The sequence below is a fragment of the Vigna unguiculata genome, chromosome 4, assembly GCF_037176805.1.
Source record: "Vigna unguiculata cultivar grain cowpea cultivar isolate G323 ecotype 2 chromosome 4, ASM3717680v1, whole genome shotgun sequence".
Classification (NCBI taxonomy): Eukaryota; Viridiplantae; Streptophyta; class Magnoliopsida; order Fabales; family Fabaceae; genus Vigna; species Vigna unguiculata.
The window spans coordinates 2,973,356-3,037,573 of NC_140795.1; the positions used below are offsets into that span (position 1 = coordinate 2,973,356).

General features: G+C 30.5%; 4 protein-coding genes across 7 annotated transcripts; 2 read left to right on the forward strand and 2 right to left on the reverse strand.

Moving 5' to 3' along the window:
• The first annotated feature begins 24,649 nt into the window (after positions 1-24,649).
• LOC114182131 (phosphoethanolamine N-methyltransferase-like) lies at positions 24,650-31,992 on the forward strand. The gene is made up of 12 exons (XM_028068906.2): positions 24,650-24,801; positions 24,908-25,032; positions 27,991-28,128; positions 28,277-28,414; positions 28,727-28,870; positions 29,675-29,785; positions 29,887-30,028; positions 30,346-30,626; positions 30,746-30,907; positions 31,235-31,288; positions 31,392-31,466; positions 31,672-31,992. The coding sequence occupies exons 1-12, from the start codon at positions 24,777-24,779 to the stop codon at positions 31,768-31,770; spliced, it is 1,494 nt and encodes a 497-aa protein (XP_027924707.1). The 5' UTR covers positions 24,650-24,776; the 3' UTR covers positions 31,771-31,992.
• Positions 31,993-32,707: 715 nt separating this feature from the next.
• On the forward strand, positions 32,708-37,350 carry LOC114182132 (Vacuolar protein sorting-associated protein 26). 2 transcript variants are annotated; one of them, XM_085672459.1, is made up of 11 exons: positions 32,708-32,964; positions 33,027-33,119; positions 33,259-33,323; positions 34,121-34,175; positions 35,025-35,111; positions 35,432-35,516; positions 35,611-35,706; positions 36,322-36,492; positions 36,570-36,654; positions 36,873-36,972; positions 37,096-37,350. In XM_085672459.1, exons 1-11 carry the CDS (start codon positions 32,914-32,916, stop codon positions 37,138-37,140), a joined length of 933 nt encoding a protein of 310 aa, XP_085528585.1. In that variant the 5' UTR covers positions 32,708-32,913; the 3' UTR covers positions 37,141-37,350. The 2 variants fall into 2 exon arrangements, with proteins under 2 accessions (XP_085528585.1, XP_085528584.1); XM_085672458.1 differs by having other exon boundaries at positions 32,726-32,964; positions 36,304-36,492; positions 37,096-37,283.
• Positions 37,351-44,108: 6,758 nt separating this feature from the next.
• LOC114180950 (uncharacterized) lies at positions 44,109-50,334 on the reverse strand. 3 transcript variants are annotated; one of them, XM_085672320.1, is made up of 7 exons: positions 49,881-50,334; positions 47,947-48,072; positions 47,794-47,863; positions 45,706-47,036; positions 44,662-45,628; positions 44,382-44,573; positions 44,109-44,293 (listed from the first exon to the last, which is right to left on the reverse strand). In XM_085672320.1, exons 4-7 carry the CDS (start codon positions 47,028-47,030, stop codon positions 44,129-44,131), a joined length of 2,649 nt encoding a protein of 882 aa, XP_085528446.1. In that variant the 5' UTR covers positions 47,031-47,036; positions 47,794-47,863; positions 47,947-48,072; positions 49,881-50,334; the 3' UTR covers positions 44,109-44,128. The 3 variants fall into 3 exon arrangements, with proteins under 3 accessions (XP_085528446.1, XP_085528445.1, XP_085528447.1); XM_085672319.1 differs by lacking the exon at positions 49,881-50,334 and having other exon boundaries at positions 47,947-48,571; XM_085672321.1 differs by lacking the exons at positions 47,794-47,863; positions 47,947-48,072; positions 49,881-50,334 and having other exon boundaries at positions 45,706-47,423.
• Positions 50,335-53,823: 3,489 nt separating this feature from the next.
• Positions 53,824-54,354, reverse strand: LOC146886646 (uncharacterized). Its single transcript, XM_085672600.1, has one exon. The coding sequence runs from the start codon at positions 54,352-54,354 to the stop codon at positions 53,824-53,826; it is 531 nt and encodes a 176-aa protein (XP_085528726.1).
• Between the last annotated feature and the right edge of the window lie 9,864 nt (positions 54,355-64,218).

Genomic DNA, 64,218 nt, shown 5'->3' on the forward strand with positions numbered 1-64,218 from the left:
TAATTTGTAAAAAACAGGTTAATATTTTGAAATATAATACGAGCGGAACATCCTAAATATCTTATCCCACATTATCATTCTTACAAAATATTCCAAAAACAATAAAAAAAAGTGTAATATTAATTATAAATAAGAATTCGCATATATATATATATATATATATATATATATATATATAAAGCTTATTTATTAAATAAATAATTTTTTTAAAAATATTTAGACATATTTCAACATCTATTTATAAATAGTTGGATTTTTTTTTATATGATATAGAAATACGTATGGAATTAAAACTTAATTCCGTGCATCAATTTATATTATTATGTTGATGAAATATAATTCAATACGTATATACATTACTAAAATATTATATTTTCTGTCAATTTTGTTTTGATTTATTTTTTAAAAATACTTATAAATTTTGTTATGAAAAAAGAATTGTAGAAAATTGCTGCTAATTTTTTGCAAAATATTTTGTATAAAATAATTTTTGCTATAAATTTTGTAAGAAATATTTACGAATTTTGTAATTTTATAGGAAATAATTACCCACGAAAGAATTATCTGTCAATTAAAATTCTTAAAAGAAAATATCACAAAAAAGTCTTTTTTTACAAATTTTTTAACAAATTTACAAGAAAATTCTCATGTAATATTAAAATTTTTAGTAGTAATATTTTAATTTGTTAATTTTTATGATGAAATAATAATTATTTGAACGATTTTTTTATTCGTGTCGATATAAAGGATAACCATGGTTAGCCGTGGGAATACGTTACCATCCCTATCAACTTTAAGGCAACATTAGACGACAAATTCAACAAAAAAACTTTAATTAAAGTTCGCTACAAATAAAAGGTTTTAATAATTTGTTGACCTTGTTTCCACAATGAAACTGAAAACAATAACTCCTTCCACGTTACTATATTATTTATATCCTTCCACATTACTATATTTATAACAATAATTATAATTATTGTAATATTAATAAAATTGAGAATGTTGGATAATTTAATTTTTGAATATCACTCAAGTTATATGACTCAAGCGCATAATCATAATTTAAATGATATTCTTCTAGTTATTATCATAGTTCAATGTTAAAATTAAAGTATATGTGTTTGGTTATTTTAATGGAATATTGATTGGTTTATCATTCATATTTATGATATTTACCGTGTAACTTGATTAACAAGGTGGGATACAATTAAAGAACGTGATTGGTGAATAATTTTTCTACGAATATATGTTTATATTATAATTTACTATATCAATTATTTGATCAACATAAAAAAATAATTGTCAGAAAAATAAAATTACTAAATACATTTCTTAAAATTACTCTTTTAAGAGTAGTTTTTTTATTCAAACTTCATATATTTTTTAACATTCCTATTATGAGGTTGACTTTTTATACTTTCTCTTACTCATCCAATTATAAAAGGAAAAAAAAAATACACACAAATAGTTTTTCTTTTCTGGCAATGAATAATAAAATTAATGGTCCACCTGATAATGGTTTCATAATCAAAGTGATTTTACTGTATATTTTATTGAAACTTTCATTATTTTGGGATCATATCGTATTATTTATATATGCTTTCAAACAGAGATTTGTGGGCTACATAAACAATTAAAAATAAATAATATATTATAATGGATAACACTATGATATCTTCTTCTCCGTAGCATATATATATATATATATATATATATATATATATATATATATATATATATATATATTTTTTAATATTGCTATAAACTCAAAATCTGTGTACCATAAAATAATAAAAAAATTTGGTTCCATTTTTCAACAAGTAGCAACCAATAATTAGAAACCTTAAAACTTGGGAAATTAAAGGATTAATTATACGCAAATAGATGTGAACAACGACAAAAAAACTAAAGAAAAATGTGTAGATAACTTTTCTTTTTCACTAGCATTTATGTGTGATGACCAAATATATATAATCGCTGCATGAGAAAACGACAAAGATTTTCCATGCAGAAGAATAACTCATACGTGTTAACCTAAATTTTCTTTTTTCATATGATTCACATTTTTCCTAGGTTAATTATATTTTATTATTCCTTTTTATCCAAATCTCTTACTACCACTTTTAAGGAACAAGTTAAAATGCTTAAGTTTTTGTCAATGCCCACTAACTAAACAACTTTAATTACGTCATTATGAATGTCATTAAGCTCCTATATACCCCACATATTTTTTAATTATTAGTTATCATAAAATTGGTATCATATTGTTTTCAAGCACTACACTTGGTCGCATCACATAGTTTAACAACCTGTAACTTCTTGAAAAATTAATATATATTACTCTTGCTTTTTCTAATGCCTCAATTTTTAAAATAAAAAACTCACAATATGATTTAAATTATCTTGAATAAATAAAATTATTCATATTACGGAAACTCTTGTGAAGATTGTTCTTTAATGGTACGGATCATATTGGAAATTTTAGAAACTCACATGTTTTAGAAGTTCAAATTTGACTCTTTGTTCGTTTAAAATGTGTTTAATTTTTTATATTAAAATTAAATTTTTTTAGGAATAAGAAAACTAAGTTTTTCGATTTCCTAAGTAGTAATAAGTGTGAATTATTATAATAATTAACTTTCTGATTCATGTTCAATTTTTATAGATAAAAAAAAAAAGCATTGAAAAGGCAAAAATTTTGGAGCCTCTTATACATTATTCGAACATCATTCAGGGTGGTCTATTCAAGCAGACACATACATATGTAAACATGATGAACAAGATTTTCAATGTTTGGATGCAAATTGCAAGATGGTGAGTTAGAGAAGAAAAGAAGAGAACATTTAAACTCACTTTTTTCAGAAAGTACAACATACTTATTCTTTCTTTTTTGGTTTTTAAATTATATAGAGAATCCATGTCCAAGATTTATGAAGTTTCTCAACTTTTGTTTGAATCAATAAAAAGAAAATTGCATATATAAAAGTATAAAGTTACAAACAAACAAAAATATAAAAGCAAAAAAAAAAGAAGAAAGGGGATGGAGGGTATAAACTTTGAGTACCAATCTCTAAGGTATATTCTTTAAACTACAAACAAAAAGCAAAAAATAGAAGTATAAATAGAAGGATACATAAGTAAATCAGAAAAAAAAAAAGCTTTATGAATTATAGTCAATGGATGCAATTTTCAAATTATAATAACTATTTTACTATTTTACGATCTTATTTTCTCAACTTCGTCCGTGTTCAATATTTAATGTGACGTGGCATGTTATAGAAAAGAAACAAATCTCATTTCTGTAAAATGTTATAACAAACAAAATATCCCATTTTACTTTAAAGAAATTATGCCTTGTTAGAATGTCCTTAAATACGCAATGGATGAGAATTAAAAACAAATAGTATGATAATAAAACATGTAAAACAAAACTTGGATGGCAAGATTTAAAAACCAGTTGAGTAATAAAGTTTGTATTTAAATCTAAATTAACATTAATATTGGTATTTATATCACTATATAGATGGCGAATTTTTCATAATTGTTTTTTGTCTTTTTTAATGAAAAAGGTTTATTTTTGTTAAACCATAATATATATAAAAATATATTTTTTTGAATATAGAAAAAAAAAATGAGAAGTAGATGAAAAAAGCAAGAAATGAGATGAAATATGTAAAAAGAATGTTTTCCTATTTATATATGCAATGCAAAGAGAAAGGTAAAGTAGAGGTGGAGGGTAGAGTGTGAAAGAGAAATGGCTAACGTTGTGATTGTCTTGTCTGCCACTAAGTTGTGTTTGGTCGGCCATTAGCAGAACAATGGTTTGTGGGATTTCCACGTTTGCGTTAGCATTACCCTCTTCTCTCCTATGTCTCCACACATCTTTTTTTCTTTCTTCCAAACTCATCATTCTTCCGTTTATGCTTTCCATAAACATTTTAATTTGTTTTTTTTAGACCTTCAAAAATACTCTTTATAAATTTCTGTACCACCATTCATTTCTATTCTTATATTATAATTTTTTTACACTAAGAAATCGCAGTAATGCTTGACTAATATATGAAGATGAGAGAAAAAAGAAAAAAGAAAGGGGGAAGGAGTGTGATACGAAATATAATAAAACATTAAATATTTACACGTCTGGTAATAAAAGATTAAATATTAGCAGCACTGTTTATGAGAGAATAATTTATTTTCTTGCAAAATTATATATTAATTTTATCAAAAAAATAATTTTTTTTGATTTGACTATTAAATTATAGGTTACTTTTTATGATTATTTATGTTAAATTTTATTGAAAGGTGTATTGTTTAAGAGATATAATTAAGAGGAAGTTATCTATCCAACTTTAGAAAAAGAAACATTATTTCTGAAAAAAAAGAATCTTTTACCTTTTTCTTATCTTCTTTCTATTATTTTTCTTTTTTTGAAAAATTTGTTCAATTTTTCATAGATTAGAAATCACTTTAGGAATTGAGTGAAAAACAAAATAAGTATCTCTAATCAAATTTTGTTTTAGAGTATTTTTCTTCTTCTTGATTTCGTTTTGGAAAGTTGTGCATGCATGAGAATCAAGAACTTTGTATGTAGTTCTTTTAGGATAAAAATGAGTCTATGTATAGCACCTCATTATTAGCATTGTGTAGGTCAATAATCAAAGTCTTCTTGTACAAATTGAACTTTCTTGTGAGATTAATGAAGTTGAGAGGAAAAGTTTGAGCAAACAAGGCTTAAGCTCTTATGATTTTGATACTACTTTTGTAAGAAATTTGAAGTATTTTGGATTGGACTTGGTCACAGTAATGTATATTTTATGCAACCGTGGTATTTATCGAAAATTGTTGATAATATATTTTGGAAGTGTAAAAGTATGAGAGTTTTTTATAATTTAATATCTTAATCTTGATGTAGACATTGTAAAAATGTGATTGAAAAGTTTTGAACTATGTTACAAACTGTTTGAGATTTAAAGAGTTGTGAAAGTTGTTATACACTTTTGTCTTTTCTCTTGTAATTGTTTAACTTATTTTATATCCACACAAAAATTGTTATCGGATAGGGACGAGAATGAAACAAAAAATTTATATCTATTGGTACGAAGATGAGAATGAAATTCATCCCAACATCGCTTTGCCAATGGTATTGGAATCAGTGACATATAAGGAAATGTCAAGTGGTGAGAGTTGAAGGAGGTTATTATGACTTAGTTTGCAATGTGAAAAAGAATTGATAGGTCATAGAAATTTATCTTGTCACATTAGTGAATAGATGTTCCTATTATATATCTTTTGTTGTAGTGACATCTTAGTAAATGCACTGTAACAAATGCATATATTTGAGTCTCTCTCAACACATGTGTCTTGTCTTCATGAGGTAGATGGTGGTTAATGCTAATAGTATTCTGACATGAGATGTAGCTAATAAGTTAATAGTTAGACATTTGGTTATGGCATTTGTTAAATAAATAAACTCAATTTGTATCCATTAGAGTATATGAATGAGATATGATTATAATATGTGTATAATTTAATATATACATGAAAGTTTTTAAAACTTTAACTTACCCTCTCTGAGTTTGTTTGTTAGTTATCAATTGTAATAATGATCATGTTACATGAAGAACATGTGGATTTTGCAGGATATATGTATTTATGTTTTGTTGACAGTTTATTTTAAAATTATGTAATTTTATATAGAAAATTTTTCCTTGATAAAAGTTTAAATAATAATACATACAATAATTTAAGATCTATAAATGAAATTTAAAGAATTTGAAATTGAGGAACATGGTGTTAATAGCATTGCATTACTTTGAGATGAGTATGTGAGTTGCTTGCTTTAATATGTATGACTTTTGACGAAGAGATGATATGATGTTCTCAAGTATGTATTCATCAAAATCCCACATATAATAATATGAAAAAAAACATGTCTTTTTGTGATAAACAACTATATATGTAAATGTAAAAATTGAGGATGAGTGTACAAATGTGAAAGAGGCTCATACTTGAGAGGAAGATTCTTCGAAATTAAGTGAGTTTGAGTCTTATATTGGGTAAAAGTGAGAAATTTGAACAATATATAAGAAAAAAAGACTCACAAATCTTTTGCATTATGGTTCTGGATAGGAGGTGGTATCAAGTCTCTTTAGTAAATTTACTGATAGCATTGATGTTAAATCTCCCAATGTTATCCCTTGAAAAACCTAATTAAAGAGAGCTTACATAAATTCCTATTGAAGAATAAGTTTTAGAGTCTCTTTCAAGGAATTGTCACGATGACTACCTTTGGAAGAGGTTGTGAAAAAAAGATTTAGAATGTCCACTCCCAAAAAAGGAAACCTCTCCGAAAAACATAAAAAATTTGTGATATGAGACTTAGATCACCAATGCAAACCATAAAATCTAACACGACTAATGAATTTTTCAAGTTGGATTCAATGGAGAGATTCAAAAATAATAGACATGAGTCAAACTCACAAAAGAGATTGACACTATCTCCAATACAACACCTTAAGACAATAGATTTGTGAGTCTCTTTTTTTATATGTTTCCAAACTTTCTCATTTCTACTAAATATAGGATTTAGACTCATTCTTTGATTCTTCATAGCTTGAGACTTGTAAATTGACCAAAACCTCAATATATATGTAACGAGGTTATTAAACTTAAATCTCTTATACTTATTTTTATAAATGTTTATTGTCTTTCTATTTGTTTGAAAGGAAACCACATAGATTTTTTTTCTTTTCAACAAGCATAGATTTGTTTATGTAAATTTAGTAGTTTACATCATATCACTCTACAAAACATTAATAACAACAAAAGTTGTTAGTAAAAGTCTATTTAAAAACTGGAGTTTAAGTATCTTAAGAATAAAAATGTTCTTTGATTTTTAAGAGTATGTTTCGGAGTTATTTATGAACTCTTCATTTTTTATCTTTTTGCAGTGTAATTATGAAAAGCATTTTTCCAATGTTTGAAATCAATTATATTTGTATGTGGTGACCTTCAAATAGGGAAGATGATAGTCTTAGGTTTGGCTTGTATCTAATAGAGAATGTTTGGTCATCATGTTCAAAGAAATCACAACCAACTTGAAGATGTTTGAACTTACACAATATATGCGTGGAAACATTATTCAAAGTGACTTTTGGCACATGAAAAGAGCAAAATTATTCCAAAATCAAACCAATATCGCCATTGCCATTGTCGAAAAGGTTTCTCTAGTTCTCTAGTTTCTACTATAAACTACAAAGAAGATATTTGGAATTTGAAATATGATGGATTAATCAAAATTTAAATGTAGATATGGATCTTCTTTAAGAAACTCAGCACTATGAATTTTGTGGCTTTATATAAAGGACGATTCTTTTGGTGCTTAGATCAATAGTTTCTTTATTCTTTTTCAAATAACAAAAAGATGTTGGTAATTTTGGATCATACATATATATGATACATCATTAAATGTGTTAGAGCCATTATTTATTAAGTCAAATAATAAAGTGATATGACTAAATTAAAGTTTTGGCTAAAGGCTTATGTCATAAAAATAAAATTTGTGTAAAGACCATAAAGTAATTTCTAATTTGATGAGGGGCCAAATTAGAAATACTGAATCTTAAAGTAATTAACCAAATTAGGTTATTTAAAGGGTTATGGTCCCTTTCTGAGAGCATACACAGAGAACGTAAGTTTCTATCCCTATTCCTTTCTCTATATCCCCATCAGGAGAGAAAACCTATAAGGACATACAGGCTTTACAGAAGAAAGATCAGAGTATGAACAATGCTCTAATAGTATTATTATTATGTCGAATTCTGGTAGACTTTCACATTCAATTTACAGCATGTTTATGGGTATGGAATAATATTTGTGATTGATTGTTAAAATCAATATTAGGATTATAACAATTAGTGTCTAAACAACATCATGTTAAATTGAATGACATTTTTTTAAATTGATCATAAATATAATTATGTTATTATTGTTATATTTTTTTCTATTTCTCTTTCATTTATCATGATAAGGATGTTTTTTCATGACGATTGTTTTAAACTCAATATATGGACCGTAAAAACGATATAGATGTATGTTAGGAATCCAAGTGTGAGTCTAAGTCCCACATTGACCAGAATTGAGAAAGTAGAGCACCATATAAGTATCAAGGCCCATAAACCCATTGCCTTAAAGTTTTGGGTTGAGAGTGGTGTCAGTGTCTTATGTGGTTAGGCTCAGATCTCATTCGTGTTGTTCTCCCAGTAATACCCCCTCCTTATAAACCTGACAAGGGTTGTCAGGTAAGCGTGTCCCGGAGGGGGAGTCTACAAATGTGGTTGAAGGGACTCACCCTTGAGGGCCCATAAACCCATTGAGAATGGTGTCAGTGTCTTATGTGGTTAGGCTCAGATTTCATTCGTGTTGTTCTCCCCAGTAATACGATTTTTTTATATTGATCAAATAATTGATATAGTAAATATTAGTTAGAATGTCATGACAAAGACAAAATTTGTTATTAACTCACTTTTTATGTCATTCGTATCGTCATATAAAAAGTTACATAATCAATATAAAAGGAGATTTTTAAATATTTTTTTAAGTTTTAGTGGTTAGTAGTACACAATTTTGAGATAGACATGTTCCTTTTAAATTAAACGATGTTATCAATATCCACAGAAATGTTACTATTATTATTTTAACTAAAAATCAAAAATAGTGTTTAGGTGTATGTCATGTATAGAGTTTGCGTTTGAATCAATACTTTCCCCTTTTGCTTGTGACTCTAATTCCTTTTGGAAGAGTTTTCCACGATAACAACACATAAATTATTAAAATATAAATAAACTAATATTAATTATACAAAAATTATAAACATTGATATAAAAAATAAACAAGATCAAAATATACTATTTAGATTTAACAATAGTGATTTTAACACCGGTGATTTTTTATATTGTATTTTAATTTTTGAACTAAAACATATTGAGACGAGATGATTTTTGATATTGTATTTCAATTTTTGAACTAAAACATATTGAGATGAGACAAAAAAGAAGTATTTTGGCTTCGATTCTGAACGAAAACATAAACTTCAACATTAGGCTTTAGATGCTCTAAAGCCAAAGTTTAAAATAATAAAAAAATAAAAATAAAAATAAAAATAAAGGAATGGATCTTATGAAAAATAAACGAAGTCATTCCTCTATATGCACCGAAAAAATGTCTCATTATTAGTCAATTTCGTGACCAAAAGTTATTAGTCAATTTCGTGACCAAAAGGTATTAGTCACTATAGTGACTAATTTAGATATCAATTTATAATGTAAAAAATTATTGGTTATTAAAATAGTCATTATTATGAATAAAAAATTATAATTGATCAAATTGGTTTTTAAAATTAGCTACCATGATTTTAGCTACCTAAGGAAATTGGTCACTAGAAATTAGCTACCTAGATTTTGGCTACCAAAATGACTTAATTACTAGATTGGTCTCTAATTATTTAGTAACCAATTATACTTTTTTATTTATAATAGTGATTATTTTAATAACCAATAATTTTTTATTTTGTAAATTTGTATCTAAATTGATCATTATAGTGACTATCAGTTTTTTATTACTAAAATTGGTTACTAATAAAACATTTTTTTTGTAATGATGTTTCGGTTCCTTAGACAACCAAAGCTATTGTGGTATTTAAAAAATATATTTTCATTGAGTAACTCTCACACTATATTAAACGACCTGCAAAGTCAAACCAAAATTTATCATAACTAAATAAACCAGAACTAAGTAACACAGGTAAAAATTGAGAATTAATATTGAAATATAGATTTTCATGATTTTAGGATACATATAAAAAGGAATTAAATCAAATATATTTAGGATTTAGAAAAGGGATATGTAAACCTGAATATAATCTCAAAAATCAAATAATTGTGATTATGCATAAAACACTTATATTTATAGTAGAAAACAGGTTCCAAAGAAGAATGTATTATTAGAAGAACTCGTGAATTCAAAATGGTAAAATCTGACTCGTCACTATTTTGGAAACTTGATACACAACCTCATCTGTAAATGTAACTGAAGTTCATTATGGATGAATATATATATATATATATATATATATATATATATATATATATATATGTATATATATATATACATATATATATATATATACATATATATATATATATATACATATATATATATATACATATATATATACATATATATATATATATACATATATATATATATATACATATATATATATATATATATATATATATTATGAAAAATTTGAAGGAGAAGAAAATGGTGGTCTTTGATAAAATGAGTACATCGATTGAGTTAATTTTAAAGCGAATAAATAAGTTTCTACTTAGTATTAATAATGCAAAAAGTAGATATTCTATTTTTCTGCAATGAATGGATATAAATGAATGAGTGATTAGGACATCACTTTGAGTGTGAAATTTTAAGTTAGGACACTAAACCAAATTAATCAAACTATACGTTAGGGTAGAAAATCAATAAACTAATTATTGAAGAATAAAATAATAAAAACATTAATACCATTTTCTACAAAAAAAAAAACCTAAATAACAACCAATAGAGACAAAAAATAATAATAAAATAATTAAGTTATTGATCGATCTAGATATCAATTCAAAATTAAAGATTATTGATATCTAAAACAATATCTATTATAAATAAAGAAATATAATTCATTTATAAATTGACAGTTAAATTGATCTCTAACATCTTGGGGTAGACTTATGTGTCGACCAGGTTGGATAGGTGCACTCGTTGATTTTATTAAAATTGTTCAAAAAAAAAGATTATTTTGTTTCATAATAATGTGTGTATGCATTTTTTAAATATATGTGATATTATATTAATACGTGATGATAATGTAATATTTTTAAGTTAATATATAAAATAAAATCATATTTATTAAAAATAAAGTGAAATATATAAAAAAAGATGAGAGAATAACTGTTGATAAATAGAGAAAAAAAGAAGAAACAAAGATAGACAATTTTTCAAAAAAATTTGTGAAAATAATGGTCAATTTTAAAAAATGTAATAAATAATTATATTTTAAATAATAAAATTGGTATTTTAAAATGTGAACACAAAAAATAATCCTCTTTATAATATTATTATAGATATTTTTTAATAGACGAGAGTATATAAATTAACCATTTAACTTATTCTCGTTAACTTATAATCTTAGATCGATAATATTAAGTACATTTTGGTTACCAAAAATTAGTATTTATATAATTTGATATTTTTAAGATATATTTTAAGCCATATCGAATATAAATGTGTATTTTTGGTGTTTCCCCCAACTGCATTGATGTGAAGGCATGGTGTCACAGAGGCAGAAGGCAGCCATATCTGCGTCATAATTAGGGTTCCAAAACATGCACCAACGACAAGAACCCCATTACAAGATCATACTATAATTAGGGCACATTCTTGGATTTTGGTGATTGGAATTTTGAAAGAGATAAAACCCATTTCAAAGCTTCACCCAATGCCACACTCTTATCTCCTTGGAAACTTCATTCTTTGCCAAACATTCTAGTAACTGTCTAATCTCTGAGGGAGACAACTAATCAACTTCCTCACCCAAACCATCCTTATCCACACACAACATAATCACCATTACGACCAACTTACTAACATTATTTTTTTAAGTACAATGATGCCAAATTAAAGACACTAACCATGCTTAAACTTTCTCATTTTTTTTTAAAATCTCACATCGATTAAAAGTAAGATCAATTCACAATATATAAGTGAGGTGCAAATCTCATATATTAACCGATTTTGTGAAATTGAATTAGGCTTAAAACTCACTTCTAACCTTCTTTTCTCTAACCCTGTCGTAATAACAAAGCACGCGTTAATGAACTCCTTTATCACAAGACAAACAACAAGGTGGAGATGAAAGGAATCAAACAAACAAAACATTGTGACAAGTTCATGGGAAGCAACAACATGGCCACCATTGTTCAACACCTCGCATGCTTTGGAACATTTGTATTGGGAGATAATGTAATGTAACTAACCTTAGCCATTGAATTCACCACTTTTCTTTCTTCTTTCCTTGTCCCTTTTTGTTTATCTTTTTCAAGTCTTCATATCCAACAATAATTAAATAAAATGAAAAAAAAAGAAGCCATGATTGATGTATGCAACAATAAAACAATTTTATATACTTACAGGAAAAAAACTGTTAGTGTTGCTAACTTTTATTCTCACTGCCTTGTATCATCTTTGTCTAGCTTAAATTTAATAATTAGAATACAGATATTTTGAGCTTACACCATCGATGACATGGTATATACACAAATTTATCAATACGTGTATTAATATAGTTTTTTTAAGATTTAATTATTAATTTGTTTCTATGTTTATGCATTTGATCTCATTTTGTTCATATATATATATATATATATATATATATATATATATATATATATATATATATATATATATATTAATTTTACTTTTTGTAAAAAGACTAAATGTGGTGTCTTTTACTAAATTAGTATTATAATATCATTTTAAAATATTAAGGATCAAAATATAGGTTTGTCACGTATCAAAATATAGGTTCAAGAGGTGATACGTTACAAATAAAAGATGACACATATATTTTACATGAAAAATACAATTTTTGATAAGTGACACTTGTAAATTGTATTAATGTCGTTCTACAAAAATAAAGACATAATTGAATCTTTTAAAAAAAATAAGAACTCAAAATAAAAAAATATAAATACTAAAATGAATCAAAAACTTAAATATTAATACTATATATTATTAATTAAAATTTTTGTTAATTAATATATGTGTCTGTATTAATAATTTATTTTTAAACAGATAATATATGTTTAAAGATTATCCAAATAACTATTTTTTATTAGTATATGTATTTTTCATAGCCTAATTTAAAAAATGGAAAAAATATTATGATTTATTTTTTTAATTTGTGTAAGAAACTAAAAGTGTAATAATGAACTAACCCTACAAAGTGTATTATATATCTTATTAATATTTTTGGTACTTATATTTTCCATTTTTAATTGTTTTTCTTTTGTTCTTAATTATGAAACATTGTTGATTTTACAATAAATGGAAGTTGGATATATACATGATAGGTTTGTGTACAAAATATTGCTTTTATTGGAGAATCCATTATAAGAGTATGTTGAGCAGTAAAATGGAATCTTGATTCCAATTCAATAATACTCATATTCAATACTGAGTGGAAATATTCAAAACCTAACATAATGTCTAAATCAATTTGATTCATCATTCAATCACCTTTTTCCCTTTACTTTTTTTTTTCTCATTTAAAAATTGACACTTAACTAAAACATTCTCCTTTTAAAGAAAATAAAAAATATTATTTGGTAATTAAAAGTAATATATAGGAATAGGAAAAACAACTTGTAAAAGGAATAAAGTGATTTAATTCTTTCCATTTAAACAAATTTTTTGAAGCAGAATCCACCACAAATCCATTTCCCACTTTAAACTAGCTTCTATATTGTAAATCTTAAATTCTATCTTTCACCATAATATTTTTTAAAATTGCTTTTATAAGTAATTAGAGTAATTATTCTCCTCAGTATGTATGTGTTCAATATCACAAAGTTTGTATGATGAATTTTGCATTTTATAATTTAACTTTGTATCTATGGATCTCCCACAATTACTTTTAGATGTTCTTTTTAAAATAATAATAATAGTTTTAATTAGGGATGACAACATGTCGGATCGGGTACGGATAGTGCCTACCCGCAATCCACCCGAAAAAAAAAATTCCGTCTGTTACTCGTCCTTGTATTCGCTGGGCACGCACTTAAAGAATACCCGCAAATTTTTTTAAAACCTGCGGGTACCCGTGGATACCTGCATACCCGTAAATATTTAAAAAATATATATATTTTATAAATTTTTAATATAAAATTATAAAAATAAAATAAAGTAAAATTAAATTAAATTAAATTAAATTTTAATTTTAATTAAATTTAACCTAATAAAATATAATTTTTATTTTTATTTTAATTAAATTAAATTTAATAAAATATAAATTAAATTTTAATTTTAATGTTTTACGGGTAACGGGTACCTGCGGGTATGGATAGTATGATACCCGTACCCGACCTGTTTATAAGCGGATATTAAAATACCTGCTACCCGCGAATAATAAATACCTTTGGGTACTAACTATCCGTCGTGAATTTTATCTGCGATATCTACATACACAAGTATTTTTGTCATCCCTAATTTTAATAAGTTATTGGAATGGATTTCAAATTAAATATATAATTATAAGTGAGGTATAATTTACACTTACACGTTAGTATTATAAGATTCAATTAAACAAATAACGTATTATAAGATTCAATTAAACAAATAACGTATTATAAGATTCAATTAAACAAAAACTCATTTCACATAATCATATAAAAATCAATTAGAATTTATCATAATCAAAATTTTTGAAACTATTATTCATCGTTATCAAACTTCCATTAGATCGATCTAAAAATAAAGTCAAATTATGAAATGTAAGTAGAATACAATCCTTATAAGTTAATTTTATAAAATTAATATAAATGTTGCATCTTAATTTTAGAAAATTAAGTTGTATTTTTTTAAATATTTTTTAATTTGATTTAAAATTAATAGATCAAATCAAAATTTCTTTCCCTATCATTTTAAATTACTTCCTTTATCCTTTATCCTGAAATTTGATTTTCTTTCTTTTTTTCATATTTGTATTTAATTTGAATTTCAATAACATTAAAAAATTTCAATGACTAACAAAATTTGGTCATAATATAAATTATTTATAAGTCTAAAAGATAATCAGTACGTATTCTGAAACATTTATTTTATTTTGATCATAATATAATTTATATATTTAAGTTTATTATTGATTTTAATCTACTTATATAAAATGCACAAGTTAAAGTACAAATATAGCTTTCTTAATTACGCATATTTATGCTATTCTTACAACTACCAGCAATATTATAGTACCACCCCTTTTCAATTTTAAAAAATTCCATGCTTTTAATTATTATAAAATATATATTATTTATTTTTAAAATGGGTACTATCTCTTTAAATTATTTTTTGTGCATTTTTTTACTTAAATTTTTTAAAAAATGTATAATATAAGAAAATCTTGTTAGAAATGTTTTAATGTGAAGATTTGGATGATAGGATCCTCTTATGACCAATTGAAGTGGATGAAAATTGACAGAATACCAAACGAAAAATAAAGAACTGTAACTTTTAAAAATATTGGATGATAATATATTTTAAAATCAACATGTGTAGGGACACAATCTTCTTTAATTAGTTTATATGCTTGTAAGCACTTACTCTCTCTTTTTTTTTCATTTTTAAATTAGAAAAACTCTTTAAACAAAAAGAATTAAATAATATTAATTGAAATTGGATCACATATTCTGTATTATAAATTATAGTATGCAACCTTTTGAAGATTATTATCATTATCTCTTTATTAGATATTTATGATATTGTCATTTTATCTTTTAAATATGTATTTCACACATTATCTCTATAAACTAAAAGTAAAATTTTATCCTATTTAATACGAAAACGAAAATGGTATTTTATTTCTTCTTATTGAAAACTATTCTATTCTACGTTTTTTAAGAACAATAATTAAAAAATAACTTTTTGAAAATAAGTCCTTCTTTGCCAAATATAAAAGGAAAAAGTGTGTGTTTTTGTATTGAGTGTTAGATACACATAAAAGACTTATATATAGGTAAATAGATTTTTCAGTGACTTATTTAGATGAAATTTTTAATTAAAAATATTTGGTTTGAGACTAATTAATGTATTGACTCCATCTAAAAGCCCAATAACTATTAACATATTTTCGTCCTTTCCCTAGACAGATTCATGGATCTCTAATTAAAAAAAAAATAGAGAAAAAGTGATTGTTATTTTATTTTTATTTGGGTCGAGGTCCAAACGGAATACAAAATATAAAACGGGTCAAGTACCAAAATGTGGATCGAAAGCCTTCAATTGTTGGGCTTAACTAATAAAAAAATAGGCAGTTTCTTCCTGCACGTCCATAATTTCTACTTGGACCTTCATAAATTCAAATTTTCAATTCTATCTATTCTCTTTTCATTGAGTTTTAGAATACACAATTCATATCATATATTAAAAAATGTATAATGTAAAATATAAATTTTGTATTTCGTATATTTCAGAATACAAAATAAAAAATACATTTTTTTATTGCATAATACAAAATACAAAATTTATAATTTGGATTACACATTCCAATATATATATATATATATATATATATATATATATATATATATATTATATTCTAAATTGTAAAATTCAAATTTTTATTTTATTTTATAGTGTATATTAAGAATATATTTCAAATCCGACTTATAATTATTTTATATATTTGTAATTGATTAATTAATATTTTTAATTAGATAAATAAAAATGTTTACACATTAAATTACTTTATTATGTTAATAAATGAAACTTGATTTTTAAATTTTAATAATTTAATTATAATAATAAAATTAGCTTAAATAATAGGACAATGATACTTTAACCCACTTTTTTTATCCATTTTTAATCCACCACTTCAATCACTATTAGATCATCACATCACATTACTAAAAAAAATAAAAAAAAATGATCTAATGGTGATTGAAACAATGAATTAAAAGTGGTTCAAAAAAAGTGGGTTAAAATATCATTTTCCTAAATAATATAGTGCAAAAATTCAATATTTTAATTTTTAATTTAAACAAAAAATTAGCAGGTTCATCTCTTCCTGATATGTGTGAATTACATTTTTCATCTTCAATTATCTCTCATAAGTCTTTCTCTTATCTCTAGGATTCATAGAGAATTCATTTAATTAACTTTAGGTAATGTGTTTTGAGAATATTTTTAATTACAAAAATAAAAGAAATAGCTATTTTCCTTGCTGATCATATAATTTGAAAACCAAAGTTATTTTTTTTACTTTCAAATGGTATAATCTGAAAACTAAAAATAAATTTCAGATTATACAATTTATAAATAAAATATTTTAACTTTCAAATCGCATAATTTAAAAACTACTTTAAAAACGAAATACTTTTAAATTGTATAATTTGAAAATTATATTTTGAAAACAATAACAATTTTGGATGGTATACTTCAGACACTACTTTTTTAAAAAAATTACTTATATGGGAAAATCATTTTTAACTTTCGGATTGCATAATTGAAAAGGTTTATAGACTTGACAATTTATAAGCCATCTTTTTATTTTCAGACTGTACAGTCTAAAAAAAAAAGAAAATAAAATGAAGTTTTTTGTTTGTATAGGGGTGTGAATAGAAACTTACTTTTCTTTGAAGGCCCATAGTGTCAACCCAATCCATTTCTGTCCTGTGACTCTGATAATTACACCATGACTTTTACTTCTTGCACTCCTATGAAAGGAGAATGTGAATCTTTCCAAGGTGGTGAAGAGTGGTGTTTCGAATAACTCACAAACTTGTTACCGAATTATTGATGAAATAGAAAAAAAGAAGTAATAATTTAAAAAATATTATATATGATAATACAGTAAGTAATGAAAATAATTGAGTACTGAAATACCAATATTAAAGTGAATGTCATTTTCATATCTCCCAAAAAAGAGAAAATAAAAATGACCATTAAATATTGAAAAAAGATAACCTTTCATTCATTCCAAAAGCTAATTTTGTGGTTTGTTTTTTGAACAGCAAGGGACGCGGCGATTCCCACACATCCATGCCCACGTCATCCACAACATCATATGTTTTCATCACAACTAATTAATAAACTTTACTGTAATCTATTTCTTAAGATATTACGATTTAAATAAAATAGTTTAAATATATTTTTTATTTTTTAACCTTTAACTAAAAATGGTTAAAATTAGAATTTATTTTATTACATTTAGATTAATTTAGTTTTTAACTTTAAAAAGATATACTTTTTTTAACTAAATTTTATTATATTTATTTAATGTTTTAAAGATATTATTTTATTAATATTAAAATAAAAATATATTAAATGATGTAAACAATTTAAATATTATTGAAAAAATATTTGAAACATAAATTAAATTAAATAAAAATTAGTTAAAATGATTAAATTTATGTATTTATAATATTAGAGATTAAATTGAATTAAAAATTAAAAAGTAAATTTAATTTTCACTACAATTTAAAAGATTAAGAATATATTTACCTCAAACGTAAGAATGTTACCTTGTCATTAATAATGTTATGTTTATTTTGGAAAAAAAAACAAGATATATATATTTTTAAATATTCATAATTTCTCCACTTAGTGCTGTTGAATACTGCTTATGCTTTTATTAAAGAGAAATTAAGAGATTTGAATAATATGTCCTTTTAACAGAAGAAAATATATTACGACTTTTATTTTTTACTTTTTTTTATATGAATTAGTATAGACCATTAATTAATATATCACTCTTTTTTCTTAAAGAATTAATGATCCACATTAAATTATATCAAAAAATTATATCAAGAATAAAAGACGAAAATAAAAAATTAAGAATCACCATTTCATTTTTCTAATAAAATAGTTTTATTTCCCACCTGTTTATATTCAACATTTTATAATTATTTTATCATTCACTCGATTTCTTTCTTCTTTATCAAACCAACCATAGTTGAAATAATTGATCTTGTGTCGAAATAAAACAACCCTGCAATCATGTATCACATATGTGGTTATGGTCCACACAAGGTTTTATTTTTTCTCTTATTTTTTTAATTTCCAAAATATATATATATAATAAAGTACAAATTATTGGAGACAAAAGTCCTAACACACTCATCCAATTTCCAAAAGTGGAGCACCTTTAACGGACTAACGGTGAACCTTCACCTCATTCTACTGTTTTAACTTTTCTTTGAAAAAGAAATAAATAGTTACTTTAATCCTTAAAAGTAAAAAAAAATTATATTAGTTCTCTCGTGAATAAAATAATACCAAATAAATCTAACATGTCGAATAAGTTTTTAATTTTAGACTAATATATAATATAATTTTATAACTATATTTAACTCCAGAATTATGCTAAAATTATTATAAAACTGTTTTGAAATTTTTTGATTTTTAGGTGTGAGAATGTTGTAAAAACAATCAAATTTAAAAATAAAAAGTTGAGTAGTTTGACGTTCGATGGTGCTCTAATTGACGTTATTTAACGTTTGTTAGAACACCACCAGATATCAAACTCTCTGTTTTTTAGTTTCATTTAGAGCGAAAATTGACGTCTGTTGTCTTTCGTCTCCGACGTTGAATAATGTCAGACCTCTATTGCTTCAATGTTAAGTGACGTCTGCTCTAATTTTTAACGTTATTTTAACGTCACCTATTACGACATTAATGTTTAGACAAACGTCAAATTTCAAAAATATCGTACGTCGAAAGTTTGTTTGGTAGTGTTAGGTATGATATTTAGAACTAAATGAATGAGTTAACATTTTCCAAATTCAAGAGCTAAAGTATCTGTTTACTCTGTTCTTTCTTTCTTTTTAGTAACTCACATTTTCTTACTCTATAACTATTTATGCAATGATTTCTCAACTTGAAAAGTATTTTGTTTTGGTGGAATCCAGAAACAGTTAAAATAACTGGTTTAAAATTGTTTCACCAAAATCCAAGAGAAAAATAAATAAATGTTTTGAGAGAAAAAAAAATGAAATATAGGACAAGGTGAATCATTGAGGTTGGTAGAGGTAAAGGCCAAGGAAACATTGTGAATTTTTCAACACAACAGCACTTTGTTAAATTTTTTCCTCAAGTAATATAATATGTCTTTTATTTATACAAATAGTACGAATTTCCTGTATAAGTTTAGAATTTAGTTTTCAGACAGTGAAATTCTGAAATATAATTTTAATGAATAACTTGGATTTCGACTCTTCGAAAATGAAATTTCAAACATAAACCATAAAATATGTTATCTGTACAAATAAAATGAACAATATGTAATTAAAAAAAAAAAAAAAAACATCAATCATTGTCCTCCCACAGTAGGCACTGTGTGTGTTTCTTTCTACGTGTCTTGTTTTTGGTCAATTCTTTCATCAACAGAAACAATAGAGCACTACTTCCAAATCACAGAAACTGCAAACAACATCAACCAATCAAAAAGTTATCTTAATGAACATGAATGATATAGTGTTTAAATACATTTCAGAAAGTTTGGTATTATTCATAAATGTTCATCTTAAATGAAACTTCTTCACATGGTTTGTGTCTTCCTCCTATGGGATTTCTCCATATTTTTTGTGTGGTAGAATCTTTGTGGATATGGTTAATGGTGGGTGCAAACTTATGCTACTACAATCACTAGTTGATGCTATTATACCCAAAGACAATATAGGTGAAGACAATTTGTCCAAAATGTGATAATTTTTTAAAGTGTTTTTTTTTACGTAATTGTATATTTAAAGGGGTTAAATATGTTTTTATTCCTTAATTTTTTGGAAAAATTGAAATTAGTTTATTTTTGAAATTTTAAACTAATTTAGTTTCCCATCTTTTAAACTGGATGAATTTAGTCATTTTAACCAAATTTTATTAAGTTTATTTGATATTTTAAACTTGTTTCTCATCTAACATTAAAGCGAGAACGAGTTAAACGATGTAATCAATTCAAATACTATCATAAAATGCATTTGAAATATCAAATAAACTTCAAAAAATGTGGTTAAAAGGACTAAATACACGTACTTTTAAAGTTGGAGGACTAAATTAGTCTAAAGTTTTAAATAAGAACTATTTCCAACTTTCACTGAAAGTTAAAAAACTAAAAACATATTTAACCTTATTTAAAATGTATACAATTTTGGACAACATTACAATCAAATATAAAAAAAAAATGTACTTGGAATACAACAAACAATACCATGAGACAAAAGACAATGACTTTTTAGAGTTTATTTGTTATTTCTTGCATGATGTCCCTTTCTTTTTTTCCAAGCATGCATTCATTGTTTAGTGCTTCTCTTCTCTCAATTATTTGTACCCTACATTCCATTATTGTTGGTTCATTTTTTCTTTAACCTCTCTCAAAACTCTTTACATTATTGAAAAGTCCCATGCTTTATTTGTAAGAGAAGGTTTACAAAAATTAACAATCAATTTTGAAACTACAGATGAGTTTTTTTATACGAGAATTACTAAGGAAACATAATACCAATAAGATATAAACTCAAGTTATATGTAGGATTGACACAATTTTCAATTTAAAACTTTATGGTGTGTTTGGATGAGATAATTTAAGATAGTAATTCATTTGTTTGGAGAATTTGAAATTTTTAAAAAAAATATTATGTTTGGATGAGAAAATTAAAAATAAATTGAAAATTGAGAAATTTTAAGAAGGCATTTCAAATAACTAAAACAGTATAATTTGAAATTCATTCAAAAAGGAAGGAAATTGAATTTTTTTAAGTTGTGAAATTGCTCATTGGTTAAGACAAAAAAGTCCACATGTCAGAAAGTGCAGTCAAGTCGAGCAAGAGGTCAAGACGGGGTGGTTTGGGCTGAAGGACTAGTTCAGCCAGCTCGGGCTGAAGGTCGAGCCGAACCAGTCCAAGATGAAGGTTGAGCCAAGCTGACCTAGGACAAAGGTTGAGCCGAGCCGGCCTGGGACGTATGTCAAGTCGGCCCTGGCCAAAGGTTGAGACGAGATGACTTTGATCCAATTCGACCCAAGTCGAAGGTCGAGCTGGGTCGGTCTTGATTGAAGGTTGAGCTAGGTTGGCTGAGGTAAGACATCGAGTCGAGTCGACATGGGCTAGAGGTCGAGACTAGTCGACTTAGGCCAGAGGTCGAGCCAAGTCGATTTGAGTCGAAAGTTGAGTAGAGTAGGCCTGGGCCAGGTCGAGTTGAGTCGTGTCAGGCCCCAAGTCAAGCCGAGTCAACTCAGGTCATAGGTCAATCGAGTTAGCTTGTGTCAAAGGTTGAGCTGAGTCGACTTGGCCTGGGAAAAAGGACAACTAAGTTGACTCAGATCGAAGGTCGAGCTAAGTTGGCATTGACTGAAGGTCGAAACAAGATGGCTCTAGGCCAAGCTGATCTGGGCCGAAGGTTGAGCCTAGTTGGTTCGTGTCGTAGGTTGAGCCTAGTTCGTTTTAAAATAGATTTTAAATTACTTTATCCAAACAACAAAATTGAAATATATGATATTTTAATTACTTCATCTAAACTAATTATTAAGATAATAAATTTATAAATTTCCTACTTTATATGGTACATTTATATCTCTAAGACTTAGATTTATATTTGTATTATCAACCATTATTATCCTTATATTAGATATCTTGATTAATAAGAGTTAAATAGATTAACTTGACTCATATAATGGAACAACGTCCTATCATCATTTTGTTTTCGTTCACTTGAAAGAGTCAAACACATATAATGCTTTCAATTATTTATTATCTTTCTCAAATCACAACCACAATCTTAGATACCAATTTGGATTCTCATATCATTCTTTTTCTTGTCTTTGTTATTGGGAATCTTTTATAATATGAATAAAGATTAGTATATATCACTTTCTCCCTTCTTAATATAGTTTAAATAATCATATCTCACTATCTATTCATAAAAACAAATATGAAAACTACTATATTACGAATCATTTATCCAAAGCCTTTGATTTTCGTCAAATTTCATTTTATACTTTCAATTACTTAATTATGTTTTTAGAAAAGTTCAATGTTCCACGTTAGTTTTTGTGCCTTTCGTGGGTATCCCTTTCGCACTCAACAAATATTAGTGATCACAAGTTACAATATTTATGACAATTCTTTTTAAATGTTGAAGTATTTATTTTTAATTATTTATTTTCACAAAAATAAAAGTTGGAAGTCTCATAAAATGAATTTGCCATAGAATTTTACATGTGTCGCTATATAATATAAACTTTTCATCTATTTGTTGATGGTACAATAATCAGATCAAATTAAAATTGTATATTATAATACGATTTAAATAGTTTACATTGTCATTATATTAAAGAAAAATATTAATTGTGTGTGGTATTTTTTTTTTCTTTTGAAAAAGTAACTTTTAGGTTTTAAATAATTTAAATGGAATGGTTTAAAGATATAAAATTCGTGAAATACTCCGACAAAACAATTAAATATTTATATTTGTATGTATAACATTTGAAGACGGAATCTTATTGAAAATATTCAAATTCTTAAATAGTTGAATCAATTGACATTAATATATGAAAGTTACATACTTAAATTTGCAACCAACAACATTAATATTAAGAACGAAAAGTTTATATATGGATCATCAATAATCTACACTACTATTATCTAAAAGTTTTTCAACCTCAAGTGGAGCACTTCCAATGGCATTGCTGCATTTGATTAATTAATTGATTCAACATTTTAAATCTTTGAGCAATATAATATGACTCTCACTTTATTTAAAATAAAATGCTACAAAATATGTTAGGAACATTTCAATGGCATTGTTGAAGTACCCACTTTATAAGAAGGAGATTGGAGGGTTTGAACAACTTGGTCATTTATTTTAGGTGTTGATGATGAATGTACTAACTATTCATGAGAACAACAACATGAATTAATTAACTCCACGTACCATGGCATATTATTTAAGATAAATTTTATGTGGTCATCCATAATGGCAGATAATGAAATAGGAAAATGATTTTTTGACTACTAAATTTTGACAACTTTCTCTTACAATTTTAGGTGGCATTTTCTAAGTGGTTTTCTATTTTTTCATTTTTTCATTCTCAATATTTCAAAACCACTTAAAAGATGACACATCATATTATAAGAGAAAGTTGTCAAAATTTAGTAATCAAAAGAATGAAATAATCGATCTTGTTTGGTTTCAAAATCAATTTTAATATGATAAATTAATATCCATACTGAAACAACTACATTTAACTTCTCCATCAATTCAAATTGATTTGAAAAAATCAACTTTACCAGAATTCATCTAAACCCTAAACCCTAAACATGTACGTATGTCTTTGAAATATATATGTAAAAAAAAAAGGAGCTGAAAAACACAAAATGAATCTAGTGAAATGAACCAAACAACTCTTTTCAAAACTTAGGGTTAGGGATATCCCTTCTTCTTCATCATTCCCGCGTGAGGCACCTTCCACCACAAGGATCACATTGTTGTAGTGCACACCAACGGTATTAACCTTAATTAAAATGTTTTATTTTTATCCATAAAATTAATGGTTAAGATTCTTTATTCATATTAAAAAAAAAAACTACCTACAATTTGTGAATTTGTTATTATGGTCCTTAATATATGGTTGTGGTAGATACAATGGTAAAAGAGTTTGTTAATTTGATTAAATAAAAATTGAATTTGTGAATTAAGAAATAAGAATAAAAGAAGTGGACAACATAGAATGATTGAGTGTAAGAGTGTAGGGACAATAGCAACATGTGAAGGTCGGTGTTTCTTGTTACATAGCAAAAGTGGGACCAAAATAAAAAAAAAAAAACAGAAACTGAAATTAGGGATGTTTGTTGGTAACGAAGGATTTTTGTCTATAAATAAGAGACGAAGAAGTTGGAAGGGAAAAAGAGAAGAAGAAAAGAGGTAATAGAGTGATAACAGAGTTCGTGTGTGAGTGATTAATGGCGTCGTTGGCTATGGTGCAAGGTGATGAACATGCATGAATGAATTGTTGTTGTTGTTATATAATGATGTGTGATGAAGAATGAATGAATATTATTAAAATTTGATGTGAAGAGAATGTAATGTGCAGGTGGAGGAGTGGATGAACGGTGCGTTCAGAAAAACTATTGGATGGAACACACGACAGAGTTGTCGGTAGAATCGATGATGTTGGATTCAAACGCCTCTCATCTCGACAAGGAAGAGAGACCAGAAGTGCGTCTCGTTTTCTTTTCCCTATCTAAACTTTTCAATTCTATTACATTCTCGCATTTAGATTCTGGATTTTTTTTATTACTGTATTTTCATAATATACTGATTATCACTATTTTTAATGTTTTAAAATATATTAAAAAGTATTTAAAATGTTATCACAGTATATTTTTATGTTTAGCAGAAAACAACGTAAAAAAAAAACTAATAAAGAATCTGGACTCTGCATTCTCTCATTAGCCATCTTTATTTTCATCTTCTTCTAACTATCCAACTATTATATCTAAAAGAGGATGTTTTCATTTTTTTGACTCTCATCTTCTATTTTCTGACGTGATTTAGTGTGAGTTATTGATTATATATTTCTGTCTTTTCATTTGAAATAATCAATTATCCACACTAAACCACGTTAAAAATAAAAGTAAGAGTTAAAAAGATGGTAGTTATAATATAATTTTACTATATATAAAGTTTTTCTTTCTTTTTCAAGTTTGTTTAACAATTCATTTTATTACTCGTTAATCAACTTGATTTAGTTTTTTCCGGGTAAAAAGTTGTGTAGTCCAATACTCTACGTGTTAATTAGATATTTTGTTATTTTAACTTGTTTTATACATTTATAAAATTATTTCTTTAAATGTTAACCATAATTAAGAATAAACATGTTTTTGAGTTGCCTCTAAAGCTTGTTGAAAACATCATCTAATATACTCATTATTCTTTAAATATACTAAATTTAAAGTTAATTTATATTTTACAAGTATTATAATTTATTTATTTATTATTATTAATAGAGTGTTAAAATAAGTTATTTTAATTTTTTTATTAATCACAAGTTAGGCTAAAAATGAATTAATTTAATAAAAAATAATTTTTGGCCAAAATTTGGAAATTAACTCCATCCATCATGACTTGTTGGAAATATATTTTTCATTCTTTCATTCTGTTTATTTTGTTTCTTATATTTATGTTATAGTTATACGATTCACCAATTTACTAAACTTTTTTTTTTCTAATTTTGTTTTGTATATTTATTGTAATGCCATTAAAGTATATGGACTCCACTCATCTATCTAAAATAATAAAATTCACTTGTTAAAAAGTGATATGATATTATAAGATAATAGTAATTAAAAATGAAAATGTTAACTTATATAATTAAACAAATGAAATAAATAAATATTTGATCTATTTAAATATTATTCGATAACATTTTAATTTTAAAATAAATCAATTTTTTAACCTACACGATAAAAAATTATAATAAAAAAATGAAAAAAAAATTATACTTTGAATAGTGAGTGGTCAATTCACCTTCAACGTACCAGAGTTTCAAATTCACTCACACTTGAAAAAAAAAAATATTTATAAGAACATTTTGAGAACCCTAATTATTACCACTTCTATAAGATTGATTCTTCACTTCCTATAACTCACAACATTTTTTATCACATTATTTTCTTACACAATTTTATCATTTAACTACTGCGTTTCTGTAATTCAAACAGAGAAAAATATCTCTAATATATTATGTTCTCATATTAAATTTTAATAAAGTGAAAGTTGAGATCACCATTCCTTTTATTTTTCTAAGTTGAAAATTTTTACTTTCACTTTTTAATTAGTTTACGTTAGATTTTGAATAAAATTTCTATCATAAGTATTTATTCTAAGAGAGATAAAAAAACTTGAGAAACTTAATTTTTACACAATTTAAATAAAATTTAGATAAATTATTCGAAATTTTTTCATGAACTAATTTTAACTTACGGGGAAATTTCTCATAGAAATATTTACAAAAATATTGTGTAAAAAGTGTATTAATCCAGTCACTCTATCAATTTACCACACTGTGTTAAAGTGTGTGACAGCTACGTCAATTTAACAAAAAAAAAATTGTTTTTTAAGAAGTAAACGCATACGTAACTTTTAAAGAGAAGATAATTTTCTTTTTAATACTCTTAATTACTGAACCAAATTTACATAAATCTTGCTTAACGTCCTAATAAAAGCAAGAACTATTAAAAATAAACTATAAAGACACTAAATTTAGAGTGGGAATTAGTGAATATTTGTAAATAATACTATGTGACAATAAGAAACTTAATAAAAGAGAGATAATAATTCAAATTGAGTTCTTCCACTATGCATCTTTACATCACGGAGTGGTAATATATGTTTTTATAGAATACTAATATTACTAATATATTTTCATTATTCCTTTTAATATGCTCTTAGTTATTGGGTGGAACATTTTAAGTTTCATAAAATTACATGTAAATTTCAATAGAAAGTATTAAAATTTATATAGTTTTGTGAATTTTAAGTAAGGAAAACGTGTTACAGAAGCTTGCTAAAAAATATCACTGATATTTACTATCTTACGTACAAATAAGAGAACATTATTGGTTTTTAATATTGCTATTTTAGGGGTTATTTATTGTGTGCCATGATGAAAGATATCGAAGAATTTAATTAGTTCATGAAAAAAATAATTTAATTACAATTCAAAGATTTTGTTTCCTAAGTTAATAACTAAACACGAATTGTTATGTGGTAGGGTTGTTAATTTTTTGTAAAAATTATTCTAAAAGGTATATTTAGATTGACTTCTAATTCCTTGATAAATAAACATGTACCTAAGTTAACAGTGTATAAAAACTAAACTCAAAATCAAATATATAACATTAAATGTTTGAAATTATTTAAACAATAAATATTAAATTAGTTTACATTTCAATGTAATATTTTTTTCTTAAGGATTTTCTAGGATTTAATCAACTTTCTCTTATGGTTGTTAGTTTGAAGTAATAAATTATAGAGGCCAACTTTATTTTTTTGATGTAAGAATCAATGAGAGGCTAGAAAAATTTCTTCTTGTACCTTTTATCAGTACCCCTTTTGTTTTTTTCTTTTCAAAGTGATTTTTTTTTGACTCATCATCTATATTTTGTCACAAAGGTTTTGTCTTTACTACCAGCATATGAAGGAAAATCAGTGGTGGAACTTGGAGCAGGTATTGGAAGATTCACAGGTGAATTGGCCAAGAAAGCTGGCCAATTACTTGCTGTGGACTTCATTGAGAGTGCTATCAAGAAGGTAACTGAAATTTCTAATCACACTTTGAACCCTAATTAGTGATTATGTTTGTCAACATGAAAAAAAAAAAAAGAAATTGGTTCTACCCATGTTATGATGTAATGATGAAAAATTAGGGTTTTAATCATGTCACATAATGTTTCTGCAGAATGAAAACCTTAATGGGCACCACAAGAATGTCAAGTTCATGTGTGCTGATGTCACATCTCCGAACTTGCAGATTTCTGAAGGGTCCGTTGATCTGATTTTCTCAAATTGGTTACTCATGTATCTTTCCGATGAAGAGGTGAGTTTTTGAGTGGAAAATATTAAGCCATTCAAATTTTCATGGTTTTTATGTTCAATTTAGGTATGTTGAAGATAACATGATGTGTTATTGAGTTCTTTAATGGCTTCTTTTGGTTATGGTTTTGTCGTTTTGCCTTTGCAATGAATGACAATGATGTATTGATGTTTCTAGCTATCTTGTATTGGTGAATTTGAAAGTGGTTGATTCTCATGCCAAAGTGGTGGAAAGAAAAACAAAAACCATGATGATTATTCTTTTTTCCTTCGTTATTGTAAGGCTCTTGTTTTTCCCTTTTTTTTTTCATGTCAGGTTGAGAATTTAGCAGGAAGAATGATCAAATGGTTAAAAGTAGGTGGATATGTGTTCTTCAGAGAATCATGTTTCCACCAATCTGGAGATTCCAAGAGAAAATACAACCCAACTCACTACAGGGAACCTAGATTTTACACCAAGGTTTGTTCTTAGTGTAATTAATTGGCCAATCTATCAGCAAAATCATTCCTTTTCCTGTAATGTGTGAATATAAAATGTTCATGGAAGAACATAATTTCTGGGATCTCAACCATTTACTCCTTAATCTCCAAACAACAACATGATGCTTCTTAAAAGCATCAAAAACTAGCATAGAAAGAACTCTAAATCCATAAAGAACTCTAACCAAACTAAAGAGCTTACTCAATAGCCTTCATAATTGCAGTAATCTCTGCATGAAACACAGAAGCTGTACCAATAAAAATAAACAAAACAACCTTTGAAAGATCTCTTATTATAAGCTGACAAACCAGGATCCTCACATTACATCTAATAAAGTAATATTTGGGAAGATACCAATTTACCTGAGTAATCTTACGAGCAGAAGTAGCATGTGTAGATTCCATAAATGCTTTTAAAATACAGAATTCAGCAATAGAATTAGAAGCAGACCCTTTAGAAAGAATTTCAGATGAAGAAACTATCGAAATAATCATCTAATAAAAACTTAAACTGACCATGCACTGTTATTAAACTAAAGAAACGTCTGTACAAACTTTTCTATGAACATTTCTACAATGAACGAAATGAATTCCTTCATCAAAATTAATTTATGTACAAAGTTGAAGATAAAAGTTTAAGGAAATTATATGATAATTTTATTTCTTTATAAAATAAGTTTAAGTTTTACTTTTATTTGTTAAAGTATTAATGGTAAAAATTGTCTAAACATACTCTAATTTCTAAAAGGGTTTGGTTTGGATTACATTTCTTATTTTCGTGCAGGCGTTTAAAGAGTGCCATAAGAGTGATGATAGAGGGAATTCTTTTGAACTTTCGCTTATTGGCTGTAAATGCATTGGAGCTTATGTACGAAACAAGAAGAATCAAAACCAGGTAACGAAACAGGGTTTCCATTTCTCTTAATTATTATATCTTAATTTAGTTTATTCAATTGGTTGAAAGTATCTGATTAAAACAGTGAACCTGTCATGCAGATTTGTTGGATATGGCAAAAAGTGAGATCACAAGATGATAGGAGGTTCCAACGGTTCTTAGATAGTGTTGAGTATAATCACAAGGATATTTTACTCTATGAGAGTGTTTTTGGCCAAGGCTTTGTCAGCACAGGAGGACTTGGTATGCTTTGCCACTTTCATATGTTATGTTTTTTTTATCGGCAAATGTTAGTAGTTAGTATTTTGTTAGTGGAGAAATTGAAGTCACAACTTCTTACACCCTTCTTTCCAAACTCACCAAACCAACCTTATAACTCTCAAATGTTATCGCTCAAATGTTATCGGAGAGTTGAATCCATAACCTCTCACATCCTCCCTTCCAACTTTATCACTAAGTCACTTTATAACTCCTTCGTATGTTTTGTTATGCAATACAAAATTCTGCTTTCATAGTAGATTTCACATGTTACTGAATTGAAAGTGCTTTTACTCTTGCAGAAACAACAGAGGAATTTGTGGCAAAGTTGGGACTAAAACCAGGCCAAAAAGTTTTGGATGTTGGTTGTGGTACCGGGGGAGGTGACATTTACATGGCTGAAAATTTTGATGTTGAGGTAGTTGGCATTGACCTCTCCATAAACATGATTTCTCTTGCCATTGAACGTGTAATTGGGCTCAAATGTTCAGTAGAATTTGAATGTGCCGATTGCACTAAAAAATCATACCCTGAGAATACATTCGATGTAATCTATTCCCGTGACACATTGCTACACATCAAAGTAAGGAACCTTCTTTGGTTTTTTAATTTTTCTTTGGTAAAGTCCACACCCTTTTGTGTCTTCAGTTCATTTCATGTTTTTAACTTCTATTTTCTGCAAATTTTTGTTGATTTATTCAGGATAAACCATCACTATTTAGATCCTTTTACAAATGGTTGAAGCCTGGAGGTACACTTCTAATTACTGATTACTGCAAAAGTGTAGGAAGTCTATCAGTAGGATATGCTAACTACATACAAAAAGGAGGATACTATATCCATGAGATGAAAACATATTCTCAGGTATGATAATAAAATCATTTGGCTTCTTTATCCCACCTGAAATTATGAACAAATTTTAGTTCTGGTTTCATAAATGTTTTTAGCACTGTTCTCTTAGAAATTCTGTATTAAACTTGAATGTAAACTTTCATTATACAAATTATCAAGATAAAACACCACCAACTCTGGTGGGGAATAACAAAAAGAAAACATCATGAAATTGCATATAATTTATTTTTCATGCTGAGATGTCAAAGGTCATAATGATGTCTAACATGATCTTATTTGATTATTCATGCTGATATTTCTTGTACATGACATGTTTCTTCTATTCTAAATCATGCACAGATGCTCGAAAATGCTGGATTTAATGATGTCATTGCGGAGGATCAATCTAATTTGGTATGTCAGAACAAAATGATAATGATTTACTTGATTGACGGTTAGTATATTTTACCTATGATAATCCAAGCAAATTTTTTACTTGAATACTTGTGTGTTTCAGTTCATGAAAACACTACAACAGGAGTTAAATGCCCTCGAGAGCAAGAAGGATGATTTCATTGATGAATTCTCGAAGGTGGAATTTTTTTTTTTTGCATGTTTTAAAAGTTTTACATGTTGCTCCCACTAAATGAGTCCGATTCCATGAGATTCACATAAATTTCAATCCATAGAAGAGATATTACTGAAAAGAGAATGTCAAAATTGGTGACATTATTTTTATTCAAGTGTAAGCTTTATTTTCAGAGCATTGATTCATTGGTGGAAATCATTGGTTTCAGGAAGACTACAATATAATTAGTGAAAGATGGAAGGCCAAGCAGATGAGGGGTGCAGATGGTGAACAAATATGGGGTTTGTTCATTGCCAAGAAAAAATGATGCTTAATTCTCATCTCATCATATCTCTTATTATGCCTATATATTTAGTTCAGTACTATGAACAGTTTTCCAGATAGCAGTTTGTATAACTATTTTGTTGTCATTTATATCTTTTGAGAAAAGAATGTTTGTGCAGTCTAGCACAACATAAACGAAACTTCTATGCATCCTCTTCCATTTCAATGTGATGTTCATTACTAGTTATGGTTTCCATGCTCCAAATGGTTCTTGTAACTATCTCTCTACTTTTGAAACCGTGCTTTGAAAAGTGATAAAAACATAAACCACTTTGTTTAGCTTCTGAAGCACTTCAAATCATCAATAACATCCCAAACATGAGATTCTCTCATAGTTGCATAAACCATAGATAAGAGAAAATGAAGTCACTATATGAGGAACGATATTCTTACTATGCATTTTGTGAAAGAAATTCATGGTCTCATCCACTTTTTCATTCCTACATAATCCACTAATGGTGATATTGTAGCTGTATACATTAAATACCATTTGTTCAAGAGACTATTCTCTTAAGTGAAATATGTACATTATAATAAATCAAGAACTTTACACCATTAAATCAAAGTAAACTCTTTATTCATTAAAATATTGAAGTAATTTTAAGAATTCAATTTAAAAAGTTTAATCATTTATTTTTGACTATTATAGTTTTTTTTTTCGTCTCGATTTAGGTATTTAAAAGTATTTTATTCCGATTTAAGACCTCGTAAACTAACTTTAAGAATTCAATTAAAATTTTAATTATTTATTTCACTCGATCTAGGTATTTAAGAGCATCTATTTTAAATTTTTGTGCATATCATTTAAATGTTTTCGTCTTTTTTCGTAAAAGTTATATAGAAATAAAATAATATAAAAAACATAAGATATTTAAAATAATATATGCAAGAATGATTTTTTTTAATACATGTACTAAAATAATAAAAATTAAAATATTTTTCAACTATACATATAACTCTTATAAAAGATTTACAAAATCAAGAATCTAATCTAATAACATTTTTTTAGTTTTCGAAAGATTCAGGAATCTACTCCACTAAAGTTAATTTTAACTAAATTTTGGAATACCTAAAACAGAAGAACAGAACTGTTAAATCCAGTGACTGAGAAGGGGAGTTGGCAGCCATGGCCGTCGAACTCAAGCTCTCTCGTTCCAATCGTATCTATCGTCCTTCGGTAAAACCTTACTCTCTCTCTTTTCTCTCTCTCTAAGCATTGTTCATGATTTGATTTTGCAGGAAGCTCTGGAAGGCAAAATCGTTATCAAAACTCAGTCTTCAATTTACCACTATGGAATTCGCCTCACTGTCAAAGGATCCGTCAACTTGCAGGTACCCTCTTCTTTTATCGTTCAGAAAATGGCGAAAATATTTCAACTTTATGCTCAAAATCACTCCTTTGTTCTAAGCCAAAGGGCGATTCTCATTGGGTAGCTTTGATTATGAAACATGTTTTGATACCATGTTGAAGGTTCGTGGAGGATCAGCTGGAGTTGTTGAATCGTTCTACGGCGTTATTAAGCCTATCCCAATTGTGTAAGTTTTTAAAATAATTGGTGTGCATTTATGGGGAGATTACCAATTATGATTTTTTTTTTGTTTTTGTTTTAGTGCTTTCATATATAATACTCTTGCTGTAACAGTAGGTTATGCTGTTAGATGTAATTTGTGTTTGACCGTGTTGATCACATCTTGTGTTCCATTTTTTCAAAGAATTTTAGCCTTTTATGTGGATATTTGATTTATAGTTATCCAAAGATAACGCAATGTTGCCTCAAAAAGACCAAATTAATGCAGTGTTGTGATCTTGTTGATTGTATACAGTATAACACTGTTCACTGTTATTGTTTTTCTTTCGTTTCAAAATTTGTCCTATTGGTCTATATGATTGACAATGCATTTCAACCATATTCAATTTACCAAACGTATGGTCTCTTTGGATAAGTAAACCATGATAGTTATCCTCATAAACTACATGTTCTATGGATAACTCTGCATTTTTGTAAGATCAATCTGATTTTTAAATGGGATCTAAATTCTAATATATTCTCCTTAACCTAGCTATAATTCACCTATAGTACACGTCAATCTATCTGCAGTGGTAAAACCTTAATGAATGTATGCTGGATCATTTAATTTTTTTTTCATGGTAAAAGTTGTGATTGTACCTTTGACTCATCACTTTCATTTAGGATGCTCCATAGCTAAATTGAGCTAATAAGGGCTTTATCAATGTTAGAGAAAAAATCTGAAATAATTCCTTCAAATGTTTCTAAATTCTTTTGCTCACAATAGGACAAATGTACATGATTCTTGTGATTGGCTTCTAACAGGAACAGGACTATTGAGATTAAATCTTCTGGAAAGATTGGTTTGGGTACAACAGAGGTAGTGTATTATAGCAAATGAATAAAAGTGCCTTTTTAAAGCAATTTTATTTTGCTTAGTTACTTGAGTTCAATTTATTTCTAGCATTTCTTGAGATAAATTTTACATGCCTGTAAATATTCTATTATCTGTGGTCTACTGGAAGGAAGATTGAGCCACTCAAATAGAACCTTTCTTTTATTTTTTGTTTTTGGTGTTCTTTTTTTTTAATTTATATCATATGACATGAGAACTTCTAAATAAGAAAATAATCTGATAAAAAAGTACTACTGGCTTGTGATTCTCATGCTTTATGGTGAATTTCCCTTCAAATCATTATCTGAGTTCTACAACATCATACTTAATTACTGCTTTAAAAGTTGTTTCATACATTATATTTGATAGATTTTTCTGTTATGTCATTTATAATTTTACCGATCAAATGCATCTTTTGTCATCTAAATTCATCTTAGTTAAAGCAGTGGAATTTAAATTTGAAGGGGAGGAGCCCTCAGGTGTCATTAGTATGTAATATAGCATGTAAAATGTGATTCAGTTTTAATAATTTTATAAAAGTTTCATTTTTAGAGTCTGCCTGGTTTATTCTTTGTATTTCTCCCTGTTCTCATTTATATGTGTTTATGTGCTATTAAGTGGTCTGGAATACTCTGGATATTGTTTCATAGTTTTGCTAAAAATATAATACCATGCAGCTAAACTAAGTGGAATTCTGAAATATTTGAATAATGCACTCTTCATGTGTGCAAAGCTTAGATGCTCTATTGATGAAGTTCTCAATTTAATACTTGGTCTATGTAACCTATTTTGTCATGGTAATACTCATTGTAAGTTTTGCAATCTTTATGGCAGATACCATTCTCGATGAATCTACGACAGAAGGACGAAAATTTAGAAAGATTTTATGAGACGTTCCATGGTGCAAATATAAGCATCCAGGTAAAATTTTCTTAGGAAGTGCTTTGTTGGGCAACTGATCTTTTTTATGAAATTATTATTATTATTATCATTATTACAGTCGTAATATATATATATATATATATATTTTTTTTTTTTTCATTTCCTTTCTTGACATTTACTGAAGAGTCTAAAATCAATCTGCTGCCAGTATAAATTCTTTTCACTATAGTTCACTGGTGGAATAAAGTTTTTCATTGTCAAAGGATCCCAATCACATAACTTTTCATTGCTATTCCTTTATATTTTTCTTTTTATCATTTTACATAAGGTATAAGGTTGGTGATTGATAGTCTCTGTAGTATTTGGTGAGTGTAGATATACCTCGTGGATACTTGCATAAATCATTATCAGCAACAACAGAGTTCATAGTTGAAAGTGATAAAGGTGAGATTATGTTTGGCCGAAATCTTTGTTCTTTGTTTTTTGTATGTGAATGAATAGAAGTTCTAAACTACTAGTCTCTCTCTTTTGTGGTAAGCTGATCTTCTACAAAGACCACTTTCTCCGGAGATGGTAATCTTTTACATCACCCAAGACACTCAAAGGCATCCTCTACTTCATGAATTAAAATCTGGTATGTTGATTTACCTTTAATGACACTACAAGAAAATTCTTGAATAATGACCAATTTTAGTGACAAAAAATAATTAGTCATTATAATAACCAATTTAGATACTAATTTATAAACTAAAAGTTATTGGTAATTAAAATAGTTTCAAAAAATTATAATTGGTCTCTAAATTGGTAACTAAAATAGTTTTTATCATGAATTGGTTTTTAAATTGGTCACTAACATTAGCTACCAAGGTTTGGCTACCAAATGAATTAATCTTTAAATTGGTTTCTAATTAGCAAATTGGTCTCTGAACAAATTTTTGTTCACTAAAACTGGTCATTATTTAAGAGTTTTCTTGTAATATGAATATACATGTTGACCTAGTCTCATGAAAAGACAAACGAAACTAAAACAAAAGTTGTACCATTGTTATGCTTTGATATCTCACATCACAAGTTGTAACTCACTATCATGCTCTGTGCCTATATTAACCTTCTTGTGTTACATGTTAAGATTACATGGAAAAAATACATCAGTAGTGGACTTGAAAAGGTTATAATAAATATCAATGAGGAAAGGTTGTGTGGCTCATGAAACGATGATATTCATGAATAGGTGGATTTCGGGTGACAGGAAAAATTTCAACTCAGTGTTCTTTGTCTGGTACTATTAGTGGTGAGTTAACTGTAGAAGCTTCTGCAGTTCCAATTCAGGCAATTGACATTCAGTTGTTTAGAGTCGAATCAATTCTTCTTGGGGAGAAAATTGTGACTGAAACCTCTCTGATTCAAACAACACAGGCAAGTGATGGTGGATTTGTATTGTGTTGGAGCTTGTCATTTGAAAATAAGATGTTAATTATATTTTGATTTAGCAGATAGCAGATGGAGATGTATGCCGATATTTGACTCTGCCTATTTATGTAATACTACCTCGTCTTGTGACCTGTCCAACAACCTTAGCTGGGTATGTTGTGCTTTTCATCATGATTCTTTGTTAATTTGTAAATGATGATTCTTTGTTAAGAAACCACGTTAAAAATTGGAACTCAAACCTCATACCTTTCATTTGGATCCTACCATTCACCAACATGATTATTCTCCTCCTATGTGCTTGTAACTTTTTCATGTTTATGGCATACTGAATCAATTGGGCTTGATGTCTATGCTATCACTTTGGTGCAGTCCCTTCTCAATAGAGTTCAAAGTTGCAATTGTTATAAGCTTTCAGTCAGAGCTAAGTAAATTGCATAAGAAATCTGACCCCAAAATTCCAAGACTATGGGTAGGTGCAGGTGCTTTGTTAGATTTGTGATCATTTATCATTCTTCACTTTGAAGTATCATTTCTATGTTATGCTAGCAAAGACATGTTTCTGACTAACATTTTTCATTTTGTGAACTTTCAGATGGCGATGGAAACATTACCACTTGAATTGGTTAGGGCAAAGTAAGAAGATTTTATTGTATAGTTTCTGAAAATATGAATTGATTTCAATTTGTGAATAGATATCGAACATGGCTTTACTCCAGCAACATTTTGGATATTTGGTTATTTCAAGTTTGATGTGATGTATTTCAAAATTTACGCTTGCAAGATTTCATTGTGTTACAGAAGCATTGCATTGAAATAAATTTTCATCTCTCAACAGAAAGAAACTAAATGATAGAGGGATTTCTACTTTTCATCAAATAAAACTCTCGTTCCTTTCTCTTTGGCTCAAAGTTCATTAAGGTTAGCATTCACCAAATTGAGTACAAAGCTCAATTGTTATATTTATTAAAAAACTATTTTAAACCTACAAAAGAACATATTTTTATTAAAAGAAAGACAAGATTAAATACATTGAATATTGAATACGTAAATATATTCTTTCACTACCAAATTGAGTTTAATATTTAGTAAATCAACCATTTTCATCCCATATTTTATAATATTAGTTATAAACTTTAAGAAAATATTAAATTTATAGATTCGATATTATTTTTATTACAACTTGTTATATAACTGAAATTATTTATTTTTCATAAAACTATATATGAAATAAAACACATGAATGAATAACATATATAAAATTAACCAATTCTATAAATTTAATTTTTATGATTAAATGTTAAATATAATTAAAAATATACCCGTCCATGTACAAATACTAGTTGTATACACAATTCATTTGATCAATGGTAGATAATAAGGTCAAGACCAATGAGCTACAGATTTCTACATTTTAAGGAGACAGGAAAATAACATGTAAAGATGATTTGAGAACTACAAATTAAGGAGATATTGTCTTTCAACCTGCTACACAAGTTCTATGGTAATACAGGAAGCATAAAGAAACATAACTAGAATATATATGGAACAGTCAAATAACAGACAATCTCACACTTCACATGAAGTCCTAGAGCCTATAAGGGGAGTTTTATAGTTTCACTACAGATCAGATAAAACTTTCAGAAATTATAAAACAAGAATGAAAAGAAGTAGGAATTAAGGAAGAAAAGAGGGAACAGTTATCACATACAAATGCAAAATAAATTTGTATGATAATATCATTTTGACTTAGTTGCCAATGAATTCCATTTTTGTTCAGAATGTTCAAATGAAGGTTGTAATCCCATAAACAACTGGATTTTTAAGTGCTTGTTATGATACAATGTTAATTTAATTGCAGTTTTCTTATCAAACTAGAAATTTGAGGCACCTCATAACTTAATAATAGTGATACTAACTCAGCCTTTTTATAATTATATATGCTTGAAGGAAGTGTGACAACGTAGGATCTGTTAAAGAAATTCAGGCTAAAGAGACATGGCATATGCTATACCCGTACTGTCTTCTGCAACCTGATAAAAAATATCTGAAATTTATACTTCATTAATTTATCAGTGGCCATCTTCTCATTGCACAATGAGTTAAATCATTATCAATAAGGTAACATAGTACGATAGTACACTTTCTCAATGATGTTATTATGTTATAGAGAATTTCTAGAAGTACAATGAACTTGGAAAAACGAAGACATCAAGATTTAGACATAGTCATCATTGATTTCAACCCCTTTACTAATCATTTAAACAAATTCTACCATCAAAATTAAATTTTAAGGTGTCAACATCCAATTTCGTTCGGATAAAAAATAAAATTTTGACTTTGATAATAATTAAAAGAAAAAAAACATTACAAAAAAAATCAACATTAATTTGGATGTACATATATACTCCGATTCTTTTATTTATTTATTTCTTTTTATTTTTAATTTTAATTTTGTCTTGCTTTTTATTTATCTATTTTATTTATTTTATCTTGTTTTATTTTATTTTATTTTATTTTATTTTTATTTTTATGTTATTTTTATTTTTACTTTACTTTATCTTATTTTTATTTTTATTTTATCTTATTTTAATTTTAATTTCAATTTCAATTTTTATTTTACTTTCACACCATTTTGTTTTTAGTCTCTTAAAAAATAAAATGTATAAAATGAAAAAAAAAAGAATTGATTTGACTTGACTGTGTCATCCTTTCTGGTTCATGCAAAAATGTTATAACCATTTTCATACGTTATCATGTTCTCGAGGGTTCTTAGCACAAAAACGAAAATGTTGGATATCTGTGTATATTACTGTGGCAGCACCCACGACAGTTGTAGCAGCAGCAGAGGTATAGGGTGGCTGTAAAGAGCCGTGGAGAAGGGGACACAACAACTTACGTGCACGAGAGGATGGTACCGTTTTAAAAATGCAGTTGATAACACACCATAGCAAAGCAAAAAAGGGAAAAAGGAGATTGCAAAGAAAAAGATGCACTGGAACTGGTCGGAAGCACTCAAGGCACTGGATTAGAGAGAATGCACAAGCCAAAGCAGAAGGGGGAGAATAAGCAACTGCAAGAGGTACGCACCCGGTCTTGAATAAATCCAATCTTGAATAAATGAATGTTGGAGGGAGCATGGTGTGTTCGTGTGTTGGGCTTGATGTGTTGGTGTGTTTCATCCTCAATACCGTTTTGTGAATATGAATATGCATGATTTTCATCTCTTTGGATTATAGTCAGATATATTGTGCGGGTTGTTGTTGTTTGAGTCTAAAAAATGGAATATGCTACACCAAAACCTTTGCATCGTCCTGCATAACCACCAAAACAGATCCCCAACCGAACCCCACAGCCACGGTTTCCCTCCATTCATCCAACACCAAACTTCTCTTCCTCTTTTTTTTTTCCATCACCATCAGATTCACGTGCCCACACTTGCCTCCAATTCATCCGAATCTTCATACACAGTAAACAAAACAATACAACACTGAAGCAACCCATAATCACCTTCATCTTCTACCTGCACCAAAATAATCAGAAAACAGAAAAATAATAGGAAAAACAATTGCCGACGGCATCCTTTCTGGTTCATGCAAAAATGTTATAACCATTTTAATACGTTATCATGTTCTCGAGGGTTCTTAGCACAAAAACGGAAATGTTGGATATCTGTGAATATTACTGTGGCAGCACCCATGACAGTCGTAGCAGCAGCAGAGGTATAGGGTGGCTGTAAAGAGCCGTGGAGAAGGGGACACAACAACTTACGTGCACGAGAGGATGGTACCGTTTTAAAAATGCAGTTGATAACACACCATAACAAAGCAAAAAAGGGAAAAAGGAGATTGCAAAGAAAAAGATGCACTGGAACTGTTCAGAAGCACTCAAGGCACTGGATTAGAGAGAATGCACAAGCCAAAGCAGAAGGGGTGAGAATAAGCAACTGCAAGAGGTACGCACCCGGTCTTGAATAAATCCAATCTTGAATAAATGAATGTTGGAGGGAGCATGGTGTGTTCGTGTGTTGGGCTTGAAGCCAACGTGAGGGGATCGGCACTGTCGTGTGGTCCCGCGCGCAAGAAGCCACCGCTATCTTGAACGCGACGAAGAAGAAGGAGGAGACGCAGATGCAGCAGTGTTTCACGCGAGGTGGAGTGAAGGGTGATGGTGTCGCCGATGAAGCCTCCGGTGGAGGTCGTGGTGGTGGCTAAAGAGTAAACGCGAGGCTGGAGCTCAATTTTGGGAGCTTCTCCCTGCACCTCCAATAAAGTAAGTCTCCTGTACCCCCAAAACGTCCTTTATTTCCAACGCTGCCCTGGTTAAAAAAAAAAGTTACTGTGTCTGTTTTAATTTACTGCGCACCCCAAATACCCTGCACCCCTCACACCCCTCACCACACTGCACCTCCAAAACCCCTCTACCCGCACCCCAATAAAAAAAAGCAGATTCTCTCCCTCTCCCTCTGCACGCTGCACACACTGCACACACTCTTGAGAATCTTTGACCTACCTCCCCACCCCCACAAAGCTTCCTTCTCCCCTTCTCCCCCACTGCACCCCACAAAGTATCCTTCTCCCCCACTCCCTTCTCCCGCACTGCACCCCACAAAGCATCCTTCTCCTCCACTGCACCGATTCATTCTCCCTCTTCTCTAACAAACCATTGTCGCCGCCACGCCATCCTTTTCTCCTTTCCCGCGGCTTCTCATTTGCAGGTAAGTCATACTCGTTTTTTTTTTAAAATTTCACAGTGTATATTTTTATTTGAATGCATGTGTATATTTTTATTTGAATTGATTTTATATGTAGGTTTTTAGATGTTGTTAAATCTGGAACGGTGGGTTGGGTTGATTACTGGTGTGCATTGGAGAGGAAGGGTGTGGTGTTTTAATTTTTTTTAAGGAAACGGATTGCGGAATCCGTTTCCCCATTTTTCAATTTTTTTTTTCAATTTTCTGGAAACGGATTGTGTAATCCGTTTCCCTTTTTTTTTTTTAGAAAACGGATTTTAGAATCCGTTTCTTTATTTTTTTTTTCGAAACGGATTGTGTAATCCGTTTCACTTTTTTTTTTTTTTACAAAACGGATTTTGGAATCCGTTTCGTTATTATTTTTTTTTTTGAAACGAATTGTGTAATCCGTTTCAATTTTTTTTTTTTTAAAAAACGGATTTTGGAATCCGTTTCGTTAATTTTTTTTTTTTTGAAACGGATTGTGTAATCCGTTTCAATTTTTTTTTAAAAAACGGGTTTTGGAATCCGTTTCATGTTTATTTATTTTTTTTTTCAAAATCCGTTTCTGTTTGTTTTTTTGTATGCGTTTAATGTTTTTTATATAAAAATTCGTTTGATGAAATTGAACGTGCACTTGTCTTTGTACGGGGAAAAGAAAATAAGGAAAGATGAGTGCGAGTATTTATTCTTTTTTATTTATTAATTTGTATTTTATTTTATTACAGATATGGTTAGGAGCAGAGGAAATATATCTAGACGTGGTTCAAATGATGCACCCGAAAGTTCCAGACACGGTGCTGCACGAAAGAGACCGACAGCATCGGCTCGTAGAAGGGGTCAGCATGAGGCTAATGTTGTTGAGGATGACATTGTTGAGAATGAGGTTCCTGACGTTCCTCGGGAGGACGAGCAGGTCATTGATAACGATGGTGGAGGATTTCCTGGTGGGCCATATGATACATCTTTATTGACGCAGTACCAGGATCATGTTGCACGCATGATATGGGATGGCCAGGTGAGTAAGAAGTTTTTATATAGGTTTAATTTTTTGTTGCTGTTAAGTATTTTTATTGTTGTTTGTTTCTTCTGATAGGATCAAGTTGTGAAAGTGGTCTCCCATATTAAAAAAGTTAAGAAATTAGGACGTCCTCACCCTGCTGTTGCACCTTTTGTGTTAGCTTCAGGATTATCGCCTTTGTGCGACATTTTATATGAATATATCGACCTTGGGTTAGTATTGGGTTTCGTGGAGAGATGACATCCCGAGACTAACAGTTTTCATTTACCCATTGGAGAGATGACCATCACTTTGGATGACGTATCGTCACTTCTCCATCTTTCCATCAGTGGAAACTTTTGCTCCACTGAAAATCTGGAATATGAAGATTCTGTTCAGATTTTGACGACACTTCTCGGTGTTGACCGGGCCATGGCATGTGTGGAGCTGAATCAAAGTCGGGGTGCACAGGTCCGACTGAGCTGGTTGAGAGACTTGTATCACAGTTGTTGTGAAAACGAGCTATGGGAGTTTGCTGCACGTGCATATCTTTTGCACCTTGTAGGATGCACGATATTTGCTAACAAAAGCGCCACCTATGTTCGTACACATTATCTCGACCTATTTAGAGATCTTTCCACATGTCGTACATATGGTTGGGGAGTTGCTGCTCTTGTCCACTTATATGAGCAGCTAGGAGATGCCAGCTTTGCAAATACAAAGCAATTAGCTGGATATCTACCTCTTCTGCAGGTACCCATTTATATAACATTTTATTCTTTATTTGACTTGTTTTTAGTTTTATATGATAATGGTTAAATGAAATATTATTTGATACAGGCTTGGATATACGAGCACTTCCCTACATTGGGAAGGAAGCAAGTACGGGATACATATGTGGAGACCGAACCCCGTGCTCTACGTTATGTCACTGGACGCGCCATTTCCGCTATAGTTGATGTTAGAGTCCAGTTGGATGGCTTGACATATGATGGGATGATTTGGAACCCATATGTAGCACACAGAGCTGCACGACAACTGGTAACACATAGCATGTTTTCTGGCTTCCTGAGGGTTGGGACCGTCGTACAACGTCATTTGCCTGAGCGTGTGTTGCGACAATTTTGCTTCATCCAGCCTATTCCACGACCGCCTAGTTCGGTTCCCATGATGGACTTTGAGGCTATTGATGATCGGTGGAAAAAGCACGAGCAGTTTGTTGTACATCAAGTGGTCCAAGCACCAGCTCCCTTTTCATGTTCGGATGGATATTTGCAGTGGTTTAGGAGAGTCTCCCATCCATACATTTTACGTGGAGCTGAGGTCGACCGACCTAGCCTTGTGCTTGTGCCCCGACTTCGTCGGAATTTGCTAGATGACATAACAGTTCAGAGGACGTCACCGTCATCATCTTCCAGTGGTTTATTGGTATGTCACACATTTAGTTGTTAATATTATTAGTAACTATTAATATTTGACATTAACTTGTTATTATGACAGGGTCTCGTGAAACGCATTGTAGGTGGTCTTCATCGAATGATAGACTGCAGAGATGTTACTGAGGGCACAGTTGCCTGGGATCGCACTCATGAGTTATTGCAGATGGCTCAAGATGGACTTGAAGAGGAAGAGACTAGAGGAGGACGTAGAGTTCGAGGTCGATGACCATCTACGTCTGGATAGTCGATTTATTTGTATTTGATGTTAGAGTTGACATTTGTATTGGATTTTATGTTAAGATATTTCATCTATATATGGTATTTTATATTAAGTTATTTAATGTTAGCAATGAGGCCAAAATATATTCGTCCCTTTGCCAAAGGAGTTAGAATTTTATATATTGGTAAAATTATTACAAACTACAACAGTGAAATACTTAAATACAATCAACAAATATCAGTCTTCCATGAGATCTACATAACTACGATCCACTATGTGTAAATCTAGGAATGCTTGCATCCTATCTCTATAAAATGATGCCCACCCTTTTGCCTTTGGGTAACAATTGCTAGATGATATGATATCCACTGTCGGTAATGGACAGCCTTCTTGTAGACGAACCTGTAAATACGCAATTAGTCAATAGAGAAATAAAGTTATTTATAAAAATAATATATATATATATATATATATATATAAACATATATACCTGAACAAAATGAGAATTGTAAACATGTCCGATACAAATTAGTCGATGTTGACTTTGCGAAGTAGGTGGGGATGTACGAAGTGGGAATATAGTCAAATTCTGAACTGATGACAAGCACACGAGAATTACATTATACCGATTAGCAATCGCATACCCAATGTCTGGTATAGTCATCCACTTGTCTCGATTAGCCTGTATATAATTAATTAGATTATAATAAAACAAAATCATAAAAAACTTGTAATACATAAATTTCAACAGTGGTGTATAGAAGTTATACCCCTGATGGTGATTGAACTAGCAAAGACTTTCTCAGTTCTTCCAGACGATCATAGCCTCCAACTAACGTTGCATATTCATCTCGCCATTGGCTAAGTTCTTTGTATAGATCATGTCTGATTAGAGGCCACGACTCCTCACCCATACCCAACAATGCAGCAATGCATCTATATCCACAATGACCGTCCGCCACAACATCGAGTATATATGGATGAAAAACAGGATTGAACTGTTCTAGCATGGGTATTACTTTCTCTTCAATTACACGTTTGCTCTTCACCTTGTTTTCTGTTTTTGCAACAAATGTGTCTTGTCTTGAGGACTCTATGAAGGCGTCCACATGCTCAAAATAGGAGGGATCACGTTTGGTTGACTTCTTTGATCTATGACTCTTAGCTGCACCTTTCGTCTTAACTTTACTCGGTGGTGGTAACATCGATGTCATGGAAGGGCTAACTATGTCAAGTAATTTATGTTTTATGGTCACTTTTCCTGCAATATCAACTTCTTTGAAAAGATTAAGCAGTAGATCAACCTCCCTCTGAATAGATAATTGCCCTTCAGATTGTGAAGACGAGACATTGGAGAAGCTCAACCTAGTCCACATGACATGAATTTCTTGGAGAGGAATAATCCCAGGATCATATCGTGCTAATTCACACGCACATGGTAGACCATAAGTTTGTCTGAGAATGCAGCCACAACGACTACTATCGAATCCAATCTTCTTTACTCTTTCCAACTCTGGAGCAAGGAGTTCTAAGGCACATCTAGAAATATTACCCACTAATCTTCTATAACTTAATGCCTTGTAAGAGTCACTGATCAGATTTATACTTCTTTCAAAAGACGCCTTAATTTCGTTGTGTTGCAAGATAATAACGTTGTGAATTCCATCCCAACACGAACAAAGGTCTCCCATACTACTTCCAAGAACTTTCTTCAGACTCCAGTGAGCAGACTCAACCCTAGTACAATTTATACAAGGAAATCATATAAACCATTAATAAAAAAAAATTTAATTAATAGCAAAATACAAACATACCTGTTTGATGTTGTATTCCCCAAATGCATAACTTTGTTCGTCCATGCCTTCACAAAGAATTTCTTATAAGGAATGATCCACGAGTCGTTAACATATTCAAAGAATACAGGCCATGGCTGGCAAACAAGCTCAAGACGATGAACACACTCGTTAAACTTTAATTCATCTTCACAGTCCATGACATTCTCCCAGGCTTGAAGTACAACATCCCATGCGTCAACAGAATTTACTAACATTTTGCACTTTGCCTGCACATTTTTTTGAATGTGGAAACGGCATAGAAGATGATAACACTGAGGGAACACCATGCCAACAACATTCATTAGAGCAAGATCCCTATCAGTTACAATGACTTGTGGACCACCCTCGGACGTCATAAATAGACCTCTTAGCCTTTCAAGAGCCCAAATGAAATTATTTTGCTTTTCACTAGATAAAAATGCAAAAGCGGCCGAGAAAGTTAATCCCGTTGAGGTCACACCAACAATCTCAAGTAATGGCAACCGATATTTGTTGGTTTTATAGGTACTATCCATTAAGAACACAATGTTGAATGAATTTAACAACTTCATAGCATCAGGATGGGTCCAGAACAAATCGCTTACCACATCAGATTCATCAAGACATCTACTAAAATGGATGTAGTGATCACGTTCCAACATCAACATTAACTGTTGTAACTCAGTTCTTGAACCTCTTATTGAACGTTTGTACCTATATCTCGCATTATACACTTGCTTCAGAGTTGTAACATTACAATCATCTTTTTCTTTCAAAGTGAGAAGTATATTTGCAGGTTTGACTTGACTTTTGGTCATATCAACAAGCAACGACTGTTCAGTAGACTTCAACCTACCCGCATAGGGGTGACCAACTAGAGTAGAAGAGACATCGTGATTATGGTAACCACATTTTACGTTCAACACCCATCCCTCCCCTTCAGAGATGGGTCTCCCTCTCAATCTAAAGGGACAATCACATTTTCTTGTCCCAGATAAACTGGGTTGTGCATCAGACTTGTATTTTCTATATTTTCCACCTCTTTCACAACCTAATAATACATGGGTCTTTCTTCCTGGTTGTCCATTGTATTTATCCGATCTTAGAATAATAACGACAAACCCAAGATTATAAGCAACCCCTCTAACCCATTTAATTAAATCTTCACGTGTTGAGAAAATATCATCGGTTGTAAAATGAGATGTATAATCTTGTTCGCAGATATCATGAACAAAATCAGAAAACTCTGACATGAGACTACAATTTTGTTGAGAATCCGCTTGAGAATCCAAAAAACTCAAATAACTAAATTCATGCTCTTCCATAATGAACTATAATAAAAAAGAAATTTTAATAAGTAAATAACCTATCTAAATGCATAAAGAATGCAACACGTATCACAGAAAACGAGTGAATGTAACACGTATCAAAAATTGAAAACTAATTGCATGTTCATATTCAAAAATTGAAAACTAATTGCATGTTCATATTCATTGCATAATTTAAGTTAGAAAATTCACCAATCACACAGACTCAGATTAAAAATTCACCAATAACACAATATACAAACCAACACACAAAATCAAACGGAATACCATGAAACGAAATAGGTATTCCGTTTCACATCTTTAACACACGGATTATGTAATCCGTTTAGAAAAACAAAATTTTGGTTTCTCTTTCATGTTCAAGTGTGTGGACTTCAAGTGTTTGATGTGTTGGACAGAACATCCATAACATAATAAGGAGCAGAAATTTCAACGAAATAAGTTATTATACATATGCAATGATACGAAAATCATAATTTATACGAAACGAAACACAGAATCCATTTCATACTCCGCTTTTAAAAAAATTAGCAAATTTTTTTATAAACGGAATACAAAATCCGTTTCAAAACTGTATGAAACGGATTCTGTATTCCGTTTCATAAAAAAATTTGCAAATTTTTTTAAAAACGGAATACAGAATCCGTTTCATACAGTTTTGAAACGGATTCTGTATTCCGTTTCCCATACATTTTGAATCCCAAACAATCCCTTCAAACAAATTCAATTTACAAAAACTTATGGTGGTATGAAGGCTAACCTGACTGACGGAAATACCACTTCGACGAGCTAACGTAGTTACTTAGAAGAACTTCCTTCTAAGAATCAACCTTCAATCACAATAATAATCATAATAATGCATAGTGTGACAGAATAAACAAAACAACATGAATAAACAAATGAGGATACAAACCTCTTCCAGGGACCACCACGAACGAGCAAAGATACGAGGGACCACACTGCAGAGAATGAATGGCTGAAGCACTGCAGAGAATGAAGGGCTGAAGGACGAGTGAGAGGGACCACTGCACAGAATGAACTGAAGAAGCAAGAATGAATGGATGATGGAGAACAGAGGGAGTACATTAGTAAGGTATAGTCACGTTTTGGGGGTGCAGCGACGTTGACGCAGTAAATTTCATTTACTGCGTCCGTACCACTTTCAACCGTTCTCAACCATTCTCACAGGATATTAAATAAGGACAGAAATGTAAATTTTGGGGGTGCAGGAGATTTCTTGGAGGTGCAGGGAGAAGGCCCCTCAATTTTTGCTCCCAATTTTTGCTCATGGCACCACCATTTTTGCTGACTGTAGAACCCATTTGTGCTTTACTTGTTTTGCGCTTGTTTTCCTTATTTCACTTGCTGCACTCCTACCTTTAATGCACACACTCCCACTAACTACCCATGTACCTCATTTTTGTTTTCCACTTTTATCCTTCTTAAATAATTTCATCCTTTTATAAATTTATTTTTTTATTAAAAAAAACAAATATATTTGAAAATTATCAAAATTGTAAAAAAATCTAAAAAAAATCTAAAAAAAATAATAAAAAATGTCCCGTTTCACTTTATTGTGTCTGTCCGGTCGATCGCACTGTGTGACACTTATTTTCTAAAAATACCAAAAATATTTTCTCTTCTTTTGGTGTCTGTCCGGTCGTTCGCGTCGTGTGACACCATTTTTCTAATAATTCAAAAAATACCAAAAAATATAAATATAAAAACATCAACTCTTTCAAACAAATATATTTTAAAGAACTACGTAACCCTGATTTCTCATTTTGAATGAGAATACGTAGGACCAAGGTCAATCCTTGTCGGGCCCAAAAAATTAAAAAATATTTTTGTTTCTTTTTAACATTTTTGTCTTGTTATTTTTGGAGAAAATTAACATTTTGAAAACCACATCGACTTTGCATTTTTAATTAAAGGCACCGCCCTCGGGCGGGCGCTGTAGGGTGATAATACCTTCCTTACGCGTAACCAACTCCCGAATCCAAAAATTTGGTTTTTCGCAGACTTGTCTTATCTTTATGGTTTATAGTTTTCCAGAATAACTATGGTGGCGACTCCAAATCTCTTTTTAAAACCCATTTTTCTTTTTTGGTTTCTCATCCCGTCGCGATCCCGGTTGCGACACAAGGAACACAAAAGTTCGATGGCAATCAAAATGCAGGGGTGTCGCAACCGGGATTTAACCTAAAACGAAGAGTGGTGGTGAGGTGTGTCTGCTTGATTTTCTGATTGCAGGGTGAAGGTGATGGAAGATTGAAGAAGAGAAGATCGGTCTCCGATCTGTGATTGGGAATGAAAGTCGAGCTGGGTTTTGAACTTTGTATTTTCATGTGTTTTTTTGCAGGTGGAAGATGAGTGTGGAGTACGTAATAGTGGGGGAATTGGTGAATGGACAATAGCCATGAATATAGGGGTGATGGAAGCTCGTGCGTTGTTGGCTGCCTTTGGGGAATGGAGACGGTAGGGATAAATGGAGGTAATTTGTGGCTATGGGGTTCGGTTGGGAAGTGACTGAGAAGGTAAAGCTGGTCATGTTATGTGTGTACAGGCGGAGGAGAATAGAATGGTGAAGGTGAAGGAGGATGGAGTGTATTACGTGACATTGATGTTAGTCGCTGTAGTTGGACTCCGATTCTTTGCTTTTTTTGTTTTTATTTAGATGGCATAAACACTGTGTAAATGGAGACCACAACATCACAACACAGGCGTATGAATCAACAAGCAAAAGAACACAACAAAATAGCACAACAAAACATCATATTCGGTCATTTAACCATGCACAACAAGTCACATACATTTTCAGTTCATTTCCACGACAACGATACTTACCTCTTGATGCTCCTTCACTCGTGCTGCCCCTTTCTCTTTTCACTGTGGCTTTGTCTTGTTCTCTCAAGCCTCTGCGATCTCCCCCAACTCTCCTTTTTTCGTTGCCCTGCTATGCAGAAATGGTATTTTGAAAATATGTTTCTCTCCTTTAAAAATCCACTTTCTCCCCCTTTTTTGTTCTAAAAAAATATCCATCCCCTTTTCATGGTTTGAGAGATGTAAAGAGGTGTGAAGTGGCGGTTTTTTTCTCCCTTTACTCTATCTATGCCAGACCACTTTTTTTCCCTTCAATCAATCCACCCCTCCGGTCAATTACCGTGCCATCTTTTATTCACTGATACAATTTCCTTTTTTGGTATGGTAAGTAGCAGCAGCTCCATCAATGCATGTTCCAGGGTATCAATTAAGGAAAGTGGTAGCAACTAGCAACGCAGGGCAGCACACAACAGGCAACTCAGGCAACAGAAAAATTAAATGCTTCATACCTTTTATTTTTTTCGTTACCTTTTTTTTTCTTTTTTCAAATCTGCTTCTTTTTTTTTCTTTTTTTTAATAAGACAAAATAAAATAACATAATAATAAAAAAATAAATAGTAATAAAATGAAATAAAATAAAAATAAAAATGAAGAAAATTGAAAACAAAGAAAAAGAAAAAGAAAAGAAAATAAATAAATAAAAATAAAATAAGATAAAAGGACATAATAAAATCAAAGTAAACCAAGATAAGTAAGCAAATAATAATAATAATATAAATAAATAAGTAAAAATAATAATAACAAAAAATAATAAATAAATAAATAGATAAATAAAATATATATATTATAATCTGGACAAAATTGGGTGTTGATAACAAGCCTCTAGAGATCATTTCACGAAGAAATATCTCTGCCTTATTAGTCTCATCCTTTGCAAAGAGAGACGTAATCATTGTTTCAAAAGTTACTGCATTGGGCATGCAACTAATCTCTTCCATCTTGGACCATAAAGTCAATGCCTCATCAAGCAAACCCTTTTTACAAAGATCGTCAATCATAATACTATAACTATATACATCTAAAGGGTAACCTTTAATTAAAAGATCTTGAAAGATCTTTTGTGCCTTCTCAAGTCTTCACCCTTTGCACATTCCATCAATAAGTATGTTCTAGGTGTACATACTCGGCTGAATCCCCTTTTCCATCATTGTCTTCAATAATTCAAATGCCTTGTCTAAATGATAATTTTTGCATAAAGCATTTATCAAGCAATTGTAAATGATTACATTCGGTTGTTGATTTCTATCATGCATCTCATCAATAAGATCCCAAACATAAGCTATTTATTCTTACGGGACCAAAACTTGTAATCCACAAATCACTTGAGGGTCTCGGACGTCTGATCTCGAATTGATCTTCTCTTGCTTCAAAGGGAATCTGGGGGCGAGCAGGGGACCTGCAAAAGAAACTCCGATGCCTAAGTCAGCATTGGTGATGTTAGGGATTCAAAGAATAATTTAATGCTTAATCAATGCATAGAGGTCCGTGCGTCCTGGTTAGGTGGAAGCTTGTGGCTGGTTGTCAGAAGGTATTACTGGCGTCTGTTAAGGTGCATTGAAGTGATGTGACGTTTGGTTGCACTGTTTCGCATCATGGTGCGTTTTTCAAAGTGATTTGGGCCTTTGGCTTACACTATTTCGCTGGGATTTGAAGGGGTGTGTGTTTGGTATTTAAGGCTTATGAGTGGTGGCTGGTTCGCACTTGTGCTTTGCGTCTTGAATTTTCTAAGAGAGATAGCGGCTCGAGGTTATAGATATTCGCATGGAGGTGCCGTGCTGTTTTTCGACGGTATGTTGTCTTCTTCCCATGGTTCTAATTCCGATGGGTCTAATGCAAGTTATGGTGGATTGTGGTTGGAGTTTCTCAGTAGCTCGTCCGAGTCTTTGCGTATTGAGGTGGAAAGGGAGATTCGTGAGGATCCCCCTAGTGAGCATGGAGAGTCTTCATGGCCGAAGCGTGACGGGTATGGTTGGGTGGCAGAAGGTGTAACGAACTGTTTTTTGAAGTACAGGTGGTCGCGGTTGCTCAGGTCTTGGTTGAATAGTGTGTATTTGTTTGAGAGGGGCTTTGATCCGGATACTATGCGTGTGGAATGGGTTAGTGTCCTGGATTGTGTTTGCCATGGCATAGAGGGTGCGACGTCCGACTTCTTTTACATGTATTCGTGTATGTTTGCGAAGCTGCACGTCCGACTCCCTTTTGATGAGTTCACAATGGGCGTCTTTCGGTTGTTGAACGTGACGCCTACCCAGCTGAATCCAAATAGGTGGGGTAGTTTGCAAGCGTTCAGGTTGATGTGTAGGGTGCTTACATTAGAGCTGACTGCCGATAGCTTCTTGTATTTTTATGTGACCAGACCGATGGACCCTTGTAGTTGGGTCTCGCTTGTGGGCAGACCTAAGAGTTGTGTTCTTGACGGGTTCACGCAATCTTTCAAGAATTTCAAGGACGGGTTCTTTCGTGTAAGCATGGAGGTGGGGGAGTAGTCGTGGTATTATGACGAAGGGGGCATGGCGAAATTCCCACTTTATTGGACGGGTTCTCCTAGAAAATGGGAGTTGACGGCGAAGGAGGCATTGGATGTGGCGAGTAGGCAGATTGTCGATACGTTGGAGAGATTGTCGCCTAGGGCCCCGGGAAAATGGATTGTTTATTTCTATTTGACGGATGATCCGAACCGGGATGTTTGTGGTATGTTTTCTTTTAGCCGTACTAGTTCATGTGTTGGACTAATCTGAATATGTTGCTCTTTTGCAGGTGTGATGGCTCATTATGCTAAGAAGGTTGGGGCGTCATAGGATTTGTTTGCTAAGATTAGGGACCAGCTGGCGGCTTCCTCAAAGGGTGAGGGTGCCTCAAAGGTGCCGATTTTGGCCGGTCCTGTGGCGGAGACTGTTCACCCTGCTGCAGCGAAGAGGCCAACTGTATCGAAATTGAAAGGGGTGGGGAAGGATAGGAAGAGGCTAAGGGCCTTTGCGAAAACCGGGGGGTTGTGCCTGGTGGGTCAAACAACCCGGATTTGGGCGGTTTCGAGAAGGCCAAGGTTCAAATGAGGAAGGGGGTGGAGATTAAGCTGACGAACTCGGAGGTTGCTATCGTCGAGGCTGCGAATCCTGGTTTGATCATGAGGGCTCTAGATGAGTATATGTCTCGAGGTCTTGTACTGGGGCGTAGGTTGTCAGCGATGATGCAGGAGGAGATTGCTGTTGGTGATAAGAAGAAGTTGGCTGATGAGTTGGTCACGCTGAAGTCACAGGTGGAGCGTGATCAGCGTAACTAGGATGATGAGAAGAAGAAATTGGAAGCTGAAGTAAAGAGGTTGAAGGTTGGGATGTCGGCTGCGAAAAAGAAGTTGAAGCTGAAGCTGAAGCAGGTTGAGGTGGACGAGTTGCAGGCGAAAAGGAACGCGGAGGTCGAAGAGACGGCTGATGAGATTAGTGGTCTCCAACAAGCTGTGTACTCGAAACACGTGAAGGGTTTCGAGAAAGCATTGAGACAGGCAGAGTTCTTGTACAAGGAGGTACCCGTCACCGATTGCTGTTTCAACGTTTCAATGTTAGATTTGGCGGAGATTAGTAGGTCTTCTAAATAATTCTCCCCCAATCAAGGTGTAACGTGCCGCTTTCCGAGCCCATCCTTTTTCTTCATTTGCTGGGGTGGCTCTTTCTTCTAGGTATTTGACGAGGGGTTCCATCCAGGTGCCGGTTGTGGTTATGCTTAGGCATTGGTTATGTTGTTCGATGGATGGTGTGTTGAGGGTGTGTTGCAAGAGTGATTTATATCGCCCCTTCTTTTTAGTGCTGGCAAGTTTGGAGAGGATATCAGCTCTGGTATTGTTGCTTCTAGGGATGTGTTCGATTTTGAAGGTTTCGAAATGTTCAGTGAGTGATGTTACCATGTGGTAATATTATGAGAGCATGGGGTCCTTGACTTGGTATTCGCCGTTGAGGTGTCCTACTGTAAGCTTGGAGTTCGTTTTGCACAGTAGTTTCTTGGCACCGACGTCTCGTGCTAGGTTGAGGCTGGCTATTATAGTTTCATATTCATCTTGATTGTTGGATGTTTTGAAATTGAAGCAGAGGGATTGCTCTATGAGGATACTACCGAGTCCTTCCAATACTACTTTTGCGCTGGCGCCTAGCGGGTTTGAAGAGCCATCTACGTGCATTGTCCACCAAGTGTCTTGGATGAGGGGTTGCTCTTGAAGGTCGTTGGTGAAATCTGTTAAGCACAGTGCTTTGATGGGTCTGTGCGGTTCATATCGGATATTGAATTCCGACAACTCAATGGCCCAAGAAGATAACTGGCCTGCCAAGTCTGGTTTTTGTAGGATTTTCTGTATGGCGTGGTCTGTTCGAATGATGACGGTGTGGGATTGAAAGTACGATCGTAATCGGTGGGTTGCTATTATTAGTGTAAGGGCTATCTTCTCTACCATCTGGTATCGTGTTTCTAGATCTTGGAGGATGCAGCTTGTGAAGTATATGGGCTGCTAGGTGTTGTCCTTCTCTTAGGTATGGTTGGGGCCATATACTTAGGTATGGTTAGGACACTATTCTTCCAGATTTGCATAAACCATCTATAAGAGAACCGTAGGTCACTGTATCAGGAACCATATTTCTCTTATGCAATCCTAAAAGAGATTCATTGCCTCATCCACTTTTTTACTCTTACATAATCCATTAATCATGATATTGTAGCTGTAAACGTTAGGTGTCACTTCTACCTTGGTAATAAGGTTGAATACATGTTTTGCATTCTTCACCTCGTTAACTAAGTAATACCCATCCATTAAAGTGTTGAGGGTAAAAATGTCAGGTTTCACATAAGCTCTCACCATCATAGCTAACACATTCTTGGCTTGTTTTATCCTTCCTTCTTTACACAAGGCATCGATGAGTATATTATAGGTAAAAATATTTGGTCTGATGTTATTTGATATCATCTCATTTGTGAAGTCAATTGCTTCTTGTAAATGATGTAGAATGCAATATCCATAAACCAGAGTAGTGCATGCTACAAGATCAGGAGAAATTCCCTTGGCAACCATTTCAGAATACAAATCAAAAGCCTCATTTGCAAGTCCATTTATGAATAGATGGTGAATAATTGTACTGTACATTACCACACCAGGTTTAATTGATCGAACTTCAATTATTCTGAGTAATTGTATGGCAGCTTTGGTTTCTCCAATATGGCACAATCCCTGGATCAAAGTCCCGTAACTGACTTCATTGAACCGAAATCCTTGTGCTACCATCTTGTCATGAAATCTGAATGCTTCCTTCAACTCACCTTTCTTACATAAACCTTTGACGAGTGTAGTTAAAGTTATGACATTTGGGTGATAGCCCAGTTTGAAAATTTTGGCTAATACAGAGAAAGCAAATGTCATTTGAGACAAGTGACATAAACAATTGATGAGGATGCTGAGAGTAATAAGACTATGGCGAATTCCCTTGATCTCCATTTGCTTAGAAAGGAAAATAACAGTAGGGTAGCGCTTCATCTTTGTAAGGCATCCCAAAATCTTATCAAATTCATATATGGGAGGAACATGACGCATTTGAATCATGCTATCGAATTGGAAAACAACGTGAGGAACATAGTGATCGTCAAGTAATGGGGTCTGAGTGTGAGAGCGAAACGAAGAGAGGGAAGAAGGGTTTGAAAGAAATGGATGAAACTTGGGAATGGAAGAAGAAAGACCAAACCTTAAACTAGTTCTTGAGATCCACATCATTCTTACCTTAGGGAATGAGTAACCTGATCAGACTCTATTAATACGCATCTATAACCCTAGGATGTCAACGAGGCGGGTAGTGTACGTGTAGTAGCTTTTTGGTATTTTATCCGCTGGATAAATATTCATCCTGTATCTGTACCTATATTCGTCGGGTATCCATTATATGGGTAACCGCCTAATTTTTTCATATCCACGAGTATCTACAAAATTATTTAAAAAAACAAATATTTAACCATAATTAGGGCTTGAATCAACAAGTCCATCTTCTCTGATTGATTCTTGAAAAACAAACTAATAAAAAGTCAGTAACAATTTATATTGTAGTTTATTTTTGAATGAAATATTAAAGAAATTACTAACTTCATCAATGTTCACATCTTGCAACATTATATAAAGTTTCATGTTGTCCAATTTTAATTTAGAAGAGCCTGAAAACATAAGAAGTTCATTAAAAATTTCTAACAATCACTTAATTAAAATATCTAAGTAAAAGTGTTAATTTCATTACCTTCCATATTGGTCCATAACTAGTCTTGAAGACACATAAATGCCACCACAATATTTGGAAGTAATCTACTCCGATGTGGGGTAAGAATCTGACCACCATTATTGAATGAAGACTCATAATGTTTTTAACTAATATATATATATATATATATATATATATATATATATATATATAAATGAAGGTATCAAAAATACTACGGGTACAGATACTATGATACCGTATCCGCTCCGTTAACATGTGGGTATCAAAAATACATGTACCCGTGGATAGCGAGTATCTATTTTTAATATCCGTTTTCTACCCGTTGCGGGTTTTATCCGCGGATACCTGCGGGTACGGATTATTTTCACATTCCTACTTATAGCATATATAATATCTAAAACTTTGTTTTTATCTATCTATATATATGAATTAGTTAAAATTAACTTACGTATTTTTTTTATTTTCTTTGTGAGTTGATTTTAATTTATAGTGAAACTGAAAATTTTTATTGAGAAGTTTTTCTTTTATGTTAATATCTTAGAAAATTTTAATGATTTTGGAATATATATTATTTAATTCGAAAGAGTTATTTTATTATGTTATAATATATTTTATTATTTAGAGCGAATAAGAATTATATTTAAGGTCTTTTTTTATATAATTTTTAAGGATATTACTAGTAATATTTTTAAGGTATGAGATTTTATTTGAAAGATATAATAAAAAATTTTAATTTTAAGCAATAGAAACAAAAAGTATAAAAAAATAAATATGATACTTTGCAGTTATTATAATAATTATGTAAAATCTCTTACAAGTTTGTAGGATTTTAAGGATGAGAATGAAACCAAAAATAAGCAAGACAAGTGTACGAAGAGTTATTCTTTGTAAGGTGAGTAAATAGAATTAAAAGAATAAATAATATGGTGAGAAGTTTTTGAAGAAAAGATCTTAATTGTTAACCAAGGAGTATGATCCCACCAAATTTTTAACTTTTTTTTAAATATATTACATTGATGAAAATTAAATTAGGTAGATTTTTATTTTTTTTATAAAATATAATATTTAATGTTAATTTATTATCTATCATTATAATATAAAAAGAAGACATTACAATATTTATTTATTTTACTTTTTAATTTTATTCATTTATATTTATTTTGCTTTCCTATGTGTATAGATTTTATTTTACTTTTTTATTTATTTTTTTTATTTTAAATTTTTTTTATTCTTAATCTATTATAATATAATATAAAAAAGAATATATTAGAAAATTTATTTTATTAACCATTTTATTTAATTGAAAAAATTTCAAAAAGTTAGTTTTTTAATTATTTAATAATTTAAATTTTTAATATATTTATTTTGCTGTCACATATACATAAAGATTATTTTACTTTTTCATTTATTTATTTTACTTTTTAATTTATTCATTTATATTTATTTTGCTTCTACATATCATACGCGCATAGAATTTATTTTACTTTCTTATCCATTTATTTTATTTTTAAACTATTTTTTATTCTTAATTTTATCCTTTTGTCACTTATAATTAATTGGTCATTTAATAAATTATTAAAAAATATCTTATATCTAAATTATAAAAACTTATACTATTTTTTTCATTTTTTATTTTATATTTTTATGATTTACACTCCTATATAAAAATTCTCTCTGAAAATTTATTTTACAGCTTTATTTATTTGATTTGTTAAATAATATATTTTAGTTTGTCATTATAAAAAATATTCACTTTTTTAAAGTTGAATTTTTTTGTCAATAAATGTAATTTATCATTATAAAAAATAGAATATCATACACCAATTTTTTTAAATTAAGTTTATTTTTAAAATGAATAAACATATAGTTGTCAATATATTTTACTTTTATTTTTTAAAATAACATTATTTAAAAATAAAATAATATATGTTTATTGATACTAAAATATAAAAATAATCGTGATGAAATAATTTTGTCTTAAAAAATTTATCAGTAAAAAATTATATTTATGATTTTTATATTAAATAATAATATAAATATTCTTAATATTAAATATTTTTCTTCTTTTTTATTATGTAAAAATTAAATTAATTGTATGTTTCAAAAAGTATGTTTTCCTATATTGTTTTAAAAAATTATATTTATAACCGAATAACAGAGGCTCCCCAAGCGAGCCTGTCTCGCCTAGGCGAGACTAACAGAGGCTCGCCCAAGCCTTCCTGCGCGAACTGTCGCTCAGGCAAGTCGTCTCCATTTTGAGCGAGGTGTAATCTCGCTTAGGCGAGAAGGGACTCGCCTAAGCGAGAATTCATAGGAGCCATTGTTCCACTGCTCGAGCTCTCGCCTAGGCGAGAAGGGACTCGCCTGAGCAAGAGGATCTCCCTCGCCTGAGCGAGACTGGGGCGAGTTGTGTGCTATAATGTGAATGGCCAATGATATGGTTGCTTGTTTGCCTGGCTTGAATACTTTACTTGAATGGTTTGAGGGATGAGGCCTTGATTAATATATGAGGTTGAGGTGGAAATGATATATTGCTTTATTGTGTATGAGTTGGAAAGCATGAGTTGTATGATTGGTTGTTTATACATGATATTAGTATTATGGGAACTTTCTGATTGGTTGGTGAAACATGTACAAAGTGTGAGTAGGGCGTAATTCCATGACTCTTGTAGTGAGAGCTCTTGGTGGCGCCTCATCTGTTGGACATAATCCCATGGACCTTCCTAATGGGAGTCCCTGGTGGTGCCTCACCTATTGGACTTAATTCCATGAACCTCGTGGTGAGAGTTCATGGTGGTGCCTCAACATAAGGACGTAATTCCACGCGAGTATTGTGGTGGTGCCTCAAGGCCAGGATGTAATTCCATGAAGGCCACGTGGTGGTGCCTCTTGTAAGGGTGTAATTCCGCGAAGGCCTCGTGGTGACACCTCATTGCTAGGAAATAATTTCACTGCCTCGTGGTGGTGCCTCATTTTACATATCCGGATAAGTCAAGTCTTGGGGTCTCAAATGATTTGGTAACCTATGGGTGAATGCCTGCTATTTGTGTCTGACTTTGTAAATTGCATGTTGACTATTATGATATAAGATTCCTTTACACTAGCTTACCCTTTTGCTTGCTTGTGTGTTGTGTGTGGTTTTCTCTATTGCGATGATCATCAATTCCATTGATGTGAGTAGATGTGAGAACCCCTGGCAGTGGTAATGATAATAGGGATGCTGGAGCTTGATGGATTGGGCCCACTATGGGCCCATCACTGAAGGATTTTATTAGTTATGATTCTCTTGTCCGTACAAGACCTAGTATATTTAATTTTATCAGTGTACTTTGTTTTGGGCCGTGTGGAGCCTCTTTTATGCAAAATGGGTATGTTTGGCGTACTGTGTACCTTCATATTCCAAACTCCGTAGTCTCTGAATATTCATGTATGTGACATTTTATTAATTTGAGGTTATCCAGTTTTTAGGATGTTACATTAAGTTTGATTTTAGTTAGTTAACTTTAATGCTAGATTTGGAATTTGTCCATTTCTTTAATAATTCATTTCAACAATTTAAAATATATATTTATAACTAAAAAAAAGTTGCGCTACTTAATTTTATAATTTTTGTTTAGGTTTAAAAATTATATTTGTAATAAAAAAATAAACCACACTTCTTAATCCATGTTTTTTTAAAGATTAAAACTATACATATTTTTACAAAAAGAAAGTATTTAAAACTAAAATATTATCAATCCAGTTTTTTTAAAAGATAAATTAATTAATATCATTTATACAAATAATAAATTTGATTTTCTTTTAATTGGGACCAAATTTATTGTTTTATTTTTTATTTGATTGTACGTTTTGGGAGCATGAGCGCATTCCCTTGAATGCAAGTTTTGACGAGTACAATGAGAACATGAACACATTCTCATTGAGTGCATGCTGAAATGATAATTTTGGAGGTTCATGGAGTTTGGTTTAGGATTGTTACGTGCTGACAATTGTATCAGTTTGATAAATTACACAAGTAACACAGTGAACAGATTCAAATATCTTTCCCATGGAGAATAATGTAATTTAATAAAACTGGTTGTTTACTAATCAAAGGTAAAAATAACAAAACATTTTGGTTTATACTTATAAAAACTAAATTTAGAATTAAATGTAAAAAATAAATAGGAATTGGCACAATGGAAACAAATATCTTGATTGAGAAAAATATAAGACAAAAACTTTATCGGAATTTGGTTCCATGATCCAATTTAAAGCAAAAACACCAAACAATATTTTTCTAATTTCTACTATAGTATTCACACCTTATCTAACCAACCCTAATGTCTTAGCGACAAGTCTAAACTTTATTAAGAACCCTGATGTATTAGACTTTCCTTATCAAGAGTTCGCATTAATGATTAAAATTAAAATTCTGATATTATGAATGACCAATGATGAAGTCTATGTCTAGATCCACAATCAATTAATTGTCTACTTTATTTTAGATTCTAATATTGTGTCCAATAATTAGAACCACACAAATATGCAATCAATAATTATCATGCAGTTAAATCAAAGATAAACCACAAAAAGTGATGGAAAAGAATTATATTGAATGATAAATTCGTAGAGAATTAATAACACATTAAACCCAACTCCTATGAATGATGAAGTTAACTACTCCTAGACATACTTAACAGAAGATTGATGTTGAAATTAAGTGCCTTTAGCCTTCAAAAACCCTACTACCTTCAAGTGTAGATATATCAAGTTTATTTCTCTCCAAGCAAGTGTGTCTTTTGACCTCTGTTAGACCCTCAATTTATAAACATTAAGACATGCACGACTCGCTGGTCTAATCTAGCATGATTCGCTAGGCGAGTGATGATTAGCTAAGTTAATGGTGTGAAATTTGATTTGACCTTTAGTTTTGTATTTGATTTTGTACTACAACTCCCCTGTTGGATTTATCTTTTTTATCTTTTGGAACTCAATATTTTCGAATTATGTTCAATTCAGGACTTGAACTTGAGTAACTAACTTTGTGGATAACTAATACTATTAATAATCTTTGATTAATCAATATTCCGCTTATTATTGATAATCTTTCCAAATATTTGAGATTTCCACTTATTTGCATAATATAATTCACACATTTATATTTTTCACTTTTATTAATTAAAACCTGAAATATTAAATCAAATCCAAAAATAAAATAATAATATAACAAAAAAAATAAAATAAAAACATGATAACGTCTATCATCAAGCGACACAATGCATGGTATAAAGGTGAATGGAGCCATGACCAAGAGTGCCATGATCCATGGTACGAAGGGGAATGAAGTCACGATCAGGAGTCTCATAATCCATTGAATGTAGACCTGAGTGTCATAATTTACTGAATGATTGTGTTTTGTGATGCATGTGATATGGATGTTATTTGATGAGAATCTTTATTATATTATCTTATCTTACCTTGTGTTTATGGTTGTTATTGCCTCATTTGATGATCATATCTTTATATCAGGAGTTAATGCATGTTGAAGAGGAAGCACAACACTGAAAGATAAGAGCTAGGACATGACTACGAGATGTGTAGGAGTTTTTCAGATTTTATTTCATTGTTATTTTACAATTATGTTAAATTAATTAAAATACCATGATGTGAGACATAATTTCTTTCATACTCCGAGTTTAAAATAAATTAATAATGATTTTACTTTTAAAGTAATTATTTGAAATAAAATCATTATTGTTTGTGTAGCTGTACCTGTCAAAGAAAAAAAAAATGAAGTATAGCACATAAAAAGGTGATTTTTGTCAAAGTTTATTTTATTAAAAACAAAAGAATACATGTAGAGAAAGGAGAAAGGAAAAGATGGAAATTAGGGCAATCTATATTTTATTAAGAAAAGGGATTCAGATAAGAATATAAACGGAGAAAAAATATAAAGAAAAAGTAATCATAGAGAAAAATTGTAATACAATTTAGGAATTGTACTTTAATCGATTATTTTAATATCGGTATTTTATGGTCTGTAATATCCTGTTTTAATAGTTTTTATGCTATCAAATAAAGCATCATATTATGATAATTCAAAAGCAGATGATAGGAATAGGTCGATATAAAGTATCAATACAGTCATCCTTAAATAATCATATATGTACTGCCTATACATACAGCCTATACTAAGAAAAGGGGTTACAAAACACTCAACCATCTAAGCAAAACAAGAGTCAAGACTACTGCTGAAAACGCTCAGTCACAACTCAACTCCTATCCAAGAGGGGTGTGTCCTCACCTGCACTTTTAGCTGCTCATGCCAATCGTTAAGGGCGATAATTGCAAAAGAGAAAGACACACAGAATAAACATATGCAAGAAGGGTAAGCTAACTTAAATAAAGAGAAATCATGCAATTTAATAATTAAGCACCAATCAAGGTTTATCACATTTATCAGAATTGTTCAAATCGCTACCATCATAACATGTATTCACAATTCTAGACTCGATATCCAGATTATGTAAGTGACATTGGAGCTCTATGTGGCTTGCACCTGTGACGGTTCCCAAACTCTGCAGAGTTTTGGGCACAAGGGGTATTCACCCAACCACTCCCAAGGTAAGTCCCCTTCACGTTTATGACGGATCGGGTCCATAGACTATGACTTCCTGCTACTCCTCCCGACATAATTCATTATACTCTATATGAGTCTTAATGGTTATAGGAGCGTCAGGATACCACCAAATTGAGTCCTTATGTCCTTACATTCACTAAAACAATCATCTTTAAAATTTCCCTTGAAATCCTAATTCTATCACATTCTCATACAGACCAAATTCACACAATTCCATCACATTGACTATTATTCATAAAACTCACGTACAGGATAGACAATTATCACATCAATACACTTAGCACAGTTTCATTTAATCTAAATCAGGAAATCAATCAAATTCTGCAGTGAATCTCGCTCAAGCTAGAGGATTTCGCCTGAGCTAGAGAGTTGTCTCGCTTAGGGGAGCTGCTCTCGCTTGGGCGAGACCTCTTACAGTGGCAACTCAACAATTCTGAGCGAATTCTCGCTCAGACTAAGCTGATTCGCTTAGACGAGAGGATCTCTCGCTCAAGCGACCCCAACTCGCCTAGGCGAGACCTCGCGCAGTGACATTTGCATCCCTCTAATATTTTCGCTCAGGCGAGAGCTGCTCGCCTGGGCGAAATTACTAGGATTCCCATCTGTTCTTCACATGCAGAGCCACGCAAATTCACCCAAAACTCAATTTCACACAATAAGCAGTTCCAAACATCAATTAAACACATGATCATGCAATCCAATCACTCAGAAACACATTTTACACAAAAATTGAGTGAAGAGTTAGCTTTCCTTACCTATTTTTGGTGAATGCTTTGGTTAAAGCAACTTAAAAGAGGAGAAGCAGAATTCCTTAGTTCAACCTAAAGAATTCATCATCAAGACACAGGGAAAGAAGGAACACTTGATCAAACTCAGAACAGAAAAAGAATTTCGAGTTTTAAGCTGAAATTGAACCCCAAAACGAAAATGGAAACTTATCTAGAGGGAGGGAAGCTAAGAGTGGAGACAGCAGGAGACTCTATTGAGGTCACTCTTCCAGAATTTGTTCCAATTGCAAGAGGAGGGATTTAGATAAAGAGTGCTTAAGGGTGACAGTGTAGAGAGTGGTGGTGAGACAAAAGAGAATAGGCAGGAGTGAGTGTATGGTTTCAGTGCTCTGGAATGGAAGAAGAAAGAATAATAAAAGGGGTATCACATTTAGTCTTTTAATACTTTGTTTCAACTTTAAAATTTAATCATTTTTAATTAAATAGTATTTATAAATTATTAATTTGGACCGATATACATGTACAAATTTTTTTAATGAATAATTATTATATAAATCTAATAATTTACTACTTGTAAATATTAATTATAGTTACTACTTGCAAATATTAATGATAGTTAGTAAGAGTTAGAGAATTTGAATTAATTGGACTAAAACAAAGTTGTTGATGATTAAAATTTGATGTAAAAAAGATTTAAAATAAATAAATTTAAGTTT

What these genes read in the sequence shown, in the direction of transcription:
- LOC114182131 (XM_028068906.2), top strand. Translation starts at nt 24,777, where the DNA reads ATGGCGTCGTTGGCTATGGTGCAAG. An exon ending in ACACATTGCTACACATCAAA is followed by an intron (nt 30,627 to 30,745) that starts GTAAGGAACCTT and finishes TGATTTATTCAG; the next exon opens with GATAAACCATCACTATTTAG. An exon ending in TCATTGATGAATTCTCGAAG is followed by an intron (nt 31,467 to 31,671) that starts GTGGAATTTTTT and finishes CATTGGTTTCAG; the next exon opens with GAAGACTACAATATAATTAG.
- LOC114182132 (XM_085672458.1), top strand. Translation starts at nt 32,914, where the DNA reads ATGGCCGTCGAACTCAAGCTCTCTCGTTCCAATCGTATCTATCGTCCT. An exon ending in ATCGTATCTATCGTCCTTCG is followed by an intron (nt 32,965 to 33,026) that starts GTAAAACCTTAC and finishes TTGATTTTGCAG; the next exon opens with GAAGCTCTGGAAGGCAAAAT. An exon ending in TGTCCAACAACCTTAGCTGG is followed by an intron (nt 36,655 to 36,872) that starts GTATGTTGTGCT and finishes ACTTTGGTGCAG; the next exon opens with TCCCTTCTCAATAGAGTTCA.
- LOC114180950 (XM_085672320.1), bottom strand. Translation starts at nt 47,030, where the DNA reads ATGGAAGAGCATGAATTTAGTTATTTGAGTTTTTTGGATTCTCAAGCG. An exon ending in GGGAATACAACATCAAACAG is followed by an intron (nt 45,629 to 45,705) that starts GTATGTTTGTAT and finishes AAATTGTACTAG; the next exon opens with GGTTGAGTCTGCTCACTGGA. An exon ending in TAGTTCAATCACCATCAGGG is followed by an intron (nt 44,574 to 44,661) that starts GTATAACTTCTA and finishes AATTATATACAG; the next exon opens with GCTAATCGAGACAAGTGGAT.
- LOC146886646 (XM_085672600.1), bottom strand. Translation starts at nt 54,354, where the DNA reads ATGGTAGAGAAGATAGCCCTTACACTAATAATAGCAACCCACCGATTA.